This window comes from Alnus glutinosa, chromosome 14, assembly GCF_958979055.1.
Source record: "Alnus glutinosa chromosome 14, dhAlnGlut1.1, whole genome shotgun sequence".
NCBI classification, from domain to species: Eukaryota; Viridiplantae; Streptophyta; class Magnoliopsida; order Fagales; family Betulaceae; genus Alnus; species Alnus glutinosa.
The window spans coordinates 18,891,751-18,963,096 of NC_084899.1; the positions used below are offsets into that span (position 1 = coordinate 18,891,751).

General features: G+C 37.4%; 6 protein-coding genes across 9 annotated transcripts; 4 read left to right on the top strand and 2 right to left on the bottom strand.

The window, feature by feature from the left end:
* Positions 1-65: 65 nt before the first annotated feature.
* LOC133856773 (protein FAR1-RELATED SEQUENCE 5-like) lies at positions 66-2,126 on the top strand. Its single transcript, XM_062291822.1, has 4 exons — positions 66-144; positions 283-463; positions 1,007-1,301; positions 1,398-2,126. Exons 1-4 carry the CDS (start codon positions 66-68, stop codon positions 2,124-2,126), a joined length of 1,284 nt encoding a protein of 427 aa, XP_062147806.1.
* A 14,909-nt stretch (positions 2,127-17,035) lies between these two features.
* Positions 17,036-18,956, top strand: LOC133857724 (cytochrome P450 71AU50-like). The gene is made up of 2 exons (XM_062293052.1): positions 17,036-18,056; positions 18,127-18,956. Exons 1-2 carry the CDS (start codon positions 17,169-17,171, stop codon positions 18,739-18,741), a joined length of 1,503 nt encoding a protein of 500 aa, XP_062149036.1. The 5' UTR covers positions 17,036-17,168; the 3' UTR covers positions 18,742-18,956.
* A 3,725-nt stretch (positions 18,957-22,681) lies between these two features.
* Positions 22,682-24,626, top strand: LOC133857954 (cytochrome P450 71AU50-like). 2 transcript variants are annotated; one of them, XM_062293345.1, is made up of 3 exons: positions 22,682-22,819; positions 22,892-23,806; positions 23,877-24,626. In XM_062293345.1, exons 2-3 carry the CDS (start codon positions 22,919-22,921, stop codon positions 24,489-24,491), a joined length of 1,503 nt encoding a protein of 500 aa, XP_062149329.1. In that variant the 5' UTR covers positions 22,682-22,819; positions 22,892-22,918; the 3' UTR covers positions 24,492-24,626. The 2 variants fall into 2 exon arrangements, with proteins under 2 accessions (XP_062149329.1, XP_062149328.1); XM_062293344.1 differs by having other exon boundaries at positions 22,714-23,806.
* A 3,647-nt stretch (positions 24,627-28,273) lies between these two features.
* LOC133857202 (two-component response regulator-like APRR1) lies at positions 28,274-44,787 on the bottom strand. Of its 3 annotated transcripts, none has more exons than XR_009898317.1 (6): positions 44,483-44,787; positions 43,758-43,792; positions 29,814-29,975; positions 29,558-29,691; positions 28,990-29,160; positions 28,274-28,560 (listed from the first exon to the last, which is right to left on the bottom strand). XR_009898317.1 is itself a non-coding variant. In XM_062292377.1 (6 exons), coding segments are annotated over exons 3-6 (315 nt in total). In that variant the 5' UTR covers positions 29,815-29,975; positions 43,758-43,792; positions 44,470-44,778; the 3' UTR covers positions 28,274-28,551. The 3 variants fall into 3 exon arrangements, 1 of the variants encoding a protein (XP_062148361.1); XM_062292377.1 differs by having other exon boundaries at positions 44,470-44,778; XR_009898318.1 differs by lacking the exon at positions 43,758-43,792 and having other exon boundaries at positions 44,470-44,786.
* A 4,192-nt stretch (positions 44,788-48,979) lies between these two features.
* LOC133857201 (cytochrome P450 71AU50-like) lies at positions 48,980-50,830 on the top strand. Its single transcript, XM_062292376.1, has 2 exons — positions 48,980-50,003; positions 50,074-50,830. Exons 1-2 carry the CDS (start codon positions 49,116-49,118, stop codon positions 50,686-50,688), a joined length of 1,503 nt encoding a protein of 500 aa, XP_062148360.1. The 5' UTR covers positions 48,980-49,115; the 3' UTR covers positions 50,689-50,830.
* Positions 50,831-63,299: 12,469 nt separating this feature from the next.
* On the bottom strand, positions 63,300-64,789 carry LOC133856775 (two-component response regulator-like APRR1). Its single transcript, XM_062291823.1, has 4 exons — positions 64,526-64,789; positions 64,270-64,403; positions 63,735-63,905; positions 63,300-63,308 (listed from the first exon to the last, which is right to left on the bottom strand). The coding sequence occupies exons 1-4, from the start codon at positions 64,578-64,580 to the stop codon at positions 63,300-63,302; spliced, it is 369 nt and encodes a 122-aa protein (XP_062147807.1). The 5' UTR covers positions 64,581-64,789.
* Positions 64,790-71,346: the final 6,557 nt, after the last annotated feature.

Consider the following 71,346-nt stretch of genomic DNA (forward strand, 5'->3'; position numbering starts at 1 on the left):
AGCTTTTATGTAGTTTAGTTTTTTCATTCAATTAACTTGTACTTTTTAATATAGCACTTTCCTAAATGTACTCTTCAAGTTCACGATTGGATAACGAGGGTGAATTTGACGATGCTTTAACCCATCAAGATGACCGTCAAAATGGTTAGTTTTTTCACTTTTGTTTGAGTTATAGTTTTGTTTTGATCCACTAAGATGGCTGGCTTTTTTTTTTTCTTTTTTATTTCTTTATTATTATTCTAGGCTTTTTTATAAACACACTTTGTATTCTTTTTTGGATAGATGTGGGTGAAAATTTTGAAGAACCGAAGGATTTAATGGCGTTTATTTCAGATGAAGAGTTGAGTGATAAGGAAGAAAATGTGGTACTACCTGTGGTGTTAAAGGATATTGAGAAAGTTGAAGAATCGAAGGAATCAATGACTTTTAGTTCAATAGAAGAAGTTTGCTCTTATTATAGGAGGTATGCTAAGCAAGCTGGTTTTGGTATAGCGCATAGAAGCTCGAGAAAAAAGAAGTGTATAAAAAGTTACGTAGTGCTTATATGTACTCGTGGAGGTTCAGAGCGACCTACAACAAGTGATTCTATAAAGCTAATTCCAGCAACTAATAGAACAGGGTGTGGTGCCAGGATTTGTGCGAATTCATGTGATGATGGAACGTGGTTTTTGAGTAAAGTTGAGCTAACGCATAATCATTCGTTAAGCCCGGGCAAAAATAGATTTTTTAGAAGTAATAAGAAAATTAATGATGCTGCGAAAAGAAGGCTTGAGCTAAATGATAGAGCAGGAATACGTTTGTGTAAGAATTTCAATTCATTAGTTGTTGAAAGTGGGGGGTTTGAGAATCTTTCCTTTGGAGAGAGAGATTGCCAGAATTATATTAACAAGGCAAGAGAACTCCATCTTGGGAAAAGAGGTACTCAAGCACTTTGTGATTACTTTAGAAGAATGCAAAAACAGAATAGTGGCTTCTACTATGTGATAGATATGGACGATGAATGTAGGTTACGAAATGTTTTTTGGGCTGATGCATGGAGTAGGGCAGCGTATGATTTCTTTGGAGATGTTATTACGTTTGACACAACGTATTTGACCAATAGATATGACATGCCATTTGCTCCTTTTGTAGGAGTGAATCATCATGGTCAATCTATACTTTTAGGGGCAGGACTAATTTCAAGTGAGGATACAGACACATTTGTGTGGTTATTTAAATGTTGGTTGGAGTGCATGAATGGCCAAGCCCTTAAAGCAATTATGACAGACCAGGATAGAGCTATGAAAAATGCAATCGCTATTGTTTTCCGTGAAAGTCGACATAGATATTGTATGTGGCACATTATGAAAAAATTCCCTGAAAAGTTTGGATCACATGCTAATTTTGATGGCATTAAGAGTGCCATAAATAAATGTTTGTATGACTCTCAAACATGTGAAGAATATGAAGAAAATTCGAAAGATCTACTGGAGAAGTATAATCTTCATGATAATGCATGGTTGAATGAGTTATATATGGATAAGACATTTTGGGTACCGGCATACATGAAAGATACGTTTTGGACGGGAATGAATACTACACAACGAAGTGAAAGTATGAAAGGATTTTTTGATGGTTACGTGCACTCACGAACCACATTGAAAGAATTTGTTGATGAATATGATAATGGTTTAAGAAGAATGGTCGAGAGTGAGACACATGCTGATTTCGATTCTTTCAATCGCACAATCCCATGTATAAGCGCCTTGCAGTTGGAGAAACAATTTCAAGTTGTTTACACAAATGCGAAGTTCAAAGAAGTACATGAGCAGTTTGTGAAAATGATGTCTTGTAATAACTCTCTTCTCAAAAGTGAAGGTGCGATTTCTACCTTTGAAGTTGTTGAATATGTTGCCATTGGAGACCACTTAATAGAAAAGACATTTCTTGTTTACTTCAATGACGATGAATTGGAAGTGAAGTGCACATGTGCATTGTTTGAAGTAAGAGGCATCTTATGTAGGCATTCACTTTCCGTGTTACGGACAAAGAAAGTGACAACTTTGCCACAAAGATATGTTCTTGACAGATGGAGGAAGGATATTAAGCGAGAGTACTCAAAGGTTAAGAGTAGTTATGATCAGTAAACACGGAGAAATGTTGCATGGAACTAATGAAAAGAATTGATCAGTTAAAGGAGTTATGGCGTTGCGAAAATCAATCTTCTGGCATTCCAGCTACTGTCGCATCTTCTAGCTGTAAAAAGGTACTTAGTCCTGTGAAGGTTACATGTAAAGGGAGGCCACGAATAAAGAGAAAGGTGGTTGTTATAGAAACAGTGGTGAAGAAATCCAAAGTATTGAGCAAGCCACCAAGAGACAACAATGTTAAAAAGAAGAGACGAAAAAATCAAGTTAGTGAATTTTTTATTATTTTTTTATTATTTCTGTCCACATTTTACTTACTTAAAAACATGTGTACTTCCCCACATTCCGTAAACCATTTTTTAATTGTAGGCCTCCAAATCAATGGAAAATCAAGACAACACTAGTTAATCTCCATTGCTTTCTATGCCTTTTGCAGCTCACGATCATAGTACTCAGGTGATTAGCCAACATCTCTTTATTTATTAATTGATTTTTGACAATTATTTGATATTTCACGTACTTATTTAGTGTTTGTTTTTGCAGGATTCCGTTGCTTCGTCATCGACAGTTGCTCACACCTTCAGTGGTCACCATAATTCTATTCTTTCTCAGGTATAATTTGTGTTTTTTTAAATTCATTGTGTTGGCATTCATTTATATAGTTTATCGATTTGAATTTTTATGCGTATAATAAGGGAAACGAATCATGTGTGCATTAGGTGAATTTGTCGATTGACCCTGTAAATTTGTTATCCACATTGATAAGCCAACACAAATTCTAAGAGGCTCTCACTACAGCCTTATAAATGCGTGATGAGTCAATTGTGAATTAGCTATGCTCCCAGGTAAATCACTTGATAGTATTGTGTTATTAAAATGCATCCATTTTAGATGTCTGAATATTAAAGCTGATTTTCAATTTGATATACGGTGGGTCTTGACTATGGATCCTCTCCCTTTGAGTCAAGAAGTATTGCTTCAGTTGTTGTGGCTTTTACCCTATGGTATCAATACGAACCCAGCCGAAATAATTGCTTGGATGACAGACGTTTTTAATTCCATAATCCCAACTGATCCGGCAATTGAAATGCATGTGCGGCCCATCTCCAATCAAGTTTATGCCGCACTCAACCATATAAGTGTCCTGCCCACAATTACTGATGCTGTGCGGTTAACTATACGTCTTCTGATGAATGGTTTACTTCCACCTTGAGACCAATATGATAGTTAATGGTATTTGATGCACATTTTGGTTGTCGTTATGTTTTCTTTAGACCAATATAATAGTCTTGTTTTATAATATTTATGTGTTTTCTTCCAGAGCTAAAATGAATATTTTGTGTGGGAGTTGTAATGGAGCTAGCTTTCAGATGGACTCCTGGATGTACTGGAAAAGATTGACTCTATTATTTATTTATTTATTTTTGTGGTTCTTATATGATGTTCATATATGTTGTGTACTAGCTAAAGAGGTTGAGGTGAATTTTGGATGGTGTATGCATGAAATGACATGATTTATGTTATTTTCTTTACATCTTGTTCTGGATTCTTTTTTTTTTTTGTTTTTTATTTCCTTGGATGTTAGGTTTGGAGCAGCGGTGGAGGACAGAGTTCATTGGAACTCCTACTGCTTCTCCACCAGTTCCAGTAGATGTTGCCAAGCAGGTTCCAGTAGATGTTACGGGCAGATGGTCAAAACACTGGGAACTTCATCACGGTATGGCTATATTATGGTATCTTTTGCTATTTTTTTTGTACTGTGTTGTTACGTGACTGAAAATAGTATGTTACAAAAATCTCAAGGTAATCAGCTTGATAAGCATGAGTTTTCTGAACTTGTGAAGCAAAGCTCTACTGCAGAGGACTTGGGTGCAGGGCATGCTAAAGCTGCTCAGGTTCAAGGTCTTTGTTTCTCAAGGTATTCGTATGAAGATAAAAATAAATACATAAAAAGAAAAAGTGGGTAATGTGGAGGTAATGATTGAAAATGAAACAACATGTGGAGAAATAACTAATTTTTAGGAGTAAAGTTTCTGGAGTGCCTTTTTCTTTCAGTTCTGACTTTCTTAATAAATGTTGAAACAGGATAGCGGATCTTCTTTATTGTTGGATTTTGATTCCATTAACCACCTCTTCATTGTTTAGTTGTGGCATTTCCACTTGAGATCCATTAATTAAGCACACACTCAAGCTGATTAGGCTAAATGCCATGAAGATTGAAGACCATCCATTTTAAATTGCACTTTAGACTTTAGAGGAGGGTCAATGCTTTTGAGATTAATCGATACCCTTTTCGTACTCTTTATATAGTGAGGTTACTTTATATTCAGTAAAGTTTCCTAACTATGGTGGTAAGCTAGAACTAAAGAATTTTGTGCACTTCTTTATGAAACGACAAGTTATAAGTATAACTATTGCCTGACATTACCTTTTACAATAATGTAATTGAAAGAAAAGGGAGTAAAAGCTCAGCTCCTTGTTTTTCTTTTCTTTTTTTCTTTCATCCTGCTTTCTTATTTGGTATCTATTTAGATTTGGTGTTAACCTTTGCATTACAGTGTATGGTACCAAATGAATTTTGTTTGGTTAGTTTTCTTCCTTTTTTTTTTTTTTTTTCCAAATTTTCTTGCTTTTGACTCTCTTAAAACACTATTTTGACAGCTATTGAAGCTCATGTACCATGCCTCTGTTATTGCTAGTTACCACAACAATGTATGGGCTAAGATTGGGGGGGATTGTCAATCTGGTTGTCCACCGATATGCCCCATTCTTGAATACTCTAGTTTCCGCTGCCCAGAGATGGTGGTTCAGGTAGAAGAAGGTAGCCTCAAAGAGAAAGGGAAGGGGGCCAAAAACATTATTCCACCTGGGAATCACTTGAACTTTTTATCTAGAAAGAATTAACTTATGTGTCTCACAAATCTCTCATTATGGTTAAAGCTGGAACTGAGGTGATGTTTGTGCCCACGCATGAAATGTAACACATGTATGGATTAATTTGCTGAAATGAATATCTAAGTTTTGATTGTGTCAATTCGTGGATTCTCAGCATGCATGGATGATGGTTTTGTAAAAGTTTGGCCTATTTTACTTATAAATTTTGCCTATAGGTAGACTGTGGATTGGGGTTTAATTTGAGTTTGGGAGATGGTACTGAAATATTAAATGTTGTCAGTTAGAGCACTAGTAGCAGATTCCCAACCATTTTCCCTATTTTAGAAAAAATTTAGGGAATCAAACCACTTTTTTTCTCCCTATATAAAAACACCCCACAACAGTTTCCCTTTATCTTTCCCTATATATTAAAATAATATTTTTCTTACCTTTTACTTTTACTTTTTTTTAAAAAAAAACTTTATTCAGAAGCATTATTTTTCTCAATTTCTCTCTCATCAACGTCCTGTTTGTCCCTTCCAACACCCATTCTTCGTCTTCTTCTTCAACACAACACCCCTTCTTCATCTTCTTCTCAATTTCTCTCGTTCAAAATCGTGGCTGTCTTTTTCTCCCAGGTCCAGTTCATCCGGGACCCCAATTTGCCTAAATCCCAGCTTCTAAACCCATCTCAGCACTAGTCTGGTTTCTACCATTGTTGAAAGAGGAACACGTCAGATTTGGAGGCTGAGACGCGGCGGAGAACAGTGAATACAACAGACACGCAGTCAGGAGGATAGAGAAGCGGACAGAGAGGAACAAGAAGAGGAAGAGTGCAACAGGGAACATCATTCTTGGACAAAAGTTGTTCAAGTCGAAGTCAAGTTCCTCTGCATGAAGGATAGAGCCAAAAAGGAGAGAGATTTTTTTTTTTATTATTAAAATAAGGGATTGGTGATGTGATTTTTTCTTACTTCAATAATAATACCACTCGCAATAGAACGAATCGTTGTAGGATAATGTCTATATTGAGGGTGTCGATCCACAGGGAATGTATTGGTTGCATGCATCAAGCTATAATAAAATCGGTCCTAACTTATCCTTTGGAAAGTATGTTGTTTTTGTGATTTTCAAGTTGTAAACTACTGACAGAAATTAAATTCTACAAAGTAAATTAAAGTTGTATGAAATAATATAGGAAACTAGGGAATTGATTTCACCGCTATCCTTGTACCAATGGCCATCACATTAATATGGGACATTCTTTATAGGCATGATATTACCCGTGTGCGGTTGTCAAGCGCACAACAAGGTGTCAAAAAAATACCATCATTAAAAATAAGCATACCCCATCCTAAGATTAGTACGGATCATCTACCTAAGCTAGGGTGTAGCATCATCCGTCTATCCTAGGCATGAGGTATCAAATTTATTAACTTAGCTACATGCAAACAATGATTAAGTGTAGCTCATCCTAAGATTAGTACAAATCATCTACCTAAGCTAGGATGTAACATTATTTGTCTATCCTAGGCATGAACTATCAAAACCTCTTGTTGCATGTTCAAATAATACCATTGCATAACCATTACATTTACCATCTTTTGAACAATAAACATAATTTGAGCACAATTAAAATGATAAGCTTTTTAGATAAACATTTCATCATGATTGCATTTAACTTTAAAACCAATTACAAAAATGTAATTCTCATAGTTATACAATCATCAATGCCCAAAATAAATATCCCAAAATAAAACACAATTAAGCTATTGATACTTGGATAGGGTTTATCAAAACCCTAGGGAGAGCTTTAGCCACACATGGAGGTCCTTTGAGAATTTGGAGTTGAAAAGTAGTCCATCCCCTTGCTGTCCACCGAAAAACAGTTGGAAAAATGGTGCTGGAATTCTCCTCCAGCAGCCTACTGTCCACTCCCTTCCAGGAGCTTCCCCCCACCTTTACAAATGGACGTGGTCTCCTTTTTATTCTCTTTTTTTTTGAAACAAGCTCTCCCCTTTTTTCTCTTTTTGTCCTTGCTGCCAGCTTGGGGAATGGAGCAACCCATGCTGCTTTTCTGTCCAAGGCTGTCCGGTTGAAGGTGTAAGGATGGGGCTGCTGCCTTGTTGTCCTTGGTGCCTGCTGCCCTGACGTGGACTGCTGTCCTAGGAGCTTGGAACTGCTGCAGGTGGCATGGAAGAAGGTTGTCCAGCAGGTGCTGTCCCTTTCAGGAACTGCAGGAGCTGTCCAAGCCTTGAAGATGTGTGCATGCTGTCCTTGGGTAAGCTGCTGGCCGAAAGGTGCATGCTCCAGCTGCCTTGGAGAAGCTGCCGTGTGGTGAAGTGAGGATGGGGGCTGCTGCAGGTGGCGTGGAAGAAGGTTGTCCAGCAGGTGCTGTCCCTTTCAGGAGCTGCAGGAGCTGTCCAAGCCTTGAAGATGGAAGTGTGCTGCCCTCCACGTGCTGCCCAGCTAGGAGAATAACGTGTATGCAGGTTTTGGTTCAGTGCTGCCCATCACTAAGTGCTGCTGTCCAGCAGCTTTGACAGCATTGGGAGCTGTCCATCTTGGGAGTTGCTGTCATTGCTGCTTGGAGATTCGGTGCTGGCCTTGTTAGGAGAGACTTGCATGGGGAGACAAGAGAGAGAGAGGGCTGCTGTCCTTGGAGAAGCTGCGATGGTGATGTGCTGCTGTCCAGCAGCTCCAGCTTTTCCATTCTATGTTGCTGTCCTTGGTGCTGCCCTTCACGTGCATGAGCTGCTGTCCAGCAGCTTTGGAGCTGCTGGTTTGGGGCCTCACGTGTGCTGCATTGTTGTGGAGAAAAAATCTGTCCAAGCTTTCTCAAAATAAAACCATTAATTCGCCCAGCAAACGTGATTGCATGCCATTTTCTTCCAATGACCTGATAAACACTAAAACACTAAAATTTGCAAAAGATATTAGAAATTGACCAAACTAAAAGTTTACCAAGTGCAAATTAAGATGTCTAAATATACAATATTTGTGACTTATCAATTGGGCAGCTACAGTGCTACCCAATGTATTGGGTAGCACTGAAGCTACCCAAGCATGGAGCCCTAAAATAGGGCAACTGCTGTGGCTTGTTTTTTTGTAACTTTTTTCAAATTTTCTTTATTTTAGGGAATAGAACTACTTATAGGGCATCTGCTACTAGTGCTCTTATTCATTTGTGAGATTGGAGCTTAAACAAAGATAAGTGATTGTTGATGACCTGAATATGTCTGGGCTTTGGGATAATGAAACCAAATAGAAGGAAGTGTGGATGTAAAGACCAAGAAAATAAATAGTAGGATTAGCAATTAATAAATGGTGTTTATAAATAGATGGGATTAATAATTAGATTTTAAGTGATATTTATATTATTTAAATTCAATAAGTCTAGGACAAATAATAGAAATGGAATAATAATGGATCCTAAGGAACAATTAAATAAGTGTATGGATAGAGAGTAATTAAATTAAATATGGGATTGAATATTAATTGACAAAAGATAGAAATAAACTTAGATGGGGTCCTACTGTAATTAATAGTAGTAGGGGGCTTTAAATAAAAGGAAATCTCTCCCAGCCATTCACAACTCGCCACGTGTCCCTTATCCTTTTATTTTCTTTCTTTTCTTCTCTCTTCCTCCCTCACGCACGGATCCCTCTCCTTCTTCCTTCTCTTTTCTTCTTCTTTCTTCGTTCTTCTTCCTTGCATGCTCGAGCAACCCACAGAGAGAGAGACGAGAGAGTGAGATAGAGAGATTGAGACGAGAGATCGAAGAGAGAGTTTCAGAGGGAGAGATCGAGAGATGCTAAGAGAGAGATGAGATCGGGAGAGTTGAGGGAGATGGAGCCCGATCCTTCGGTGGGTGGCGCCGACGAGACCAGAGGACGCCGGCGACGCGATCTCTGGTGAGCCAGCGACCCGTAGACCCAATGCAACCCCCGATCCGTGAGACCAGGAAGAGAAAACCCGAGCAACCCGAACCCGTGACCCGCTGAACCGTGTGGAAGACCCGGTCCTCCAGGAGCAATTTTCCGACGAGTTTTCTGGTGGTCCAGTAGCGATTTCCGGTGGATTTTCTAGTAAAATCCTCTAGGTAATTTCTTGTTAATTCCTAGTTGCTAATTTTGTTGATTATTTGTTGATTAAAAAGTAGGTTAGTCTTGATTAGATTATTGATAAATTATCCATGTTGTTTTAGGGATGATTTTATGATTTGAGGGGGGGGGGGGGGGTTCAATTGATTGTGATTTGCTGTTTGTGTTCTGGTTGGCCGTGTATTGTGGCCGGTTGTGTGTTGGCAATGGGGTGATTTTAGTTGTGGCTTTGGTAGGGAATTTCTAAGATTTTGTGGGTCTTGACCAAATCTGTGGGTATTCCACTCACTGAGAAAATATATATTTTTATATGTATTGGATTGATAAAAATATATATATTGTTTATGAAACCGAACCGACCATATGATGAAATGTATATGCTTTGAGATGATTTGATTAGTTTTGATTATGTTTAAACTATATCAATGATGTTTAATAGATAGTGCGAGAGTGAAAAGTATTGAATAGATTTAAAGTGTTAAGTTTTGTGGTTGAGATTTAAATTATGCAAATTGTTTAAGAACATGTCATGTTGAATCTGTTTAGATTTTATAAAGAAACTAAGTTTTGAATGATTTCAAAGTGTTGGATAAAATGCTGGATTTGTTTAGTTTTAAGAGGACGTGATTTAACAACTGCATAATTTCAGCGTGATACAGTAGTGAAATATATACTGGTCAAGCACAGAACATTGAGCATGTAGTATAGAGCATACATACCAGAAGTATCAGTATATCAGCAGCATAACAGTATCAGCAGCATAATAGTATCAACAGCATATCAATATCAGCAGCATTATTAGCCCCAATTCATGCATAGCATATATAGCATTGTTTTATGAGTGATGTTTTTATGCTATGAGTAGTTTTTCTAGACGTATTGGTATGCATAAGAGTCTTCATGAAAAAGATCTTATGTATATTTCTATCGGATAGTCATGTGTTAAGATCATACATTGAACTTGAAAGTACATGGATACATGATTGCCCAGGTGCGAGTAATGGCATGTCTATGAGTAGGAAGGTTGACTGTTATTGTTCTTCAGGAAAGATGTGTTAGCATGATTGAGTTTAGCTCTAGTGCTCTCATGATCCACTGACGTTCAAGGCACGAAGCTGAAATACGATTAGAGATGGTGTTACGAGTGGTTTGTTGACGGATGTTATGCTAGTATGGAAGAGTAAGATGCCATGTTCCTTGCTTATGACCTATGTGTATGCGTGATATCTGTGATGGAGTGATCGTATGCACATATGTCTGAGCGATCGATGAAAAGTATTATTATAGAGGGGTCTATATGTAGAAACTTCCAAGGAGGGATGACTGGAACTTCTACATATGTTCACAGCTATATAGTATGTTTTAAATGTTTTCTGGATAGTCGGTGTTTGCTGCATTAGCTATTGGTAAATTGTGGCTAATATAGTGCTTGCATGACTAAAGATAAAATAAGGGTTGGTTCTTAATAAAAACTCAGTTAGTCTTATACCACTGAGGTCTTAGTATGTTTCATGCTAAGGCGGTGAACTCATTCTTTCACCTACGCGGATGTGGATACCACTACAACCGTGTAGATGATATTTCTTTAGCTGCAGGTACTTCGGTATAGTTGATGGGTTGGTAGCAGTGTACTTGGGATATTATGACTGAAGCTCGCCGCGAAAGTTGTAATTGTCGGATCACGGGTTGTCCACTATTTTATAGGTCTGGTATGGCTTGTGACGTTTGTGTCATTTATTCTTTGTTAAGCCATTATTGTTATGTAAATATTGTGTTAATAAGACTCAAACAGATAGATGTTAAATGGCTCTTTGTTGTAATTAATTTGGGATAGATGTATAAGTTGTAATTTTCGCTATTCAGATTTATGTTTTCCGCTGCATAGATAGATTTATGTTATACTCTGATTATCAGGTACATGTTATGGGGCATGTGCCATATGTTGGCTGAGCGACACGTAGTCATGCCACTGCGATGACTCGTTTTACTTTTTGTATATATATATAAAAAAAAAAAAAAAAGGGTCGTCACATGGCTTATGGAAGTGCTGTATGCAATGGCTTGAGCTGGGGTTAAGTTGATATTAGATGCAATTGTTCAAGTGATGACTGTGATGGGGTGCATGTTATTGTACTTGATTGGCTTTGGGAAAATAATTAAAGAAAGAGTTTATTGTTTGACAAATTCTTTTCCGGCGTCTAAAAGAAAGAGTCATATTTTTTTTTTTATGTTTTTTTTTTTTTTTTTTTGCAGTAAGAACAATTAGTTTTTGGCATTGAATAATAAGCATATGAGATTCAGAGAGTGCAAGCTGTTGATACTGCCTTTATATGTACTGGACTGCCTCTTCAGTTGTTGCCAGGAAAGCCTTTATATTTTGCAAAATCTGAGGAGATGATTGTGTTTGTGCTGAAATATTTGTTACACTCCTCAATATCCTCGAGTGTCTGTGTGAACTGAGTGCTTCTCATTCAAATCTGGGTCCTCCAAATGATACATAAAACAGGTATAAATTACGGTTTGTTATCATTACTTTTCACCTCTCTCTCACCCATAGCCATCAATGCAATGATTTTTGCCAACCTCAAATGTCAACATGGAGGAATAAAGGAAGCTTTATCAAAGTCAAAATTCCCACGAATCACTTAAAGAATCCAATACCCTACTTCTATTACATCTATATATTTGTCTTAATAAGTTAAACATAAAAAGGCCCTCCTTTCAGGATTCAAACAACAATTCTTTGAACAATGGTAACACCGATATAACGAGATGTTTTAAAACAAGTGCCGGTTCGATTCAAGCAAAAGAGCAATCACTTAAAAGATACCAAATTTGTCCATTTAGCAATATTGGGTTTGACTAATCAAGTACTGATTTTACAGAGCAACTTCCATCATAACTAAAACTCAGAATTTCTATTGTTCAACTGGATAGAACGTAAAATATCTGACAATGATCATTTTCAACCTTCTTGTTTCCATCCTTTTATTCTAACATCAAGTAGCTAACTTCAGAACCACTATAACCACTGAGATAAATTACGAGGCCCAAAATGATTACGACTACTGCTACCCAAAACATCTTTCTATTACTTTGACACAGACCCAACTCTAACCGAAGCCTAGCATATTGTTCCTTGTGTTTTGTTTCAATCAGCTTCTCAAGTCTGTCAATATTGGACATTGTCATCTTCTCAACTTTCTCAATATCGGCCCGTCTTCCTTCCTCCATGTCTCTCATATGTTCCTCCAATCTCTTCTCATAAGAAGTCATTTGGTTATCAGCCCACTTAAAAAAATCACAATCCCCAGCTTCCTGTGTGAAAACGAATAAATGTCATAAACTACTAACGAAAAAATAAATCACAATTAATTAATTTTAAAATTATCTTATACTTTATACAGCCATACCTTATTGTTATAATAATAATAATAATAAGGGGTAATTACCTTTTCCCCCCATCAACTACCAGCCATTGTCAACATGCCCCCATGAACTGACACCTCGACCAAAAGAGAGCATCCAACTACCAACTTTACACACTTTGCCCCCTTCCGTCAAGGAATTCCATTAACTTGGACGGAATATTCCATTTTTGGGCATTAATTTTGGTTTAAAGACCAAAATGCCCTCCAACAGTAATTAATAAAAAAAATATTAAAATTAATATTTTTAAAAAAGTTGAGGGCATTTATGTCTTTTTATGAATTAAACTGACGGAAGGGGGCAAAGCGTGTAAAGTTGGTAGTTGGATGCTCTCTTTTGGTCGAGGTGTCAGTTCATGGGGGCATGTTGACAATAACTGGTAGTTGATGGGGAGAAAAGGTAATTACCCCGAATAATAATAATCATGCCAATAGGGTGAACTTTTCAATAGTGCATAAAAAGTTGTATTTTGTTGATTATTTCTTATCCTAAGTTAAGGATATTCATTCTTTCACTACATGCATGACCCTGTTTTAATCATAGGTCTGGGTTTTAATCATGCCAATAGGGTAAAAAAGTTTGAAATGTCATAAACTACCAAACAAAAAATAACACACGCAAAATTAATTTGAAAAATTACATTGTAGTTTACACGATCGTAACACTTTCTACTAAAATTGGTATCAGTCCAAGCGAAGCTTACACGAGCAGGAAATCCATAGTGACATAATGGATGACGTCCACTAGACGCATCACTATTTGTAGACATTGCTTAGTCGTGCCTAAGAAAAAAAGAATATTCACAACAAGTACAATTGGAAGAGTCTTTTCAACAATAAATATTATTAAAAAAAATGTCCACATTTCTTTGCCCATATATTTTTATCAAATTAATCAGCCAACAAATCATTTTTTTTTTGCTTTTTTTCCCTAAAACCAAATGAGAACCAGGCAAAATCTCCAACACCATCCAACAATCGAAACCAGCAAAATTACTAACACTATCCAACAACAAACCAAAGACCGAATTTTTTTCCCATCAAACCGAATTAGAACCCACCAACAAATTCAAACAATATGATTCAATAATTTACTGTCCCAAAAAAATAAAAATGACTCAATAATTTCAAACAATAATTTTAGAGAGAAAGAGTCACTGACAGTGGAGACAGCACCGTTAGAGAAGAACGACAGTGGAGAGAGACAGAGGACGACAGTGAGATCTGTAAACATGTAGAAACATTAAACCCATAAAATAAAATTCACAACATGGGGTGCTTAACAATCACAACATAGAGAATTAATACTAGTATGAAATGAAGATATCTTCATAAACTCAAGGGGATTCAAAGAGGGCAATCATGCTCTCTAACCCTGGAAAATGAAGGGTAAATCTCTCACAAAGAGAAGGCAATCATTTTGGAATATTTAACTAGTCATATATGTTTGTTTCTAAGAAGACTTCAAATTGTGCACATTGGATTGAGCTTTGACATTGTGGATTTAATTCATACTCAAATAATATTACAATTAAAACAAACCAGAGTGAGAACTTAGCTATGAGTTTATATAATTGTCTCTTAAAATTGAATCAACAATAAAGGTTTAAAAGCCCATTACTGAATGTTGGCCTTAAAGGGCAGGAATGAGCAAGCACTATTCAATCCTAATCTTTGACAACCATTAAATGAAGTGGCTACACTCAACAGGCACGCAAAACATGAAGGTGATCAGGGGAGTATCACCTACTTACTGGAGCATTGATGCCCACCCCTTATGTAAGCAAGACTCAGCCTACCAATGCAAGGCAACATTAACGCAATGCTTCACATGCACTCAAAAAATTTCAAGTTTCCATATGTACAAGTAAATGAAACTGGGTATCCAAGACAAGACATAATTACTCCAGGACAGAAACCTAACAAAGTGATTCCAATAAGCAACAAAACAATCAGTCATACATGAAGATTGAGTATCTATAGAATTTGACATAAATACTCCAAAATAGAAACTTTACAAAGCAATTCCTATATGCAAACATTCAATGAGATAAAAAACAACTCCCACAATATGAAAAGCAAGCATGGAGAACAAACAAGCATCACACAAAAAACTCTTCACAGTCAACTTACTAGTGGAGGAGTCCCTTAAGCAATACGCAGAACAACAGAAGACCACAGAACCAAATCAGAACCAAGCAAAATCACCAACACCTTCCAACAATCAGAACCAGGAAAATCACTAACCTCATCCAACAACAAACAGAAGACCGAATTTATTTCCCCATCAAACCGAATCAGAACCGACAAAAAAATTCGACAATATGATTCAATAATTTTAAACAATAATTTCAGAGAGAGAAAGAGAGTCACTGAAGAACTACCTTAAAAAACATATCAAGATTGGTAAAAGAACATCCTGCCTTGCATACTTGATCAAGAGCTACATCTCCAATAAACTTTACCTCTTAGTCCTTACCTCATCTATAAACAAAAAAATGCAGAGTATCTAATAAGACTTTCATAATTTTCATGCTCATATTGAACACAATTAGGGCCCTGCCAACATGTGCCCTTAGGACAAATCCAAAAATAGCTCATTCATCTAAAAATTTATATTTCTCAAACCTTACAAACGACCATCTCAAATCAAAAGAAAGGAAAATTGGAGTACCCATAAACTTTTTTTCCTTTTGCTAATGTCATTTACAAATCCTATCTAAAGAGTAAAGACATTGTATTTGTTTCAAGTGATAAAAAACCTCAAGAACAATTTAGTAAATGGTAGTAAGGGCTTGCACATGAATCCCTAATTAAATATATGGGAAACTACAAACCACAAAATTGCTCCTTCACAAAATCATTGCATTATTAGACATTTGGGTAAAGTGACTATAAAATGCACATCTCACAAACTTGTACAGTATAAAAGATAAATGGAAAACCTGTGTGGAAAATGAGCCTACCGTTAGAGATGCCGACCCCATAGTTCTAGATGGAAGGTTTTCCAGCCCAAGCCTGCTCCAGAAACATGGAGAAACATTATACCCATAAAATAAAAATGTTAGCTCAACAGGGAAACAGAGAGAGAGAAAGAGAGAGAGAGAGAGAGAGCGTCGCTGGACAGTACCTTTTTTAGCGTCGCCAGAGACAGATCCGGCCGCCAAATATGCCGGAGACGGAATGCCGGTGGAGGGTGGCTGTAACGATCCAGCCCCAATGACACAATACTGTCCGCTTTTGGCTCCCAATACCAGACTTCCCAGGAGGTCACCCATCCTGGGATTGCTCTCGCAGCGGCTCTCTTAACTGCAGAGTTCTGATAGGTTCATTGCCATCACGGCTTTAAAACGCGTTGTGTCATATAGGGTGCATTTATACATATAAGCACATCCTCATTCCCAGGCGATGTGGGACGTCACAATCACCCCCCCTTGGGACCCAGCGTCCTCGCTGGCGACCCTCATGGGATCACCCCATTCTTGGCATCCCAGCGAGTGCCCGCCGGCAACCCTCTTGGGCTTGTGCACGCTCCCACCATCTCAGGCTGGGCAATGGCTCTGATACCATTTGTAACGATCCACCCCCAATGACACAATACTGTCCGCTTTTGGCTCCCCATACCAGACTTCCCAGGAGGTCACCCATCCTACGATTGCTCTAGCAGCGGCTCGCTTAACTGCAGAGTTCTGATAGGTTCATTGTCATCACGGCTTTAAAACGCGTTGTATCATATAGGGTGCATTTATACATATAAGCACATCCTCATTCCCAGGCGATGTGGGACGTCACAGTGGCCGACAACCGAGAGAGAAGCCGACCGCCAAGAGTGTCGGTCACAACCAGTGAGCGAGCGGGAGTGAGAGAGAGAGAGAGGGGCGGCGGTTTTGGACAGAGGAGACCGAACGCCGGTAAAGAGGCACCGGAAAGGGGAAGACCGGTGAGAAAGCGAGCAGGGGCAACGGCAATTTCGTACGGAAGTTTGAGAGAGAGAGAGAGAGAGAGGAGTTGCAGGTGGCGGTTTCGACAGAGGAGGAGTATTCCGGTGAAGCGGCGCCGGCTAGGGGACGACTGGATGGCTCCCTGTACGGACGTTGCAGAGAGAGAGAGAGTGAGAGAGAGAGGGGCTGCGTTGGAGGGGAAATGAAATTTAATTTCCCCTCCAACCGGTTTTCAACCAAAACAAAAAAGAAAAGAGGAAAAAATAAAATAAAATAAATGCACCTTTACACTTCATCCTGTTGTGCGTGTGTTGTGAAGATTGAGTGTAAGTATCATTTCTTTATTTCTTAAGTGATTAGAGAAGCTTTTACGTTTTACGAAAAAGGCTCAGTAGCAGTGTGGGACTCACTACTCACTGCACGTGTTACGGTGTTAGTCACTAATCAAAGAGATAATGCAAGAATTTCTCATTTCTAAATTGTGTGGCAGTGGCATCTTTTACCGGAAGGAAAATTCCATGAAGTGGGTACTCGTCTTGTCTCAGCCAGCCAATCCCCCTTGACGAATGACGATCGTTCTCTGAAGGGTACACACAGGTCATACTTATCCATAATTTTACAAAGAAAGAAAGAAAAGAAACTCTGTGACGGGAGTTTTCTCTTGTTTAGCTGAACCTGCCTGCATCTGGGTGAAACATGACCGCCATGGCTTGGACATGGACCATTGCCGCACTGGTGACGCTTGCTTTTCTCCTGCGAGAATGGGCATGGAAAAGAAGTAGCAACAAGAAGAAATTACCTCCTGGTCCAAGAGGGTTCCCTATCTTTGGGAACCTTCACATGTTAGGGGAATTACCTCATCGCGATCTCCATCGACTTGCCCAAAAACATGGCCCCATCATGTACTTGCGCTTAGGCATGGTGCCTGGCATCGTTGTTTCATCGCCTCAGGCTGCTGAGCAGTTCCTAAAAGCACACGACCTCGTGTTTGCAAGTAGACCACCTCTTGAGGCCTCAAAGTACATCTCTTATGAGCAAAAGAACTTGTCCATGTCTCCATATGGCTCTTATTGGCGCAACATACGTAAGATGTGCACTCTCGAATTGCTTAGCAACCATAAAATCAATTCTTTCAAATCCATGAGAAACGAAGAGCTTGGCCTATTGATAGAGTTTATTCGAGAGGCTGCCCGTGATTGTGCTGCTGTTGATCTGAGTGCCAAGGCTTCATCTCTCAGCACAGATATGAGTTGCCGTATGGTGTTTGGGAAGAAGTACATGGACAAGGATCTTGATGAGAGAGGATTCAAGGCTGTAATCCATGAAATAATGCAGCTGGGAGCAGCTCCCAACCTTGGTGATTATATTCCTTGCCTTGCGCCCCTTGACCTGCAGGGGCTGACACGACGAATGAAGGCTGTTAGTAAGATCATTGATGACTTTTTTGAGAAGATCATCGATGAGCATGTCCAATCCAAGGACGAAAATAAGAGCAAGGACTTCGTTGATGTCATGTTGAGCTTCATGGGATCTGAAGAATCTGAGTACCGTATTGAACGCTCCAATATCAAAGCCATAATTTTGGTAATTATTCATACTACTTGAACTGTTTCAATTAGAAAATTAAATTTTCTGACAATCATTCTTTTTGTAGGACATGCTTGGAGGCTCAATGGACACATCAGCAACGGTAATTGAATGGGCACTGTCAGAACTATTGAAGCATCCGCCGGTAATGAAGAAAGTTCAAAAAGAGCTGAAAGATGTGGTGGGCTTGGAGAGGATAGTGGAGGAATCGGACTTGGATAGCTTGGAGTACTTGGACATGGTTTTGAAGGAAACCTTCAGGCTACATCCAATAGGACCGTTGTTGCTACCTCATGAGGCCATGGTAGATTGTACTGTCAATGGTTTCCACATACCCCAGAAGTCTAAAGTGATAATAAACATATGGGCAATTGGGCGAGACCCAAGTGTTTGGAGTGATGCAGAGAAGTTCTTCCCAGAGAGATTTGTTGGGAGTGATATTGATGTCCGGGGACGTGACTTCCAACTTATCCCATTTGGGTCCGGTAGAAGACGCTGCCCGGGGATGCAGTTGGGTCTAACTGTGGTTCGGCTAGTGGTAGCACAACTAGTCCATTGCTTTGATTGGGAACTTCCTGATAACATGCTGCCAAATGAGTTGGATATGACTGAGGAGTTTGGTCTCGTAACACCAAGAGCCAAGCATCTACTTGCAATTCCTACTTATCGCCTATGCAAATGAAAACAAGTCTTTTTTCTTGTCTAAACTTTTGTGCCCGTACTATGTACAATGCCTGGATTTGTAGTTAACTTGTATTTGCTAATTGTATGCTGCATTCACTTATCACAACTCATAAGCCTAGATTTTACTTTCTTTACGCAATGAAGAGAGGCTTGCTGTTGCTGAATAATTGAACCTTGGTTTTATAGAACTCAATTTGAGGATTGTTTTCTGTTCGTACTCGATCTGCTACACTCAAATTGAGCCAGAAGTCCCCCTCGCGTTTTTGCTTCTCTTTTTCTTTCTTTTTTTTTCTTTTTTTTTAAGAGGCTCATTGTTGTGAGTTTTAAATTACTCACAAGCGCACGAATCATTTGCAATATAGTGTGTACAAGTGCGAGGTTGAATCCAAAGGGAATTGCGTTGCAAAAATCAATTTCTATTTAAATTAATCATATTTTAACCTAGTGCTGAATTTTTGGGGTTTTTATGCAAAATAATAAGTTAAAATAAAATAGAATAAAAACAATCAATAAAAAACACTAAGGTTTTATTTTCCACCTTGCCAAATCAAAGCACATATTCTCATGTTTGTTCATACATTATATGCATGTTCTAATTTTCATAAAATTACATATTGAAAGATTCAATAAATCCATCCTTTCTACAAATCACTAAGAATATCCAATTTAATTTAAAACCATCCAATATATCCATTTGATTAACAAATCACAATGAATGTCCAAATTAAATCAAAAAATTCAATGTATCTGTTGGATGAAACACATTGAATATCCAACGTTTGCACATATATTAATCGAAACAATCAATTAAAAGAGTTTTAATCCTTTAATTGAATGGAAATAAACATACATTCGAATTATACGAATAAAACAAGAAAATACAAAATCTAATTAATGGCAAAACTTCATCTTCAACCTTAGTTGAAAAATTAGTCTCTCATGACTAAAAACAAAATGCTAACTTTTATTAAGAACATAAAAATAAAAGACTTACAAAGAAAAAAAGTTGCAGGAAAATAAAAGTAAAAGAACCCAATTGCCGTTATGTACAAAGAGGGGCTTTTTGCCTCAGCCCCCCACATTCTACATCAAAAGAAAAGAAGCATATAGATAGCCACAAATCCCTAGGGTTTTCGGCGCCTCCTCCACGTCCTAAGGAAAAATATATAGCAGACCACGTGCAAGCCGAAAACGTGCTACTTGTTATGGAAAATATAGAATGATGTTGTTGCACAGCTATTTTAGGTTTAGAAATAATGCACACTGGCGCCTCTTAGAAACTTGTCTTCATTTGGTCTATTTTGGAATGAATCACACGTTGATTCGATCGGTGTACATGTGGCAGTTACGGAAGGAAAGGTGTCCTAATTTTGTGCACGGCTACAGGTCTACATGGATAAAAAATAATAATAATTTCGGGTGATTGCCAAGTGTGGAGAGAACGTGTATGCTCAGTCTGTGACGATCTGTTTTTTTTTTTTTTTTTTTTTTTAACATAAAATGAGTCATCACAGTGACATGACTACATGTCGCTCAGCCAACATACAGTACACATTCCATATCATATACCTGATAATCAGAGTTACATCTACACAACAAATAACACATAATAACATTATCAACATAGCGGAAGATACATCTATAAGCAACACTTAATCACAACAAAAGAGCCATTAATATATCTATTTGTTTAAAGCTTCTACATAGTTATTAAATACATATCAAATGACTGGCTCATAAATACAAGTGTCACAAGCAACACAAGCCATAATCAAAACTACCAAAAGGTGGACGTCCAAGTCCACGCAGCTACGACTCCAGCAATATGCCTCAGTCGCAGTACCCCAAATACAAAGCTATGGGGTCATCCTCTATATCCGCTAAACCTGCAGCCAAAGCATCAGTATCTGTACGGTAGTGGGGTTAACCACAACCGTACAGGTGAAAGTATAAGTTCATCACCTCAGTAATAAATTACTGAGGCCTCAACAGTATAGTATTCACTGGAGTAAACAAAGCACACAAACATACGTACACATATACAAGGTTCAACATCACTCTCAAATCATTATGTCCACACGCCAACACATCATTGCATATAAGTTACTCCTGTAGATTGTCTTTAATTCCTACTCTGAAATTACCAACACTGTAGCTAGAAGCAACTACTCTAGACTCACGTATAGAATATCAGAATGACAATATACATCGCCCGTGAAGCTACATACTCGCAGGGCAAACAACACACAAGTGCTAGAAGCCACATACCCTAGACTTGCCTTGAATAATACACCTCCCGTGAAGCTACATACCCGCAGGGCAAACAACACACAAGTGCTAGAAGCCACATACCCTAGACTTGCCTTGCATAATACACCGCACATGAAGCTACATACTCATAGGGCAAACAACACGCAAGTGCTAGAAGTCACATATCCTAGACTTGCCTTACATAATACACTGCCCATTAAGCTACATACCCTCAGGGCAAACAATGCACAAGCCAAATATCCTAGACTTACCTTGTATACTAAGTGCCCGTTTGGGACTGCTTATTAGCAGAAATAATCTGCGATTTTAAAGGAAATCGCAAATCGTGGGGCATTTGGGGATTGCGATTTAAAATAGCAATTTCTAAAATCGTGGAAAAAAACCACGATTTCTAGCAGCAGGATAGTAGGTGCTTAATTGAAAAAAGTGTGAATTTAATCCAAAGCCACAATTTTGCATAGAAATTATTTGGTGCAATAGTTACCAAAATTTTTATTTCTATGCCCATCATGTGATAAATTGGGCCGCAACCAGAATTTATTCCGGCTACATTTCCATCATTTCTCATTTATCTAATTCTTTTCCTCCATGTATTGGAAAAAATTCCCTCTCTTCCTTCTATGTTCCTTAGCTTGTTCTCTTCTTTTTTTTTTTTCTCAATGTACTTAAAAAAAAAAAAAAAACTTAGCGATCAAACTATGAATTCCCATTCCCCTCATGGTCAGCCAAAATTTTCTTTTTGAAAGGGATCAACTAGGGGTGGGCAAATTATTTGACTACCATCTACCGACCGCTTCAGAATCGCAACCGAATTGACATCAACCGTCTACCGACTCTAACGACAAAGTTGACTTAATCGAACCGACCTAATTGCCTACCTAACGTTTTGTGGGCAAATTATCAGATTACTGCATATCGATTGCAACCAAACCGACATCGACCGCCTACCGACAAAATTGACTTTACCGAACCGACTTAACCGGCTTAACTGCCTACCGAACAGACGCCTACCCCTATGATCAACAATTTAAATATAGTAAAAAGATGGCCCAGAACAGAGAAGAAATTGGCCTCTTTTTTTCATTATTTTTTTACAATTTCTGTTTCGTGTTATACTAATGTTTTTTTTTTAAAAAAAATTATTACTAAAAAGTAAAAATGTCTATCTAAGATTTTATATTTAGATTTCTAAATTAAATTAATTGTTTATAAATATATATAAATTTTGTTACATATTTGAATTGTATAAAATATATATAATTGTAGTTAGTTAAGATTTTGAAGACTCGTCGAAGACAACTAAATAAATTAACGTTAGGTATGAAAAAAATATAAATTTTATTGAATTATTTATTTATTTTGTTAATTATATATTTTTAATATTTTAATGAATTTTTGTCTCCATTGATTTGAGGCAAAATTTTGGCTCCGATCCATGATTGCTGTGTAGATGACTGATTGAGCACCAAGTGAGTCAGATTCACGTTCAAATTAATTTATATTTCTGAAGTGATTAGAAAAGCTTTTACGTTTGACAAAAAGGCTCACTAGCAGTGTGGGACTCACTACTCGCTACTCACTACTCACTAGTCAAAGAAAGAGTGCTTGTACAAGAATTTCTCATTTCTAAATTGTATGCTAGTGAGGGACTAACTACTCACTAGTCAAAGAAAGAATGCTTGTACAAGAATTTCTCATTCCTAAATTGTGTCATTTGTGTGGCACCCTTTGCCGTAAGGAAAATTCCGTCAAGTGGGTACTCGTTTTGTCTCAGCCAACCCCCCTTGACGATCGTTCTCTGACGGGTACACACAAGTCAATTATCCATAATTTTACAAAGAAAAACTCTCTGTGACGGGTGTTTTCTCTTGTTGCAGCTGAGCCTGCCAGAATCTGGATGAAACATGCCCACCATGGCTTGGACATGGACCATTGCCGTACTGGTGACGCTTGCTTTTCTCTTGCGAGAATGGGCATGGAAAAGCAGTAGCAACAAGAAGAAATTACCACCTGGTCCAAGAGGGTTCCCTATCTTCGGGAACCTTCACATGTTAGGGGAATTACCTCATCGCGATCTCCATCGACTTGCCAAAAAACATGGCCCCATCATGTACTTGCGCTTAGGCTTGGTGCCTGGCATCGTTGTCTCATCGCCTCAGGCTGCTGAGCAGTTCCTTAAAGCACACGACCTCGTGTTTGCTAGTAGACCACCTCTTGAGGCCTCAAAGTACATCTCTTATGAGCAAAAGAACTTGACCATGTCTCCATATGGCTCTTATTGGCGCAACATACGTAAGATGTGCACTCTCGAATTGCTTAGCAACCATAAAATCAATTCTTTCAAATCCATGAGAAAAGAAGAGCTTGACCTATTGATAGAGTTTATTCGAGAGGGTGCCCGTGATTGTGTTGCTGTTGATCTGAGTGCCAAGGTTTCATCTCTCAGTGCAGATATGAGTTGCCGTCTGGTGTTTGGGAAGAAGTACATGGACAAGGATCTTGATGAGAAGGGATTTAAGGCTGTAATCCACGAAGGCATGCAGCTGCTAGCAGCTCCCAACCTTGGTGATTATATTCCTTGCCTTGCGCCCCTTGACCTGCAAGGGCTGACACGACGAATGAAGGCTGTTAGTAAGATCTTTGATGACTTTTTTGAGAAGATCATCGATGAGCATGTCCAATCCAAGGACGGAAATAAGACCAAGGACTTCGTCGATGTCATGTTGAGCTTCATGGGATCTGAAGAATCTGAGTACCGTATTGAACGCTCCAATATCAAAGCCATAATTTTGGTAATTATTCATACTACTTGAATTGTTTCAAATAGAGTACTAATTTTTCTGACAATCATTCTTTTTGCAGGACATGCTTGCAGCCTCAATGGACACATCAGCAACGGTAATTGAGTGGGCAATGTCAGAACTAATGAAGCATCCGCCGGTAATGAAGAAAGTTCAAAAAGAGCTGAAAGATGTGGTGGGCTTGGAGAGGATGGTGGAGGAATCGGACTTGGATAGCTTGGAGTACTTGGACATGGTTTTGAAGGAAAACTTCAGGCTACATCCAGTAGCACCGTTGTTGCTACCTCATGAGGCCATGGAGGATTGTACTGTCAATGGTTTCCACATACCCCAGAAGTCTAAAGTGATAATAAACATATGGGCAATTGGGCGAGACCCAAGTGTTTGGAGTGATGCAGAGAAGTTCTTCCCAGAGAGATTTGTTGGGAGTGATATTGATGTCCGGGGACGTGACTTCCAACTTATCCCATTTGGGTCCGGTAGAAGAGGCTGCCCGGGGATGCAATTGGGCCTAACTGTGGTTCGGCTAGTGGTGGCACAACTAGTCCATTGCTTTGATTGGGAACTTCCTGATAACATGCTGCCAAATGAGTTGGATATGACTGAGGAGTTTGGTGTCACAACTCCAAGAGCCCAGCATCTACTTGCAATTCCTTCTTATCGCCTATGCAAATGAAAACAAGTCTTTTTTCTTGTCTAAACTTTTGTGCCCGTACTATGTGCAATGCCTGGATTTGTAGTTAACTTGTATTTGCTAATTGTATGCTGCATTCACTTATCACAACTCATAAGCTACAATTTACTCTTTTTACGCAAGAGATCGAGGCTTGCTGTTGCTGAATAATTGAACCTTGGTTTTATAGAACTCAATTTGAGGATTGTTTTTTGTTTGTACTCGATCTGCTACGCTCAAATTGAGCCAGAAGTCCCCCTCGCTTTGTGTGAAGTTTGGCTTTTTTTTCTGGAGAGCCTCATCTCTCTCTCTCTCTCCCCTTCCTGCGAGTGTCTTTCCCTTTTTCCTTATCTTCCCTAGCTTGCTCAACGCCAACTGGGGATCGGAGGACGGAGGAGCTCTACGTACTCCTCCCTTCCACCTCCTCCTCTTTCTCCCTTTTTTCCAAACCATGTTCCACCCCTTCGCTCCAACTGGGATCAGTCGACTTCGTCTGCTTCAGCACCACTGGAGTCCACTACTCCCATTAACTTTGTCCATTCCAATGTATGCATTTTCAACACGCGCAGCCTCCTCCTTTGTCAATTTATGGTTGTTAAAGATTGATGAAATAATTTAATTTACCTCGATTTTCCTATTAGCTTCAGGTTTTGGTAAAAGGGTGATTTAACATGGTATCACAATCAGATGTTATAAGTTCGAATCTTGACTCTGCAATTCACCTACATTTCAATTAAAATATTTCGCGTGTTGAGCCTCACCTATTAAAAAGAAGTTTGAGCCCACATGTGAAGGAGAATATTAAATAATTAAATTTACCTATTCCTATCAGTTTAAGTTTTTGTGGCAAGTGATTATTTAACAATGGTTCACGCGACAGATCGTTGACTTCCCCCATCTTCTTCCTCACTAGATCTTCAAAACTGGTACCTTATTTTTTATTTCGGAGAACCTCATATCTGGTTGCAGTTCCCATTTTGATGTCCACCAAGCTCTCTCGAGTATTGCACTTTTCAAACACCGTAGTGACGCTTTTCTTCTAACGCTTCGATTCAATCTTCTTCGGTACTTCTTCTCTTGCTATGAAGTGTCTTCTCGCTTGCTAAACTGTATAAATAGTTCTGTTTTTAGAGATTGCTTCTAGAAGAGGCTTAAGTTCTCCCATTGGCCTGAGTAATTTAATTATTTGACAGATTTTTAATAGTTGTAGGTTTTATTGAACTCATTTTTAGTTGTTTTGAGATTTTATTTCTAATTGTTTTGAGACTTTATTTAAGTTGTTCATCCTTTATTTTATTTCTTATGTTGTAGTTTCTCTTTTCCCTAGCTCTCCTGAATTGAATAAAAAGAAACCCTCTCCTGAACTGGTAAAACAGAGGGGGGTTTACAAGCTGCCGAAACTTGGAAGAAAAGTTCAAAGGCATTTTTGCCAATTGCCAATTGGGGGTAGTGGGCAATCGTCATCTTCTACGATCTCCTCTCTCTCTCTCTCGATACCTTATATCAGAATATTCCAAGATGTTCTCCTAAGAGTGAGAGAAAAAGGAGAAAAGAAAAGAATTGGGAGAGAAATGAGAAGAATATACATACCGAAAGCCCCAAATCAGTGTTAAAAATTGCCCCATTTCAAGCTCAATATAAAACTTCTAAAAGAATTTTGTGCCAAACTTAAAGCCACTTAAATAATTTCAACACACAACTTAATTGGGCTTCATTCTAGACTTCCTGCTATACTTGAACAAATTTTGATACTTCTTTCAATCCCAAGACAAAATCAAAAGTGAGAACAAAAGCTTTAGGCCTTCTTACTCCTATTAACCAAGTTCTTGGAAATGTCAACGATAAGAACTCTAACAACAGAACTCCACATTGCATGGTGATCGAACATAAATATACCCATGGGGACACAGAAAACTTAGTATTGTGCAAATTATCCTGATTCCTCTATTCATTTATGTCTTAAATAGAAAATATGTGCACAGGATGTGCCTTATCCTGATTCATGAACCTCACATCATGCATGTGATACCTTAAGTTTAACATCATAGTCTCCAATACTCAAACAAATTCTGTATACTGAGATAAATAATATATATATATATATATATATATATATATATATATATATATATAAAATCTGAATTTTTGGAAGAAATAAGAAACAGTTACAGAAAAGCATAGTATCAAGGTAATATTGAGTCAATACATGTGATTAAAAATTAAGGTAATAGTTCATAAATTGATTTTTTTTTTTTTAAAAAAAAAAGACAACAACAAATGTTGGCAAAAACCGCATGGTCAATCACTATATATTGTAGAGTAGGGGCGGAGGGAAAAACCCCCCCAATTTTTTGTAACCCTCTACAGAAGTCCCCCGGATGCTTTGGTTGTCTACCCTCCACCACTCATCTAGGGCCATTGTCAATGCCGGCATACATTTTTCAAGAGAGGCGGGATTCAGTACATTTATGTATTTTAATTTCTTGCTTCATTGTTTGTTTGAGAGTTTTAGAGATTTAATAATAAAGAAGAAGGAAGACGACGGTGACGTAGTTGGTTCAATTTAGTTAATATTTGACCAAACGATACATTTTATAAAGCTTGACTTAACATAAGTACAAATGCAGAAACGCTGCGTTTATTTGTTAAGTGACTCGTTTTGGTTACTGTTGCGCCAAAGTTTTTTTTTTTTTTTTCCCAAGTAAATGCCAACTTAACTTACGTTTAATGTTGTGTTCAACAACGCCAACATAAAAACGAAAACCTAGCTATAATTTTTTTTCGAAGTAGAAAACTTTTATATAAAATACTTGGGGTCGCTTGGTAAAGAGTTTTGTTGTGATTTTTTTGTTTGAATGGTAATAAGAAGTGACTGATGTGATATAAAGTAAAAAAATATGGTGAAATTTTCATAAGAGAAAAGTGAAGAAAAAATGTTTGCTAATAGTTTTGAAAAGAAATTAATTAATTTTTTTTGAAAAAATGAAAAAGAAGAGGGGGATCGAGATAGTAGCCAACCGAGACCTTACTAAACATGAGTTGTCATTTGCCTACAACTTATTGCCATAGTCTGAAAAATTGAATGAGAAAGAGCTCATCATCTCAGCAGTTCTCAATACAAAAAAGTCGACGCTAATGAGTATTAGTGTCGACTTTTGAACGCTAATAAATTGACGCTAAAAGCCCGACACTGATGCTCATCAGCCGATCATCAGCGTCAACTCAAAGGTTGACGCTAATGATAGACATATGTCAACGCTAATGCTATATGCGGCCAACGCTAAAACCTATACCACATATACCATGAGTCGACGCTGATGATAGACCATTAGCGTTGACCCTGTCGACGCTAATACCCTAAAAATTAATATATATATATATATATATATATATATATATATATTTATTTATTTATTTATTTAAAAGGCCATTAGCGTCAACCGGGTCAACGCTAATACCCTAAAAAATATATTTTTTTTAATACACCATTAGTAATTTATACATATATTTCGTAATTTATACTAGAAAGAAAATAATAAAACATACAAATCGAGGGGAAACTTAATACAATTCAAGCTTACTCAGAAGCTAATCATAATCCAACACAATATATTTACTTTAGTAGCCTAAAACTGATATATATATATATAAGGTTGGAAAGTGTTTTTGTTTCTTAGCACTCTCTAATATGTCTTAGTAATTTACAAAGTGCATACTGAGAACCGAATAACATAAAATTAGCCATTTTGGCATTCCTTTTAGTCACTTAAAAGTTGAATTCCTTTCATTTAACATTGTTGGGCAGCACACCCCATTCCTTTCATTTCGTCCCATAAGTTGGTACTAATTAATCCAAACTCTCATATACAGTATAGATTATCAACTGAAATTTGAGAAAAATGAGCATTTTTGTCCAACCACGACAACCATTAAGTCATTTGAATAATTTAACCACGACCTTAGTTCATCATCATTCCCAATACAGCTAATCAAAGAAAATTTAACATCACTCACCTTCAACTTTGAATATTGATCAGCCAACAATAAATCCTGATGGACCATGTCAACCAACCTAAGAAAGGATAAGACAAAAATCATACAAAAAGTTAGCCAAAAATGATAGAATCTTGATTCTGACATAATCAAATTGATTACATGCGTTGCAAATTTCCTAGTGTTCATTAATTATTTCTTCAAATATTTCTTTGTTTTGTTGTGTGTGTGGTGGGTGGGTGGGGGGTATATTTGAGCCTATTGCCGTGATACCAAGCCCGATAATAAAACCAAAAAAAAAAAAAAAAATGTTCAAAAACCAGATTTTGAAAAAGCAATAACTAAACCTGTAAAGTAAATCTCGAATTGATACAATCAATCACAATTTATATACATTCCATTGTCATTAGGGCCAACCATTGTCACAATTCACAAATCAATTAATTCATAACGCAGAGGTGATCTTATAATTTTGAGCAACCAAATTCCAAACCCATAGTACACTCACCTCATCTTCCTGATGGGTTGACAATTCCATCTCAGGATTGGTGCTCCTGCGAGACTTGTCATTTGTGTCATCCGAGAACAAAGTAGTAGTATTGTTTGTATTAGCATCACTAGGGTCCAAGGCCACCAAATCAAATTCATAGGTCAAAATGTTCTTCTCCGCAAGTCCAAGCTGCCAACATAATCATATGAATGAACATTTCAATATTGATCTTATAGGGAAAGATAAGCTAGCTATGAGTAAAACTTTCGAGAAAGTGTACTAGTTATATCTAGCACAAGAAGGTGGTCACTTGAATGGAAAAGTGATATTCATGGACAAGCGCACACCTATGCATTCTTCCTAGTTACTGAAAAGCCATGAGCTACAGAATAAGAGCCTCATATAAAGATGTTAACAGTCGAAGATTGTATCATTTTCTGTACCATAAAGGATCACTCCTGGCTCTTTGCATTTGCTGTGTATATAAAAATTCCCAGCATTTATTAGTGACTATCAATTTTATGTGGACATCCATCTAGGTTGCGGGAAAAAAAGGCATATGAACAAAGAGTCATGTAAAACAAACCATGTGCCTTCTTCTCCACATGTGTGTCCACAAGTTTAATAGCTCATTCGTGCGTAAAGGCTTTACAAGATAGTCCGCTGCTCCAAGCCTCAAGCACTTGACAATAACAGAGACCTCGTCTTGTGCCGACATCACTTATCAGAACAAAGACAAACTTAAATAAGGATGATGAGGATCTAATTTATCATGACAATTGAAGAGAGAAACTTATTATCAAGGAATGCATGTGCCAGTGATAAAAACGAAACAAACTTACTGAACACGAGAATGCACCGGCATTACTCTTTATCCTGATTGATGTACTTCAACATCTTCATGCCTTTGGCCAATGGAAGGTCAAGTTCAGCTGGTATTAAATCTATATTAGGTCCTGCATTCAGTGCATCAATCACCTGTCTAGCTGACCTCACTGGAGTCACTGCAAAGCAAATAAATCCAGAGTTGTCATTAATCTCCTCTCCCAAAATATAAGAAACAGAAAGTTGCATTAGACGATGAAGGAAACCCTGTTATTGGACGACAAGAGTATCTCATACTACATAATTGACAAAAAAGCAATAAATTCTGTAAAAGTTTTACTCCACATAGGCCAGATCCCATACAATTGCTTTGAAACAAGAATCAGAGAGTTTATATGTGCACTTATTGAAAAGCAAACCATGTGCTAAGAATTTTTTTTATTTGGGATGAAGAACCATGTGCTAAGCATTGTTACAGCTTAAATCCAAGCAAGACTTATAGGCCTTTACTTAAATTGCATTGGCCTTTATTTTTAGGAAATCATAAAGTTTAACATCAAGGTCGGACATTCAATTGATTCATATCAAGAAGTATTTGACTTCAAGATTGTAAAAGGAGAACATAACAAATGGAAAAGTAATACCCACAAAATGAAATTATAATGTCATTCGTTGCTTGTTTCAATGGAGTCGCCTTTCAAATTCATCTTTTAGCCATTTAAACCTTAGACAAGCTGAATTTTAAGTACAGATGATGGCAACTAAAACATGTTTCCTGGTGCCATGTTCTGTATCAATCACCATCAAAATTTATAATCTAACTGGATTTGAGAATCTGCCCTGTAAATGGCGCTGGAGATCACTACAAAAAAAACCTCAATTCGCCACATGTCTACAATAAAGGTTAATGTAAACACGCGGCGAGTTTGCCACGTGTCATGATGACAACGTGGCATATTCAATATGTGTTACAAGTGGCCACGTGTATTTATTACACGTGTCCGACTGGCCACGTGTAATAAATAATCAGACTCGTGTAAAAAATACTCGCGGCCATATTGGCACGTGTATTCATGCACGTGTCCGAATGGCCACGTTTATTTTTTACACGCGTCCAAGTGGTAGCGTGTAAAAAATACGCGTGGCCAACTATTTTTTTCTGCAAATATATATTAAAAAAAAAATTGTAGTTAAGATTTTGTACACTATGCATATAAATCATTGTATCACTTTGTGTTTTTTTAGGCAGGCTAAAAAAAAAAAAGAAAAAAAATCTTATTTTATTAACTATATATATAATTAGGGTGTATGGCTATATATAGTATATACACATAAAATTAAATTTTAGGGCTATATGCTATATGTAAATACTATACTTAGGGTTTACGTATTGAGTTCCTTATAATATATATATGGTATACTTATAAGTAAACCCTAACTTTAATTAAGGTTAGCGTTTACATCTATGGACGTGTTGCAAATAGTATACTAATTTACATATTGTAAGGTTTGGTTTTGTATACCATCTACGTTAAAAAAAAAATGCAACATAACAAAGTTAAAAATCCTATAATGGTATATATATATATATATGCATGCATGCATGTAAATGGTTTAGAAACTATATATAATGACTTGTATATACCCTAACCTTGAAGTTTATGGCTATATATAGTAAATGCACTTATTTTTAGGGTTCCGTGCTATATATAAATAGTATACTTCTATAGCTATATATAGTTTATACACTCAGTGTTATGGTTTATAGATATATATATAGTATATACACTTAGGGTTGGGGTTTATAGCTATATATAGTATATACACTTAGGGTTAGGGTTTATAGATATATATAGTATCTACACTTAGGGTTAGGATTTATGGCTATATATAGTACATACACTTAGGGTTAAGGTTTATGGCTATATATAGTACATACACTTAGGATTAGGGTTTATAGCTATATATAGTATATACACTTAGGGTTAGGGTTTATGGCTATATATAGTACATACACTTAGGGTTAGGGTTTATAACTATATATAGTACATACACTTATGGCTAGGGTTTATAATTTAATTGATTTTACATTTTTTGAATAATAATGTAAATATATTTTTCACATGTCATTATTGTACACTTTTAAATATAACATTAAATCCTAGATTGAATTTGGCTTAGGTGTTGTAACAAAAAAAATACAGTATGTTTACTCTAATTTTGTATGAGAAAGATTGTGATATTAAATCTAAACAGTTGGAAAAATGAAAAAAACTATAGCGTATATCTTATAGTTTTTTTACGGCATCTAAGTCGAAGTTTATTCAATCAAGTTAAAGCGATAATCTCCTCAAACAATTAAAAAATTAACAATTACAAAGCTAAATGTTGATTTTTCTCATTTTTTAAAGAGAAATGTTTAATTTCATTCTCTTACACATATCTTATCCATGTTTGTACAAGAGATGTGTAAATCGATCATTGAATTTATGGTACTATATGTGGGTTTTATAAATACAATATTAAATTTTCCAAAAAAAATGGGAATAAAAATGATATATAGTACACACACTTAGGGTTAGGGTTTATGGCTAATGGTACCAAAGCTTTCTTTCTAAACGCCCACCATGATCATTTGAGAGAGGAGAAAAGAGAGACCGAGAGGAGAAAAAGTGTGGTGGGTTGCCGGGGGAGGGAGGTTCCAAGCCTCCCTCCTCCCAGTTTTGTTTCCTCTTTTAGCTCTTTTAGGGCTAGAGAGGTTTTTGTTTCCTCCCTGGGTTGTTCTCAGTGGAGGCTAGAATCTCCCAGCCACTAGGGCTGTGGAGTTTTAAGTCCCCCCAGACTTGTTCTGGTGGTGGTTTTAGTCCTCCTAGTCCTTGTGGACTATGGAGTGGGGTTTGGTTTTTAATTTTGGTAGGTTTTCTTTGTTCTTGGCAGGATAGCACTCTAGAGAGGCTCCGGAGGAGGAGAGACCACCGCTTGTCTCACCGGCGGAATGATTTTGGTGTGCTCCAGTTTGTCTCATTCTTTAAGGCCAGATCTACTCTGTTCTACCGTCCTATGGTCGACACGCATCCCCCAGTCTTGCTCGCCGTTGTCCTCCAGTTCTACCGCTGCTTGATACGGCCGGAACGCTCTCCGGTGACCGACGCGTGGTCATCACGTGCCAGAGTGTTTTCCACTCCTTGGGCCGCGCGTGATGGCTACGTTCCACCTCTTTTGCCGTGTTTGGTGGCGTTCGGGAGTTTATGGTGTTCGGCTGCTGTAGGGGATCTTCTGGCGCCGGCCCGTGTTCTACAGGCGTCGTCTCCGGCGATGCTTCTTCCGTCGTCAGCTTCTGTTTTTGGGTGTTTTCTTGTTCTTGATTACAGATTGTATTTGACAGTTTGCTCTGTGTTAGATCTAGCCTAGTCATAGCTTCTTAGCATAGATTGTTTGTGACCGACTCCATAGTGCAAGTAGAGGTTCATATGTCAACGCATAGGCACCTTTCTGTTGACTAGGTTTATTTGTAGCAACTGTCGGTATGATCTGAGTTTTTGGGGTAATTGTATTGGGATATTTGTATTGTTCTGAGTCCCTGTATTGGTCTGAGTTTGACTCAGTCTGGTTGTAACTATGTTACCCCTTGGGTGTATTAATGAAATTACTCAAATTTCCCTAAAAAAAAAAGGGGGAGGGGGGGTTTATGGCTATATATAGTACATACACTTAGGATTAGAGTTTAGTTACATATATAGTACATACACTTAGGGTTAGGGTTTGTGGCTATATATAGTACATACACTTAGGGTTAAGGTTTATAGCTATATATATAGTACATACATTTAGGGTTAAGGTTTACGGCTATATATAGTATATACACGTACGGTTATTGTTTATGGCTATATACAGCACATACACTTAAGGTTAGGGTTTATTGCTATTTATAGTACATACACTTAGGGTTAGAGTTTATGGTTATATATAGTATATACACTTAGGGTTAGGGTTTATGTACATATATAGTACATACACTTAGGGTTAGGGTTTATAACTATATATAGTACATACACTTAGAGTTAGAGTTTATGTACATATATAGTACATATACTTAGGGTTAGGGTTTATAGCTATATATAGTACATACACTTAGGGTTAGAGTTTATTTACATATATAGTACATACACTTAGGGTTAGGGTTTATGGCTATATATAGTACATACACTTAGGGTTAGAGTTTATAGCTATATATAGTACATACATTTAGAGTTAGGGTTTACGGCTATATATAGTATATACACTTACGGTTATTGTTTATGGCTATATATAGTACATACACTTAGGGTTAGGGTTAGGGTTAGGGTTAGAGTTTATTGCTATATATAGTACATACACTTAGGGTTAGGGTTTATGGTTATATATAGTATATACACTTAAAGTTAGTGTTTATGTACATATATAGTACATACACTTAGGGTTAGGGTTTATAGCTATATATAGTACATACACTTAGGGTTAGGGTTTATGGCTATATATAGTACATACACTTACGGTTATTGTTTATGGCTATATATAGTATAGTATATACAGTGGCGGAGCCAGGATTTTGGGTGAGGGGGGTCAATAATTTTTTTTTCAATGAATAAAAAAAACTAAAGTTGAAAAAAATTTAAGTAACGCAATAAATAAATAATTGATCAAAATTAAACTAATTTTTAAAACATATAAATGTAACTTACAATTTAATTAAGTTGTCCTCGACGAGTCTTCATTCCTTGAAATCGTTGCATGATTTTTTCATTGCTGATAGTCTTGAATATATCCTTCTCAATGTACGTGACCAAACAATCATTCATCCACTGATCTCCCATTCTGTTACGTAAACGATTTTTAACAATATTCATTGCTGAAAATGCTCTTTCAACTGTTGCTGTCGCAACTGGTAGAATCAATGACAATGTCACCAATGAATAAACCAATGGATATGTGATATCTTTTTTCATCTCCACCATCTTCTCAGCAAGTTGCCCAATCCCTTTAAGTGTTGCAAATTCTTCACTAGAACGCATGTCAATGATATATGTTTCAAGTTGGTTGTCCAAGGTCATAAGTTGAACTGCTGAAAAATCATTTGGATAAAACTGAGCAAGACGAAGTATATTATCTTTATTAAAAGCATCAAACAAGTCATCTGGACTCAGGCATGCAACACAAAGTAATAATTCAGAATTTGCCTCAGTAAAACGTCTGTTAAGTTCTTGGAGTTGCATGTCTATAATAGTATAATAAAGCTCCACACGGTAATGATGCAAATTTGTCATGCTTTGAGCTTTTCTCCGTGATCGAGGTTGGTACATATCATCCATATTGGGCACAACAATATTTTTTTTGGCACAAAACACAGAAACTTCTTCAAATAAAGAGTTCCACCCTTCTTCTCTCATAGCCTGTAAACGTTGCTTTGAAACTTCAACCAACTTCATTGCATTCAGAATATTTTGATCTTTTCGTTGTAATGCTTGAGATAACTCATTTGTAATCCCCAAAACACTTTTCATTAAATGTAAATTGAAAGCAAATTCAAAAGTCTGTAGTGACTGAATCAATATATTTGCTTCTGCTCTTTGTTCAGAATATAAACCATCTTCCACAATATCTTCAACAGCCTCAATGATAGAAGAAAACATGAGAATAAGATTAATAATTGCACCATAATGAGAACTCCAACGTGTATCTCCAGGTCTCTTTACATTCATTTCTTGATTCAAGCCACGACCAGTAGGAATTTCATTATTTTGTAGTGCTTCCACAACATCAGCAATTCGTTTTTCACGAAGTGTGTCACGACGTTTGCATGATGCTCCAACAACATTAAAAACACTATTAACCAAGCTAAAAAAAGTTGCAATTTGGATGTGATTTTTAGCAATAGCAACTAAAGTCAGTTGAAGCTGGTGTGCAAAGCAATGAACATAATAGGCAGATGAGTTTTCATTCAAAATAAGTGTTTTAAGTCCATTCAACTCACCTCGCATATTGCTAGCTCCATCGTATCCTTGTCCTCGCAATCTGCTAATACTTAAATGATGCTTGTTAAGTACTGACTCAATTGTCCTCTTCAATACTGCAGCTGTGGTGTTGCTAACATGTGTAATGCCTAAAAAACGTTCAATCACATGGCCCCGCTTATCTACATATCGCAAAACAATTGCCAATTGTTCTTTAACAGATATATCACGAGATTCATCAACTAGGATTGCAAATGATGAGTCTCCAAGATCTTTAAGAATAACATCTAGAGTTTCACTTGCTGCAGCATTTGCTATATCTTTTTGAATGTCCGGTGCAGTCATTTGATGATTTTCTGGAGCATTTTCCAAGACTACTTTGTCAATTTCTTCGCTATGATTCGCAAGAAACTGCAACAATTCACGAAAATTTCCTTGATTACTTGAGCTTTTAGATTCATCATGGCCACGGAATGCTAATCCTTGTTGTTGTAAAAAGCGAATACAATCAACTGATGTATTCAAACGAATTCTATAGTCCCTTTTTTGTTGATCTGATTGCTTGTCAAAAAATGTTATGATGCTTTGTTTCTGATTTAACAAAGCTTCACATCTTCGTCGAGCTTGATTATGTGCACTATTGTGAGCCCCCACATGACTCTGTAACTTATCTTTCTTTTTCCAATTTTTAAACCCTTCAGTAACAAATGAGTCTCCTCCTGCTTGATTTCCAGTGTCTGGTCTGAAGAGATAACAAAACAAGCAATACGCAGCATCTTTTAAAATGCTGTATTCCAACCAGTCAGAATATTCTTTGAACCATGCTGGATTAAAACGACGCCATGTTTTTCCAAATTGCGTTTGTGGAAAATTATGCTCAAATGGTTGACAAGGTTTTTTTTGTAGATATGCTCTTCGAATTTTGTCTCTATCACTAGGATGGTAATCAGAAATTTTTTTTCTCAAGCAAGGATCGGCTGTCAGATTTGCTGAATCGATCTCAATACGAGCTCGTTTAGAATTTGATTGTAGTTCAATTGAATCATTGTTCTCCATAATCTCAGACAACTACAATTATATATTTTATATAATTAATATATGAAACAAAATTATATATATATTCCTAAACAATTAAATATAAAAACAATTGTAAAAAAAAATTAAATATAAAAAAAAAATTTGAAAAGAACAATTTAAATATAAAAACTTAAATCTTAATCAATAAGAAAATTTATTACATACCTGAAACTGAAATGTTGAATTTTGTTCAGAAATTACTTTGAACGGTTGAATTTTGAACGAGAGGAGTATAGAAAAATAGAAAATAAGACTTGCTTCAAGTTTAACCCAGCACAAAAAATAACACCATGGCTGACGGCTATACAGCTCTAAATAAGAATAAGGTTTTTTTTTTTTTTTTTTTGTGTGTTTTTGTCCCAAGTGATCTTATCCGTTAAAAAAAATCTGAACCGTCCTAAATTTTTTTGATTTCCTCTGAGTTCTAAAGCCAAACGCTGCTGCGCACATGGTCACGTGAAGTCACGACTAACAACTCACAAATACTCCTAATGACTCACACTGACACACACTAATTAGTGATTTTTTTTTTTTTAAAAAAAAAGTAAATAATAATGATACTTTTTATTGTGACAACTGACAAGTCACCTAGTGTGATAGGCTTTTTATTGTATTGCTTTAGCCTTTACGGTAGTAGACTAGTAGTCTTGTGACTCTTGTAGTTGTAGATGTGAACTTATTTGCTTTTTTTTTAAAAAAAAAAAAAAAAAAATTAAAAGAAGCTAATGTCATCCGAAAGCAGGTGTAGATGTGTAGTCTCAAGTCTCGAGTACTAGGCTTATCATGACTCTTGAATTTTTTAACTTTTAAATTAATTAAAAGATGCGTTTTTTTAGAAAACTTAAAAAAGTTGCTCATTGTCTTCAACCTTCGTCATTTCGTCCCTACCGCAGATTGCAGTTCCGCCATTTCTGTATTCTGTAAAGAGCTACATAGTTGAGTTATCTCAGTTATGGAAAAAAAAAAAAAAATCTCACGGCAACTCGGCAAGTGATGGGCAACTTTGTCCATTGATGAAATGCTGAGGGGGGCATTCTAGGGACCAGGAATTTTTTTTTTTTTTTTACCAGGTGAAAAATTATTTTTTAGGAGGTGAGGGGGGGCATTTGACCCCTCTCGACCCCCCCTCCCTCCGCCCCTGAGTATATACGTACACTTAGGGTCGGGTTAGGGTTTATATATATATATATATATATATATTTATAATGTTTACTTTTTTCAAAAAAATTAAAACAAAAATTACAATTGGAGATGTGTAATAAAATTACACGTCTCCCATTAGGGACGTGTATATAAGTACACGTCCCTAATTGGCCCCGTGGCATTACACCACGTGGCCAAAATTTGGCCAGGTCCGCAGCGCGGGACAATTCCCGCTCGCCACCTCGCCATTTCTTTTAAATTATTATTTTTTTTAAAAAAAAATATATTAAATGGGTAGCTTCCAGAGGAAGCTACCCATCGATCATCTCTCTCTCTCTCTCTTACTCTCACTGTCTCTCTCTCACTCTCTCTCTCCCTCTCCGTCGCCGTCACCGTTACCGAACCACCGACCACCGCGCGTCCAGCCGTTCCTCTGGCTAGCTCCCTCTCCGTCATAGCACCTCCGGCCAGCTCACTCTCTCCCTATCTCCCTCCCTCTCTCTCTCTCTGTATTTGTCTCTGTCTCTGTATCTGTCTCTCTCTCTCTCTCTCTCTCTCTCTCTCTCTCTCTCTCTCTCTCTATCTCTAACCCAAACACCGGCCCTAAACTCCGGCCGGCAATTTAACCACTCCGGCCGTGACCCTTCTCTATAAAAAAAAATACACTTATCTCTCTCTCTGTCTCTCTGTCTCTCTGTCTCTATCTCTCTCTATATCTGTCGCTCTCTCTCTCTCTCTCTCTCTCTCTGAACTCCGGCCGGCTCCAAACTCTCCGGTGAGCTTCAGGTCCCTCTCTCTCTAAATATCTCTCTGTCTCTCTCTCTCTCTCTCTCTCTCTCTCTTTGCATCTCTCTCTCTGACTTGGGTTTTTTTTTTTTGTTTTGTTTTATTAATTTTTTTTTCCCAACAATGCAGGTACAAAATATTGTAGGAGCATAAATTACACTACAACAAATATAAGGAGTATAAATTGTGAGTAATTTTTCCTGATTTTTGTCCTTGATTTTTTTGCTATAATAAACGTGGTACATTTAAATGTATTTGTTTAAAATATGTTCCTAATTGTTTTAATATTTTTTTTTTTTTTTTTTTTTAGTTTTGCTGTGGTTTTGCATAGAAATAATGGACTGTTTTTTTTTCCCCATGCAATGCTACTGAATATTGTTGTGGTTTGTATATATATTGTTGTGTTTTTTTTTTTTGTTTTTAGTTTTGATGTGGTTTTGCATGGGAAATATGCGTACCTTTTTTTTTTTGTCTTTTTTTGATATATTTTACTGTACTACAAATATGGTTTTGCATGGGAAACCAACGATTACAATTGACCGTCCACTTTTTACTTCATTATTCGTATTATAAAATTTACAATATCATTTTGTCACTTTAAATGTTGGTGTGAGGAGAAAAGACATTTTTTTTTTCTAAGCATTCAGTACAATTTGCCTTAACAACAAAATTTAAAAAAGCAACACAAAATCAATATATGCATTTTACAAATAGTCGACATATACAAATTCATAAAAAATCAAAATATGAAAAAATGAATTCTAAAAATGGTCCACATATACAAAATCACCTTCTTAAAATAAAATTGTGGAATTGTTTAAAATAAAATTTAAACAAGTATGATGTACAATTAATTTCAGCATTTTTTTTAAAAAAAGAATAATATAGTTTAATTGTACATTTGTGTTGCTATTGTCCTTTTTGACAAATTTTTACAAAAATTATTTTCAAACAAACTTGTCCTCATTTAATAATAAAATGATCGTACCCAACAATTTCAACCGAAATTAACCTCAATAATTATAATCAATAAAACAAAAACAAATTTGAAACAAATTTTCCACCGTCTGCCATTTGCAATAATATATGTTATTGAGCAATTTATAATAAAGGTCTAAACCCTAAACCCTAAACCTTAAACCCTAAACCCTGAAAAAAAAAAAAATATATAAAAACCCTAAATCCTTAAGAAAAAACAAAAACCTTAACCCTAAACCCTAAACCCTAAACCCTTAAGAAAAAACAAAAAACTTAACCCTAAACCCTAAACCCTAAACCCTAAAAAAAACCAAAAAACCCTAAAACCTAAAAAAAAACAAACCCAAAAACTATAAACCCTTAAAAAAAAAAAAAAACTCTAAACCCTTAAGGAAAAACTAAAACCCTAACCCTAAACCCTAAACCCTTAAAAAAAAAAAAAAAAAAAACAAAATCAAACACTCTAAACCCTTAAGAAAAAACTAAAACCCTACCCCTAAACCCTTAAAAAAAAAAAAAAAAAAAAAAAAAAAAAAAAAAAAAACTAAAACCCTAACCCTAAACCCTAAACCCTTAAAAAAAAATAAAAAAAATAAAAAACCCTAAACCCTTTATAAAAAAAAATAAATAAATAAATTAAAAAAAAAAAAAAAACCCTAAATCCTTCAAAAAAGAAAAATAAAAGAAATAAACCTTAAATCCTTAAAAACAAACAAAAACCCTAACCATAAACCTTAAACCCTAAACCCTTAAAAAAAAAAAAAAATTAAACCATAACCCTAAACACTAAGCCCTAAAACCATAACCGTAAAATTGTAACCCATGTTCTTTCTTTTTTACAAGTTTATACTGTAAGAAATACGATTTGTCTCGGTCTCTTAACCCTATACAGAGAAATATGGACAAGTTTTGGATGTTAGCACGTAGGGGTACGACACAGTATAATGACGGGTTTAGGGCGTTTGTGGCATTTGCCGTTAGTAACTGTACGGCTGTCGATGGCAAAATTTACTGCCCATGCAAGTATTGTCGAAATAACCAGCGTCACACTCCAGATTACGTTCTTGCCCACCTGACAGGGGTAGGGGTATGACTCCGGGATACAATTTGTGGTATATGCACGGTGAGACCATGAGCGGGTCTGTTGTTCGTGGTCAGTGTTCGAGTCATCCCAGTGGCACAGATTCGGAGGCCGGTAGCACTAAATAGGGTGAATTCACAGAACAAGGGGGGCCCTGGAACATGGTGGTGAGATACGCGCCATGTTGCGTGACGCCTTCGGCGTGCACGATGTTGTTGAAGCCGTCAGTACGAATCTGCATCAAGTTGACATGGAACCTCTTGCGGGGACGTATTGAAGTACTAAGAGTTGTTAAAGACTGCCGAGAAGCCACTTCACCTTGGTACCAAGCATAGTAAATTGAGTGCTACTGTACACATGTATAATTTGAAGTGCGTTGGAGGTATTAGTAACAAAAGTTTTTCAGACATTCTCGAGTTTATCAACCAGTTGTTGCCTCCTTGTGATGAGACATTGCCAGTTAATACGTATGAGGCCAAGAAGTTCCCTAAGTTCCATGGGTCTAGGGTATGAGAAGATTTCGGCGTGCCGTAATGACTGTATGTTATTCTTGAAAGACAATAAAGACTTAGATTCATGTACCGTATGTGGAGAATCTAAGTGGAGGGCTGATACACATATAGATGAGGATGGTGAGGTCATATCATCGAGGAAAAAATGCCTGGTGAAGATGTTGAGGTGGTTTCCACTCATCCCACAGTTATAGAGGTTATTCATGTCTGAGCATACTGCGCCCTATATGAGATGGCATGCAGAAGGCCACACTAGGGATGGCGTATTGAGGCACCCGCCGACAGTGAGGCATGGAGATCGTTTGACATTTTACATCCAGATTTTATGGCAGAAAGTAGGAACGTCCGGCTTGGTTTGACAGCAGATGGATTTAATCCTTTTAGGAACATGAGCACACCCCACAGCACATGGCCCGTAATGCTTGTGCCTTACAATTTGCCTCATTGGATGTGCATGAAACAGACGTCGTTCATCTTGTCACTGGTTATCCCTGGACCGAGCTCACCTGGTATGGATATTGATGTCTACCTTCAGCAATTGATTGATGAGTTGCTGGAACTGTGGAATGTAGGGGTACAGACATTTGATGCTTCAAAGATGGAAAATTTTAATATGCGAGCTCAGTTGATGTGGACAATAAACGACTTGCCAGCGTATGCAGATTTATCTAGTTGGCCTAACAGGGGTGTGAAGGCATATCCTTACTGTATGCAATCGACACATTCTAAATATTGGAAGAATGAAAAGAAATTTTGCTCTATGGGGCACAGGAGATACTTGCCAACTGAACATCTATGGCGGCTGAACAAAAGAACATTTGACGGTACTGAAGAATTTGACAGGGCGCCAAATGTGCCATGTGGAGACGAGATCCTCCGACAGTTATACAAAGTTGCGTTTGGGGATGAGAACACGGGTAAGAAGAAACGGAAGAAGCGGAAGACGGGTGCAGCAAGTTCCGATGATGTTATGTGGAAGAAGAAAAGTATTTTTTTTAGATTGCCGTACTGGAAAGACAATTTGCTTCGGCACAATCTTGATGTCATGCACATAGAAAAAAATGTCATGGATAATATACTTGGCACTATTCTGAATATCAAAGGGAAAACAAAGGACAACCTGACAGCTCAGCTGGACTTCCAGGAAATGGGGTTGAGACCTAAGTTGCATCCGTTCACAGCCGCAAATGGTAAGACATATATACCCGCTGCCTGTCACACGATGTCTAGGGAGGACAAAGAAAATTTTCTGAAGGTTCTTCGAAATGTGAAGGTCCCGAACGGATACGCTTCGAACATTTCACGGTGTGTTCGGCTCAAGGATCGTACAATTTCGGGGTTGAAGAGCCATGATAGCCACATATTGATGCAACAGCTTCTCCCAATTGCCTTGCGCCAGTCACTGCCAGATAAAGTAGTTAGACCTCTTATGGAGATTTTTGCATTTTTCAGAGGCATATGCTCAACCAAGCTAACACAAGATGAGATGGACAGACTGTAGGGTGACGTCTGTATCACTTTGTGCAAGCTAGAACAGGTATTTTTTTACCAGCATGGTCCATTTGGTCGTGCATCTTGTGCGCGTGTGTAGACTCGGCGGACCTGTGCAGTATAAGTGGATGTGCCCGGCAAAGAGGTAAAATTTCACATAATATATATATATATATATATATCCTAAACAGGGACAATTTCTTGTCGTGTATGTGTGTACACCAGGAGTCTTGGGGGTTTCAAGTCTAATGTGCGCAGTAAAGCGGCTCCTGAGGGGTGCATTTGTAACGCCCCGCTTTTACAAAAAGTGTAAGTGAAATTTTTTCGATTTCCACGTGACATTACTAAAACATCAGAGTTATAAATTGGCAGCGGAATATAATATATCCAACAGACTTGGAATTAAATAACACATCAGAGCTTATAATCACGTGTATATGCAATATATGATCCATGGTAGCTTTCACAGTCATAGATTGAATATATACATAACCATAAAAACAGTAATATGACTGTTTTATATGCAAGGTTTAATTATCATCTTTTGCACTCCTCTCGTGATGGAATCTATGGTCCGGATTAGCGTGTTGTGGGAACCTACGGTCCCAGCTGGCAATACCATCACCCCCCCCGCTGTATTAGCCAACTCTCACTTAAAGCTTATTTTATCTTGGCCTAGGAACCTATGGTCCCAGCTGGCCTGTAAACCTACGGTTACAGCATTTCATTATTATCTTTACGGGAACCTAAGGTCCCACTGGCAGCCATCACCCCCCCCCCCACGCTACATACCAGCTTTGTTATTAACCATTTAAATTAAAATAGAAAATATGTAAAATCACATGCACGAACAAATAAATAAAGCAGTAAACACAATATTATAGTAAGTATAGAGATACTTACAGCCTTTTGGTGCAGTTCTCATAACAGTTCATTCTCTGCAATAAATATATATTTACATACAAAGTGTTAACATCATTAATTTAGATATTAATTATGTTCACTTAGGTACATTTATTTGGAAAGCCAATTATATCATTATGAGTTTATGGAACTCAATATAGTAATTATAAACTAAACTTAGCATCTAATTTCCATGTTTGATTAATATCATAAAATTAATCGTTCACTAATTTTTAAAATTCTAATACTCAGCTGATTACCAATTAAAACATTAACATAAGCCATTAATTCATATTTTACAATTTAACCATCAGAATCATAAAAGTTCTCTTAACTCACTTAGTTAAACAAACTAAAGCAACTTCCCAACTTCAACCGAAAGATCAATCTTCAAAGCTATAAGAATTCAGCCAATCTCAAGAAATACACCACAAAACCTTCAATAGATAAACACCATCCAAACAACTACCCCAACAGAAGATACAAGGCTAAACACGGAATCACACCTAGAAAACACCCAATCCAAAACATAGTCAAACCAATATACACACTCTCACCCAATCAATTGAATCCACACAAGGGAATCACTGCTGGGAATTCTGAAAACTACCAACACCCAATTCAGCGTTGACGCCTAAACATACACAAACATAATTGGGTATACAACTAGAATCCATACATGGCCCAAAACATCTCACAGCAAAATACTTACAAAACAGAGGTACCTTCAAACCACACCGAGTTGTCCAAAAACCCAGTTCTCCCGATCTCTCAATCTCTGCCTCTCTAATTTCGGTCTCCTCCTCTCCTTGAATCTTCCTCTCTCACAATCTCTCTCGTTCAGTCTGTGATTCTCGGGAGAAGCAGAGAGATGAAGAAAAAGAATTAAAGAAAGAAGGAGTACAGAGGAAAGAAGAAAAGTGGAAGAATAAAGAAAAGGAAGGGAGGTGCGAGTTTACTGAAGGGCAACGCGCTGTTTTATAACCGACTGATAAGTGGAGGCAGGCTGGAGTTGTTTTGTTTAAACATAGAGGGGGACGAGCGAGTCGGAGAGATGCATTTTAAAAATGTGAGAGTAATGAGTGTAGGAGCTGGAAAGCAGGCTGCAGAGTACTGTGTTGGTTTAAAAAGACCAGTGGAATACGACGCAAGGGATGACGCAGAGACAGCTGATAGTTCTATAATTTATCAACAGTTAGAGTTTTATACACCAGGTCTTTTTTTAATACCATCTGTCTCATTAAAATTATCAATCTAAATTCGTTTTAGAGTTTTATACACCAGGTCTTTTTTTAATACCAATCTCTCTCAAATTCAGTTCTCTCTCTCTCTCTCTCTCTCTCTCTCTCTCAATCTTTGATCGTCTCTATCTTGGTTTGGGTCCAGCACATAACAAAGAAAGGAAGGAAGATCAGAAGGTAATCTCCCTTAGATTCTCTTTCTCTCCCTCTCTATTTCTCTATCTCTCTCTCGGCTCTACCTACAGAGGAAGAGGAAAAAGAAGAAAAATAAAAGAAAAAGAAAAATAATATTTGGTTTTTAATTAAAGATTTGTTTTAATATTGTGATTTTATGAGTTAAATCTAACGTTTTTAAAATGTGTTTTAAATAGGGTATTTCAAACGGAGTATTGAAATATAAAAATACGCCGTTATGATGCCCGAGTGAAAAATACATTTTACAAAATGCGCCATTACGCTGCCCAAATACTTTTAAGTATTCTAGGCATTTATTTATTAATGCCATTACTCTGCTCAATTTTTATAAGGTTAAAATAAGAAATAAGTACGAAGTTATTTTATTACACTTGTGTTTAAAGTATAAAACTTGTTAATTATATTAACGTATTTATTAAGTTTATTTGATATAAAAATAAATATATATGCTTTTTAATGTTAAAGCTTTTATAATGCCATTTTAACTAAAATGGGTATTTTGGTTATTATTTATAAATACTATTATAATGCTTGTATGAAATATGTGGCATTATTATTAATCCACTTTATATGCCTTTATAATATCCAAATGACATTATATTAATTAAAGATCAAAAATGAAAAAAGAAATATTATACTTAACGATCTTAATAAATGCCGTAATAAATTATGCATAAAAGATTAGTAATAAAATGTAATTGGACAAATTGTAAATGTGGAGATAATTAGGAAATTATATTAAGGTTTAAAAGTCAGGAATGAAAATAGGATTAAAATGCATTTTTAGTGAATTATACTAATTCACTATTTGCTTGTATTATATATATGTATATATTGCAGTGATTATATCTGTGAACGCTTTCCTGAAGCCATAAGAATTACTGTGAGTATTTCTTATTCACTGAGGATGATACGTGTGGTTTAATCTTTAATGACTAGTGATTGCTATTTTATTTAATTGTATGCATATGGTTTGACATTTGATATGTTTAATATGCTCTGGTTGGAATTATGTATATGATGTTGTTTGTATGATCATATTATGAGTTATGAATGGGTTAATAAAAAGACTGGAGGTTTAGGTACCAAGGCGTCAGTGAATTGAGGAGACTAACGGATGAACTGAGGTTTACGTACCAATGCGTCAAGCAATTGACTAGACCAACGGGTAAACCGAAAGTTTAGGTACCAATGCATCAATACACTGATAAGACCGACGGATAAACCAAAGGTTGAAGAATTAATGATAATAAGCTGGCAGGCACAAGGCTCACAGTGGGAGCACAAGGCCCCATAATAGACTGGCGAGCACAAGACTCACAGTCGAGGCACAAGGCCCTAAGAACCAACAAGCTTTACAGTTTAAGGAGCACAAGGCTCATAAAGAACCCCTTAGCTAGGCACAAGGCTTTAGCAAGAATGAATGCAAGTATATGACTTAAGTAAATAAAGAGTTAAAGTAGATAAATGAATGTGATTAAATGTATGTGGATATAACTGTCATCATTTGATTGCATTGTATATGGTTAAATAAATCAGTGTATCACTGTGGTTGAGGACCGTTGGCTCACTCGACCACAGCATGAGATTGTGGTGTTAACCACAATCACATGCAAGTTTTTGCAGGAATAAAAGAAGTAGCTTAAGGACGAGACTTTTAGCATATAATCATTATTTGGAGAAAACAATAGTTATGTACTTATTAAGTGCCGCATGTTGCACATATTGTATTATTTTGGAATGTAATTATTATATCAGAACAAAATGTTATTATTTTTATATTAAGGTTATTCAGTCACTCTGATATGTCATTGTAAAGAAAGAAAAAAAATATATTCCGCTGCCAATATTTATAACTCAGTTAGTAATATCACGTAGAAATTGAAAAAACTTTTCTGCTCAAGCGGCAGTCTGCAGAGATTCCAGAGGCTCGATTGTCAAGTGTATCTCCTTTATTTGTTCTTTTTGTTCTCATATTCAAGGTAAGGCCCTTGTAGCTCTACTAGTAGCTCAACTGGCGTTTTCTCTGAGCTTATTATATTTTATTTTAAAATGTGATTCACTTATAGTCACTCTGGCACTTCAATTGTCCGCCATTACACATGACTAGAGAATTGCTTCTATTATTTCAGACATTCATTCCCTTCTTCCATCAACTAGTAGCTGTATAGCTAGTAAAGTTAACCGAAGTGTAAATTTTTGTGCCCATCATGTGACAAATTGGGTCGCAACCAGAATTTATTCCGCCCGCATTCCCATCCTTCCCCTCTATCTAGTTCTTTTCCTCAATGTATTGGAAAAATTCCACATCTTCCTTCTATGTTCCTTTTTTTTTTCAATCTACTTTTTTTAAAAAAAAAAAAGTGGCGATCAAACTATGAATTCCCATTCTCCTCAAGGTCAGCCAAATTTTTCTTTTTTAAGGGGATTAACAATTCAAATATAGTAAAAAGATGGCCTAGAACAGAGAAGAAGTCGGCCATTTTTTGTTTTTTGTTTTTTCTTTTTACAATCTCTGTTTCATGCAATCAAATTTTTATACTAATTTTTTTAAAAACTTATTACTAAATAATAAAAATGTCTATCTAAGCTTTTATATTTAGATTTTTAAATTAAATTAATTGTTTGTAAATATATATAATTTTTGTTACATATTTGAATTGTATAAAATATATAGTTATAGTTAGCTACGTGTATCAAGACCCATTGAGGACAACGGAATAAGTTAACGTTAGGTGTAAAAAAAAATAAAAAAAATTAAACTTTATTGAATTATTTATTTATTTTGTTAATTATATTTTTTAATATTTTAATCAATTTTTGTCGACCTTTATTTTTTTACTGGGAGTTGATTGGGGTACAACTCCATCACAACTTGGCTACAACCCTCACTCACAATGGGGTGGGACCCACGTGTGTGGGCCCCACCCCATTGTGAGTGGGTTGTGGCCAAGTTGTACTAAGGAGTTGTACATTTAGCATTTTCCTTTTTTTATCTCTATTGATTTGAGGCAAAAGTTTGGCTCCGTGATTGACTGATTGAGCACCATGTGTGGGTCAGATTCACGTTTTAACTGATTAATTTATATTTCTTAGGGTCCGTTTGGGTTTGCGATTTCAAAAAGTACGATTTAAAATCACGATTTTAAAATGCGCAATTTAAAAAAAGAAATGATTTTTAAAAACGCAGTTAAGCGTTTGGCAAAATCGCAGTTTAACATTTAAAGTCGCAAATTAATCTTTAAAATTCTACGTTTTCAAAAAAGAATCATTTTATCTGCGATTTGAAGGGTCCGTTTGGGTTTGCGATTTCAAAAAGTGCGATTTAAAATCACGATTTTAAAATGTGCGATTTGAAAAAAATAATTTTTAAAAACGCAGTTAAGCGTTTGGCAAAATCGCAATTTAGCATTTAAAATCGCAAATTAGCCTTTAAAATTCTGTGTTTTCAAAAAAGCACCATTTTACCTGCGATTTGAAAAAGTAGATTTTTTGCGTTTTCAAATTGCAATTTTTAAAAATGCAGTTCCCAAACAATTTATATTTATGATTTGGTTTAAAATCACATTTATTGCCTACGAAATCGCAATTTCAAACACATCCTTAAATAATTAGACAAGCTTTTACGTTTTACGAAAAAGGCTCACCAGCTGTGTGGGACTCACTTCACATGTTAGTCACTAATCAAATAAATAATGCAAGAATTTCTCATTTCTAAATTGTGTGGCAGCCTTTGTCGGAAGGAAAATTCCATCAAGTGGAACTTGTTTAGTCTCGGCCAACGCCCCTTAACGATCGTTCTCTGAAGGTACACACAAGTCACACTTATCCATAATTTTACAAAGAAAAAAAGGAAAGAAAAACTCTCTCTGCCGGGTGTTTTCTCTTGTTGCAGCTGAGCCTGCCTGCATCCGAATGAAACATGCCCACCATGGCTTGGACATGGACCATTGCCGCACTGGTGACGCTTGCTTTTCTCCTGCGAGAATGGGCATGGAAAAGAAGTAGCAACAAGAAGAAATTACCTCCTGGTCCAAGAGGGTTCCCTATCTTTGGGAACCTTCACATGTTAGGGGAATTACCTCATCGCGATCTGCATCGACTTGCCCAAAAACATGGCCCCATCATGTACTTGCGCTTGGGCATGGTGCCTGGCATCGTTGTCTCATCGCCTCAGGCTGCTGAGCAGTTCCTTAAAGCACACGACCTCGTGTTTGCTAGTAGACCACCTCTTGAGGCCGCAAAGTACATCTCTTATGAGCAAAAGAACTTGTCCATGTCTCCATATGGCTCTTATTGGCGAAACATACGTAAGATGTGCACTCTCGAATTGCTTAGCAACCATAAAATCAATTCTTTCAAATCCATGAGAAAAGAAGAGCTTGGCCTATTGATAGAGTTTATTCGAGAGGCAGCCCATGATTGTGTTGCTGTTGATCTGAGTGCCAAGGGTTCATCTCTCAGCGCAGATATGAGTTGCCGTATGGTGTTTGGGAAGAAGTACATGGACAAGGATCTTGATGAGAAGGGATTCAAGGCTGTAATGCACGAAGCCATGCAGCTGGGAGCAACTCCCAACCTTGGAGATTATATTCCTTACCTTGCGGCCCTTGACCCGCAGGGGCTGACACGACGAATGAAGGCTGTTAGTAAGATCTTTGATGACTTTTTTGAGAAGATCATCGATGAGCATGTCCAATCCAAGGACGAAACTAAGACCAAGGACTTCGTTGATGTCATGTTGAGCTTCATTGGATCTGAAGAATCTGAGTACCGTATTGAACGCTCCAATATCAAAGCCATCATTTTGGTAATTATTCATACAACTTGAATTGTTTCAAATAGAAAAATAATTTTTCTGACAATCATTCTTTTTGTAGGACATGCTTGGAGGCTCAATGGGCACGTCAGCAGCGGTAATTGAGTGGGCACTGTCAGAACTAATGAAGCATCCGCCGATAATGAAGAAAGTTCAAAAAGAGCTGAAAGATGTGGTGGGCTTGGAGAGGATGGTGGAGGAATCGGACTTGGATAGCTTGGAGTACTTGGACATGGTTTTGAAGGAAACCTTCAGGCTACATCCAATATCACCGTTGTTGCTACCTCATGAGGCCATGGTAGATTGTACTGTCAATGGTTTCCACATACCCCAGAAGTCTAAAGTGATAATAAACATATGGGCAATTGGGCGAGACCCAAGTGTTTGGAGTGATGCAGAGAAGTTCTTCCCAGAGAGATTTGTTGGGAGTGATATAGATGTCCGGGGACGTGACTTCCAACTTATCCCATTTGGGTCCGGTAGAAGAGGCTGCCCGGGGATGCAATTGGGCCTAACTGTGGTTCGGCTAGTGGTAGCACAACTAGTCCATTGCTTTGATTGGGAACTTCCTGATAACATGCTGCCAAATGAGTTGGATATGACTGAGGAGTGTGGTGTCACAACACCAAGAGCCAAGCATCTACATGCAATTCCTACCTATCGCCTATGCAAATGAAAACTAGTCTTTTTCCTTGTCTAAATTTTTGTGCCCGTACCACAATTAATTAGTGCCTGGATTTGTAGTTAACTTGCATTTGCTAATTGTATGCTGCATTCACTTATCACAACTCATAAGCTACAATTTCCTTTTTTTACGCCAGGCAGAGAGGCTTACTGAATAATTGAACCTTGGTTTTATAAAACCCAATAAGTTCCCCTTGCTTTGTGCGAAGTTTGGCTGTTTCTCCGGAGAGCCTCATCTTCCCTCTCCCCTCCCTGCGAGTGACTTTCCATTTTTCCTTCTCTTCCGTAGCTTGCTCAATGCCGACTGGGGATCGGAGGACGGAGGAGCTCTACTCCTCCCTTCCACCTCCTCCTCTTTCTCCCTTTTTTCCAAACCGCGTTCCGCCCCTCCGCTCCAACTAGCTGATGATTGGTCGACTTTGTCCATTCCAACGCATTTTCAACATGCGCCGCCTCTTCCTTCACCAATTTATGGTTGTTAAAGATCGATTAAATAATTTGATTTACCTATTTCTATTAACTTAATGTTTTGATACAAGTAATGATTTATCATGGTATCACAATCAAAGATTATGAGTTTGAACTCTGACTCCACGATTCACCCACATTTCAATTAAAATATTCCACGTGTTGAGCCTCACCTATTAAAAAGAAGTTTGAACCCACATTTGAAGGAGAATATTACATAATTAAATTAACTTATTCTTATCAAATTAAGCTTTTGAGGCAAGTGATTATTTAACAATGGTTCACGCGGTAGATCGATCGATCGTTGGCTTTCCCCATCTTCTTCCTCACTAGATCTTCACAACTAATACCTTATTTTTTTTTACTTTGGAGAACCTCATATCTGATTGCAGTTCCCATTTTGATGTCCACCAAGCTCTCTCGAGTATTGCCCTTACCGAACACCGTGGTGAAGCTTTTCTTCTAATACTTCAATACTTGTTCTTTTGTTATGGAGTTTCTTTCCGCTTGCTAAATTGTATGAGTAGTTTTGTTTTTAGAACCTTGCTTCTAGCTATTGAAAAGGCTTAAGTTCTCCCAATGGCCTGGGTAATTTAATTATTTGACAGATTTTTAGTAGTTGTAGGTTTTATTACAGTCATTTTTAGTTGTTTTGAGCTAGATTTTATTTCTAATTGTTTTGAGACTTTATTTAAGTTGTTCATCCTTTATTTTATTTCTTATATTGTAATTTCTCTTTTCTCTCTCCTGAATTGAATAAAAAGAAACCCTCTCCTGAATTGATTAAAAAAAAAAAGGTTTAAAAGCTGCCGAAACTTGAAAGAAAAGTTCAAAGGCATTTTTGCCAATTGCCAGTGGAGGGTAGCGGGCAATCGTCATCTTCTACGACCTCCATGGGCCCCTGCAGTCAGGGCAGGTATTTTTTTTATTTTATTTTTATGTGCAATTTGAATGAATAAGCAGATAGGTGTCCCCTTCAAAAAAAAAAAAAAAAAAAAAGAGATAGGTGTCAAACATGCGTTGATGCATAATGGTGATAGCTGGCAACTGATAAGAAACCCCAAGATTGAAAAAAATAAAAATAAATAAACCATTGTTGAAAGAATGATGGATTAAATAAGTCTTTGATAGTCAATAGGACTGGCAATTTTGACATGACCCGATAATTCGACAGGAACATGACACGAAATTAGCGAGTTTGAATTTACTTTAAACGGGTCGACCCGTTTATCTTGGCTTGGCAGGTCGTGTCGGGTGACCCGCCAAACACGATTATGGTTTTTTTTTTTTTTAATATATATAATTTTTAATTTATTATTTATTATTATTATCTGAACAGTAAAAACACAACAACAAAAAAAACCCTATCATCTTTTCTTTTCAACGCCGCCCCCCTCATCTTCTTTCTTCTTCACGCTGCCCCCCTCCTTTTCTTTCTTCTTCTTCCATTTCTTCTTCACCCCGCCCCCAGCCCTCTTCTTTCTTCTTCTTCCATTTTCTTCTTCCTCTCTCTATCTCTCTGCTGCGTTGTCGTCTTCATCGTCCTCGAAGCCCCACGGACCACGGTCTCCCCAATGTGTCCATCTCTGCTAACTCTCCTCGCCGGTTGTGGTCTTTGTCCTTGTCGAATTCGTTCAAGCTCAGGCCCTAATCTTTGGTTCCCACGCCTGAGTTCGATCGGCAACACGAAGAGCTTGGAGGTCAGACTGGAGCTCAGGGCATTGTTTGGGCTCGGTACAGTGGTACCTCTTGGTCCTCTTCATTGTCTTCAACATCTAATTCAATATCTACAAGAAGCAGGTGAAGTCTCCGATGGATTTTGGCATTTTGCGATCTGAATCATTTGATTGTAGATTTAATTTTGTTTTGACCGCCGAAAGTGAAACATTTAGTTAAAATTTGAGGTGCTGATTGTTTGGTTTTGAGATAATGGCTTGCCGTTAGCTTTGAATGTTCAAATGGGTTTCACGGGTCGTATCGGGTGACCTGTGAAATTCCGTGTCGTGTTTGAAGCTCTGACCCATTAACATAAACGGGTCGCGAGTCTTAACGGGTCATGTCGGGTACCCATTTTGCCAGCCCTATCTATGAACCATTATATATATATATATATATATATATAACTTTTAAAGTGATTTCACAACATAACCGACTTAAGGTGTGTTTAGCATTGCGATTTTGTACATAAAAAATACGATTTTAAATTAAATCGCAAAAACTTAATCATTTTAGATTGTGTTTTTAAAAAATTACAATTTTAACGGTTAAACTGCGATTTTGCCAAACACTTAACTGCATTTTTAGAAATCACATTTTCAAATCACACTTTATTTAATTTTAGTTTTTTTTTAAAAAAAAATAATCACATGTTTTTTTTAGTAATTTTGATTCAATTCTAATTATGAAATATCTTTTATCACCAAAGGAATGAGAATAACTTTTCTATTATACAATCCTTCATTTATGATAATAACAATTATTTTTTTTTAATAGAATAATCATTTCGCAAACTAAAAGAATTATAACTCTCAACAAGAAAATAGTACTCGTAGATGGAAAATGACAAACAAGAAAATAGGAATAACATAGAAATAAAGTCCAACAAGGCTACGACCTTAGGAGGCAGTACTAGCATTTAAAATTTGGAGAGTAAAGTCAAAAAGTAAAAAAAGATATAAAATTTTCAATTTTTTAAAAATTATAAAAACATTTTAATTTTTAATTTTTTTTTTAAAGAAAACATAGTGGTTAAGGGGGGTACACAAACTAATCTATTAGGTCTTAAATGGTGTTGGTCAATAATAAAGAAAGAAATCAGGACCGCAAGAATTTCTTATCCATGGCTGCAATGATGTGATTAATATAAAAACTGCATACGGGGACAAAGTGGCTCCGGCCACCTTATAAAGTGGCTCTGCCCTGCTGACAAGTGTTATAAAATATGTGAGAGATACATGTGATTTTTGATGGACTTTGACAGTACTGTCAATTTTTTGTTTGTTTTTATTTTTCTTTGTCTAACTTTCTTCTTTGAACCTAGCTTGCACAATGCCAACCGGGGATTGGAGGACGGAGGAGCTCTACTCCTCCCTTCCACCTCCTCCTCTTTCTCCCTTTTTTCCAAACCTCATTCCGCCCCTCCACTCCAACTGGGGATCGATCGACTTCGTTCGCTTCAGCACCATTGGCGTCCGCTACTCTCATTAACTTCGTCCATTCCAATGCATTTTCAACCACGCCACCACGACATGTGTGTAGCACGTGTCTTCACCAATTTATGGTTGTTAAAGATTGATTAAATAATATAATTTACCTATTTTTATTAGCTTAAAGTTTTGGTACAAGTGAGATTTAACATGGTATCACAGTCAAATATTATGAGTTTGAATCCTGACTCCGCAATTCACCCACATTTCAATTAAAATATTCTACGTGTTGAACCGCACCTATTAAAAAGAAGTTTAAGCCCATACATGAAGGAGAGTATGAAATAATTAAATTTACTTATTTCTATCAAATTAAGCTTTTGGAATAAGTGATTATTTAACAATGGTTCACGTGGCAAATCGTTGACTTCTCCCATCTTCTTCGTCACTAAATCTTCAAAACTGATACCTAATTTTTTTATTTTCTTTGGAGAACCTTATATCTGGTTGCAATTCCCATTTTGATGTCGACCGAGTTCTCTCGAATACTGCCCTTACCAAATATCATAGTAAAGCTTTTTTTCTAACGCTTAGATTCAATCTTCTTCAATACTTGGTCTCTTGCTGTGAAATGTTTTTTCGCTTTCTAAATTGTATAAGTAGTTCTGTTTTTAGAACGTACCTTGTGTAAACAAAGTGAAGAAATGTTTTGGTTAACTTAACCAAAACAGAGCTACATGTTTGAATATATAATGAGTACAGTCAAGCAGAATATGGAAAGCAATTACAGTATACAAGGAAAGGAAATAATGCATTATTCTATACAATCGAATTAGAGTATATAAGGAAGTAGCCGTTGAGTGTGGGCTGTAGATGGTAAACTGAGTGCTGCGCAAGGAAGCCAAGAATCTCTCAGGATTAGCCTGTATAGGGAAACAATCACGTGCATGATACCAGCTGCACTTCCCTTAACCAGTATCTGCTGCACAAGGAAACTCGGATGATCTTGTGTGATTGAGTGTAATAGATGAGCTGTGGGGAGATTGCTCATGAGCTGGAGGAGTGGTATCTTCTAGAGGTTTAACACCCCCCGGCAAACTGATGGGGGGGAACACCATCAGTTTGGAACGCAGATAAAGAAACCGAGCTGCGGTGTGGCCTTTAGTGAATATGTCAGCAACTTGGTCAAGAGTAGGAACATGACGAAGTTGAACATCCCGGTTTGCAACCTTCTCACGAATAAAGTGGAAATCAACCTCGATATGCTTCGTACGAGCATGGTACACAGGGTTGGAAGCTAGGGCGAGTGCACCAGAGTTATCGCACCAGACACGCGGTGGAGTGAGGAGTGGAACCCGAAGTTCTCGAAGAAGCATGCGAATCCAAAACACTTCAGTGATAGCAAGGGCCATGGACCGGTACTCGGCTTCGGTACTTGAACGAGAGACTGTGGGTTGCTTCTTGGCAGTCCAAGATATAAGATTGGAACCAAGGAAGATACCATAACCTGTAGTAAAGCGCCTGTCATCGGGATTTCCAGCCCAGTCGGAGTCGCAAAAAGCATTAAGGGTGAGAGGGCCTTTGCGGAACAACAAGCCATGATCAATCGTGCCTTTGAGGTAGCGGAGAACCCTCTTGGCAGCGATCCAATGGACAGTGGTAGGGCAGTGCATGTGTTGACATAATTGGTTGACAGCATAGGCAAGATCAGGCCGGGTCAGCGTGGCATATTGCAAGGCTCCAATCACATGACGAAACTGAGTGGGATCAGCCAACGGTTCCCCATCAAAGCGAGACATCTTGGAGCCTGAAATGCAGGGAGCACCATACGGTTTGGCCTCATCCATCTGAACACTGCAAAGGAGATCAGAATTGTATTTTGACTGGCAGAGATAAAGGCCAGTGGTGGTGCAGACAGCTTGAATACCCAAGAAATAGTGAAGGGAACCCAGGTCTTTCATGGCGAAATCAGATTTTAGCTTGGCCACGAGCACATCAATGGAGGCTCCATGATTACTGGTGACAATAATATCATCTACATAGATCAAGAGAAAAATGTGAGTAGAGCCAGAATGACACATGAATAAAGAATGGTCAACCTGCGAGCCAGTGAACCCCAGCTCCAAGAGGGCAGTGGAAAGCCGAGTGAACCACGCGCGAGGCGCCTGCTTAAGCCCGTAGATGGATTTGTGTAGTCGGCAGACGTAGTCAGGATGTTCAGAATCAATGAAGCCAGGAGGTTGATCCATGTAGACTTCTTCATCTAAGACACCATGCAAAAACGCATTTGAGACATCAAGTTGGCGAATATGCCAATCATAGTGAACAGCAAGTGCTAAAATAATCCGAATGGAGACTGGTTTCACCACTGGACTGAAGGTCTCATAGTAGTCGACACCACAGGTTTGATCAAACCCCTTGGCTACGAGTCGGGCCTTGTACCTATCCACACTCCCATCCTGTTTCTGCTTCACCTTGAACACCCATTTATTTCGAACAACCTTTTGATGGAGAGGCCGAGGGCAGAGGGTCCAGGTGCGGTTGGTACACAAGGCATCAAATTCACATTGCATTGCAGACATCCATTCAGGGTGAAGGGCAGCTTGTCGGTAGGAGGTGGGTTCAATGGGAAGATGGATGGCGTGCAAGGCAGTGAGAGGGTATTTGACAGAGTGGTAGAGATGGAAATCAGGGAATGCTTTTGGTTTGGTATGTCCGGTTTGGGAGCGGGTAAGCATACGTGGAGGATCAGGAGGTGAGGCAGGGGACATCACAGGATAGGGGGGAGGCAAGGGAATAGCTTCAGCGGTGTTAGAAGAGGGTGGGGAAACCTGGGGAGAGTCGGAGAGCTGGGTGTGCGGGGAGGTAGTTGGCGAGGGTGGAGAAGCAGGCACATGGAGGGGATCAGTGGATATCGAGTGAGGGAGGGGTTGCATGGGTGGGTCAGGTATATGTAGGGGATCAAGGGGCGGCGAGGGACTAGGAATTTGCATGGACGGGGTAGAGTCTGTATGAGCAACAGGAAGAGGACTTGGAGGATTGAGTTGTGGGGATGTGGAGCAGGGCAGGGAGGGCAGAGTGATGAATGTGTTATCCGGAGCCGTGAGCTTGCAAGTACCTGGAGAGACGGGCATGTCCTTTGCAGGGAACTTCATTTCATCAAACACCACATGTCGGGAGATAAAGACTTTGTGAGAGTGAGGGTCGAAGCACCGATAGCCACGCTGATTTATGCAGTATCCTAGGAAGATGCAGGGCTTGCTACGGAAGGAGAGTTTGTGTTGAGCATAGGGTCGAAGGAGGGGATAGCAAAGACTACCAAACACTTTGAGGAGAGAATAATCAGGTTGAGTGCCAAACAGCTTAGAGAAAGGAGAGGCATTGTGGAGAACTTTGGTGGGTAATCGATTTATGAGATAAGTCGAGGTGAGAAAGGATTCAACCCAAAACTTGGTTGGCAAGCCAGATTGTGCGAGAAGGGTGAGACCCATCTCAACAATGTGACGATGTTTCCTCTCAGCAACACCATTTTGCTGAGAGGTGTGAGGACACGTACGCCGATGAAGGATACCATGCTGTTCAAGGAAGTGTTTGAATTGAGTGGAGGTGTACTCACCTCCATTGTCCGTTTGAAATTGTTTAATGCTAGTGGAAAATTGTTTTTCGACTAGAAGTTTGAATTTCACAAAATAAGAAAACACTTCGCTTTTATTAATGAGAGGATACAACCAAGTGAACCTACTAAAATCATCAACAAAGATTACATAAAACCGACATCCACTCATGGACTGAACCGGAGAGGTCCAAACGTCAGAATGGACAAGTTCTAAGGGAGAGGTGGAGATTCTGCTTGAATCTGAAAATGGTAACTGTTTAGCCTTCCCAAGTTGGCAGGAGTCACAAACTCGAGATTTATTGAGGGAACCCGAAAGAGGAAGTTGTTGATGACTGTGAAGATAGTGAAAGACTGACTCAGAAGGATGGCCCAGCCTGTGATGCCAGACCATATCTGTAGTCTTGACCCCAAGGAAGGCAGTGAAGTCCTTCAAATTATTTGTGGTAGAATGATGAAAGCGAAGTGGATAGAGCCCGTTCTCACTCGGTCCTTGGAAGAGGATGGTTCCGGTCTTGTTGTCCTTAACACAGAAAAATGAATCAATGAGGATGAAATAACATTTATTATCACGGCAGAATTTGTTTATAGATAAGAGATTAGCAGCTGCTTTAGGACAATGAACAATGTGCTTAAGATAAAAGACAGAGTCAGGGGAAGAATCAGGTGAAACAAGGGAGGAACCAGTGCCAGTGATAACCAAACCTGCACCATTTCCAACACCGACAGTGTCTCGGCCATCAAAGGATTGAGGATCAGTAATGTTGTCCTGAGAAGCAGTCACATGTGTGTTTGCACCACTGTCGGCTAGCCATTCTTGAGTGTCATATTCTGCATTAGTGTGGGCGACCATGGCGGACAGTTGAGGAGGTGGAACCCGACCTTGGTACGCGTAGTCCATGCGGTGATAGCAGTCCAAGGCTCTGTGGTTAATCTTGCCGCAGATTTGGCAAGGAGATCGGGGAGGCAACTCAGGTGGACCACTAGATGGGGGCCGTGCTGGACTTGAAGAGGGAGTGTTGTGTTGTCCTGATGGAGGACCACTGCGTAAGGTGGAAGACGAGCCATTACGAAAACCTGGGTGTGGAAAGCGAGCTGGACCCTTGGAAGGGTAGGAGGGTCTGCCATAGGAAGTATTTTGTGGTCGGGTTGGCCCTTGAGAATGGGAGGGAAACCTTGCAGGCTGCTTGAACTCAGGGGCACTGGTGCGGTTGGAGTATAGGGCAAAGGCAGAGGTCTCATTGGTAACTGATTGATGGCTTTGATTCTCAATGAGAATCTCATGGCTCAGTAATTCTGATTGAAAATCAATGAAGGACATGTCACAGCTACGAATAGCCAGGGAGAAGGCAGCAATAAAGGAATGATAAACAGGGTTCAAACCACTGATGATAAATGAAATCAAGTCATCATCATCCACTGGTTTGCCCACAGCTGCTAGTTGATCAGCCCATGACTTGGCTTGATTCAGATACTCCGTGCAGGTTTTGCTGCCTTGCTGGAGAGATTGGAGTTGGCGCTTCAGGTGGGAAATTCTGGATCGTGACTGATCGGCATATCGTCCGGCAAGATATGCCCAGGCTGATCTGGAGGTATTCAAACCATACATTGAAGATAAGATCGTGGGAGATAGTGAGCAGAGGATCCAACTAAGAACGAGTTGGTCCTTTTTCTGCCAAAGGGCAAAGGCTGGGTTCGGATCAGTGGAGTTAGGCAAGTATTGTGGAGGACAAGATTCAGAACCATCCACAATTCCCAGGACTTCGTGAGTCCGGAAAATGGGCATAAACTGGGCTACCCAGGCAAGGTAGTTTGGTCCATCAAGTTTAGTACCGACAACTTGTGGAGAGGTGGGCAGATTGGCAGTGATCAAGGGTACATCAGCAGATGTGTTTGGGGATAAAATTTCAGGAGCAGAGTTGGATCCAGCCATTGAAGTAGCGTGAGCTGTATGTGGCTCTGATACCATGTAAACAAAGTGAAGAAATGTTTTGGTTAACTTAACCAAAACAGAGCTACATGTTTGAATATATAATGAGTACAGTCAAGCAGAATATGGAAAGCAATTACAGTATACAAGGAAAGGAAATAATGCATTATTCTATACAATCGAATTAGAGTATATAAGGAAGTAGCCGTTGAGTGTGGGCTGTAGATGGTAAACTGAGTGCTGCGCAAGGAAGCCAAGAATCTCTCAGGATTAGCCTGTATAGGGAAACAATCACGTGCATGATACCAGCTGCACTTCCCTTAACCAGTATCTGCTGCACAAGGAAACTCGGATGATCTTGTGTGATTGAGTGTAATAGATGAGCTGTGGGGAGATTGCTCATGAGCTGGAGGAGTGGTATCTTCTAGAGGTTTAACACCTTGATCCTAGAAAAGGCTTAACTTCTCCCAATGGCCCAAGTAATTTAATTATTTGACAGATTTTTAATAATTTGTAGGTTTTATTGCACTCATTTTTAGTTGTTTTGAGATTTTATTTCTAATTGTTTTAAGACTTTATTTAAGTTGTTCATCCTTTATTTTATTTCTTATTTGTAATTTCTCTTTTCTCTCTCCTGAATTGAATAAAAAGAAACCCTCTCCTGAACTGGAAAAAACAGAGGGGGGTTTACAAGCTGCCGAAACTTGAAAGAAAAGTTCAAAGGCATTTTTGCCAATTGCCAATTGGGGGTAGTGGGCAATCGTCATCTTCTACGATCTCCTCTCTCTCTCTCTCTCTCGATACCTTATATCAAAATATTCCAAGATGTTCTTCTAAGAGTGAGAGAAAAAGGAGAAAAAAAAAATTGGGGGAGAAATGAGAAGAATATACATACCTAAAGCCCCAAATCAGTGTTAAAAATTGCCCCATTTCAAGCTCAATATAAAACTTCTAAAAGAATTTTGTGCCAAACTTAAAGCCACTTAAATAATTTCAACACACAACTTAATTGGGCTTCATTCTAGACTTCCTGCTATACTTGAACAAATTTTGATACTTCTTTCAATATCAAGACAAAATCAAAAGTGAGAACAAAAGCTTTAGGCCTTCTTACTCCTATTAACCAAGTTCTTGGAAATGTCAACGATAAGAACTCTAACAACAGAACTCCACATTGCATGGTGATCGAACATAAATATACCCATGGGGACACAGAAAACTTAGTATTGTGCAAATTATCCTGATTCCTCTATTCATTTATGTCTTAAATAGAAAATATGTGCACGGGATGTGCCTTATCCTGATTCATGAACCTCACATCATGCATGTGATACCTTAAGTTTAACATCATAGTCTCCAATACTCAAACAAATTCTGTATACTGAGATAAATAATATATATATATATATATATATATATATATATATATATATATATATATATATATATATATTAATCTGAATTTTTGGAAGAAATAAGAAACAGTTACAGAAAAGCATAGTATCAAGGTAATATTGAGTCAATACATGTGATTAAAAATTAAGGTAATAGTTCATAAATTGATTTTTTTTTTTTTTTTTTAAAAAAAAAGACAACAACAAATTTTTTGCAAAAACCGCATGGTCAATCACTATATATTGTAGAGTAGGGGCGGAGGGAAAAACCCCCCCAATTTTCTGTAACCCTCTACAGAAGTCCCCCGGATGCTTTGGTTGTCTACCCTCCACCACTCATCTAGGGCCATTGTCAATGCCGGCATACATTTTTCAAGAGAGGCGGGATTCAGTACATTTATGTATTTTAATTTCTTGCTTCATTGTTTGTTTGAGAGTTTTAGAGATTTAATAATAAAGAAGAAGGAAGACGACGGTGACGTAGTTGGTTCAATTTAGTTAATATTTGACCAAACGATACATTTTATAAAGCTTGACTTAACATAAATACAAATGCAGAAACGCTGCGTTTATTTGTTAAGTGACTCGTTTTGGTTACTGTAGCGCCAAAGTTTTTTTTTTTTTCCCAAGTGAATGCCAACTTAACTTACGTTTAATGTTGTGTTCAACAACGCCAACATAAAAACGAAAACCTATAAGAAGTAGAAAACCTTTATGTAAATACTTGGGGTCACTTGATAAAGAGTTTGTTGTGATTTTTTCTGTTTGAATGGTAATAAAAAGTGGCTGATGTGATATAAAGTAGAAAAATATGTTGAAATTTTCACAAGAGAAAAGTGAAGAAAAAACGTTTGCTAATAGTTTTGAAAAGAAATTAACTAATTTTTTTTGAAAAAATGAAAAATAAGAGGGGGATCAAGATAGTAGCCAACCGAGACCTTACTAAACATGAGTTGTCATTTGCCTACAACTTATTGCCGTAGTCTGAAAAATTGAATGAGAAAGAGCTCATCATCTCATCAATCAGCTCTCAATACAAAAAATTTGCTCATTAGCGTCGACACTTAGTGGACGCTAAAAGTCCAAAAGTCGACGCTAATGAGTATTAGTGTCGACTTTTAAACGCTAATAAATTGACGCTAAAAGCCCGACGTTGATGCTCATCAGCCGATCATCAGCGTCAACTCAAAGGTTGACGCTAATGATAGACATATGTCAACGCTAATGCTATATGCGGTCAACGCTAAAACCTATACCACATATACCATGAGTCGACGATGATGATAGACCATTAGCATTGACCCTATCGACGCTAATACCCTAAAACTTAATATACATATATATATATATATATATATATATATATAAAAGGCCATTAGCGTCGACCGGGTCAACGTTAATACCCTAAAAAATATATTTTTTTTAATACACCATTAGTAATTTATACATATATTTCGTAATTTATACACAAGAAAGAAAATGATAAAACATACAAATTGAGGGGGAACTTAATACAATTCAAGCTTACTCAAAAGCTAATCATAATCCAACACAATATATTTACTTTAGTAGCCTAAAACTGATATATATATATATATATATATATATATATATATATATATATATATATATATATATAAGGTTGGAAAGTGTTTTTGTTTCTTAGCACTCTCTAATATGTCTTAGTAATTTACAAAGTGCATACTGAGAACCGAATAACATAAAATTAGCCATTTTGGCATTCCTTTTAGTCACTTAAAAGTTGAATTCCTTTCATTTAACATTGTTGGGCAGCACACCCCATTCCTTTCATTTCGTCCCATAAGTTGGTACTAATTAATCCAAACTCTCATATACAGTATAGATTATCAACTGAAATTTGAGAAAAATGAGCATTTTTGTCCAACCACGACAACCATTAGGTCATTTGAATAATTTAACCACGACCTTAGTTCATCATCATTCCCAATACAGCTAATCAAAGAAAATTTAACATCGCTCACCTTCAACTTTGAATATTGATCAGCCAACAATAAATCCTGATGGACCATGTCAACCAACCTAAGAAAGGATAAGACAAAAATCATACAAAAAGTTTGCCAAAAATGATAGAATCTTGATTCTGACATAATCAAATTGATTACATGCGTTGCAAATTTCCTAGTGTTCATAATTATTTCTTCAAATATTTCTTTGTTTTGTTGTGTGTGTGGTGGGTGGGTGGGGGGTATATTTGAGCCTATTGCCGTGATACCAAGCCCGATAATAAAACCAAAAAAAAAAACTAATGTTCAAAAACTAGATTTTGAAAGAGCAATAACTAAACCTGTAAAGTAAATCTCGAATTGATACAATCAATCACAATTTATATACATTCCATTGTCATTAGGGCCAACCATTGTCACAATTCACAAATCAATTAATTCATAACGCAGAGGTGATCTTATAATTTTGAGCAACCAAATTCCAAGCCCATAGTACACTCACCTCATCTTCCTGATGGGTTGACAATTCCATCTCAGGATTGGTGCTCCTACGAGACTTGTCATTTGTGTCATCCGAGAACAAAGCAGTAGTATTGTTTGTATTAGCATCACTAGGGTCCAAGGCCACCAAATCAAATTCATAGGTCAAAATGTTCTTCTCCGCAAGTCCAAGCTGCCAACATAATCATATGACTGAACATTTCAATATTGATCTTATAGGGAGAGATAAGCTAGCTATGAGTAAAACTTTCGAGAAAGTGTACTAGTGATATCTAGCACAAGAAGGTGGTCACTTGAATGGAAAAGTGATATAGTTACTAAAAAGCCATGAGCTACAGAATAAGAGCCTCATATGAAGATGTTAACAGTCGAAGATTGTATCATTTTCTGTACCATAAAGGATCACTCCTGGCTCTTTGCATTTGCTGTGTATATAAAAATTCCCAGCATTTATTAGTGACTATCAATTTTATGTGGACATCCATCTAGGTTGCGGGCAAAAAAGGCATATGAACAAAGAGTCATATAAAACAAACCATGTGCCTTCTTCTCCACATGTGTGTCCACAAGTTTAATAGCTCATTCATGCGTAAAGGCTTTACAAGATAGTCCGCTGCTCCAAGCCTCAAGCACTTGACAACAACAGAGACCTCGTCTTGTGCCGACATCACTTATTAGAACAAAGACAAACTTAAATAAGGATGATGAGGATCTAATTTACCATGAAGATTGAAGAGAGAAACTTATTATCAGGGAATGCATGTGCCAGTGATAAAAATGAGACAAACTTACTGAACACGGGAATGCACCAGCATAACTCTTTATCCTGATTGATGTACTTCAACATCTTCTAGCCTTTGGCCAATGGAAGGTCAAGTTCAGCTGGTATTAAATCTATATTAGGTCCTGCATTCAGTGCATCAATCACCTGTCTAGCTGACCTCACTGGAGTCACTGCAAAGCAAATAAATCCAGAGTTGTCATTAATCTCCTCTCCCAAAATATAAGAAACAGAAAGTTGCATTAGACGATGAAGGAAACCCTGTTATTGGACGACAAGAGTATCTAATACTACATAATTGACAAAAAAGCAATAAATTCTGTAAAAGTTTTACTCCACATAGGCCAGATCCCATACAATTGCTTTGAAACAAGAATCAGAGAGTTTATATGTGCACTTATTGAAAAGCAAACCACGTGCTAAGAATTTTTTTTATTTGGGATGAATAACCATGTGCTAAGCATTGTTACAGCTTAAATCCAAGCAAGACTTATAGGCCTTTACTTAAATTGCATTGGCATTTATTTTTAGGAAATCATAAAGTTTAACATCAAGGTCGGACATTTAATTGATTCATATCAAGAAGTAGTTGACTTCAAGACAGTAAAAGGAGAACATAACAAATGGAAAAGTAATACCCACAAAATGAATTATACTGTCATTCGTTGCTTGTTTCTATGGAGTCGCTTTTCAAATTCATCTTTTAGCCATTTAAACCTTTAGAGAAGCTGAATTTTAAGTACAGATGATGGCATCTAAAACTTGTTTCCTGGTGCCATGTTCTGTATTAATCACCATCAAAATTTATAATCTAACAGGATTTGAGAATCTGCCTTGTTAACGGCGCTGGAGATCGGTGGGGAGCGGTACTACGGCTGTTGAGGGGAAAAGAGAGAGCGTGAGAGAGAGAGATGTGAGAGTAGACTAGAGAGAGAGAGCGTGAGAGAGAGATTTCTGAAAATATCAAAGAAAACCTAGCCTCTGAAATATGATAAAAATTTCGTCTGAAAAAATTCCATAGTGCCAAGAATGAGTATCAACGTCAACTATTATAAGTCGATGCTAATACTAATACTATCAGCGTCAACTATTATTAGTCAATGCTGATACTCATACTATCAACGTTGACTAATAGTAGTCGACGATAATAGTAAAGAAAACCTATTAATTTATGCAATTTAAAATTTGTATAGTATAAACCAAAAAAAATATTAATATACATATTTAATAATAAAATCCTATTAAAATTTTTGAAAAATAAAACTTCTAAAAAAATCATATTCAATATACATACACTGTATATAGGGAAAAATATAAAATATGTATACTTCATTTTTATTTTCGATCGAACTCTATAGATCTTGCATTATCCTTATGAACTAGTTTGATCGATAAATTGATCAATTGATCATATCACAATCGATTGGATTTTCAATCGAACCTTCAATTGTGTCAAGTTCAATCGATCATTCGATTGTATCACAATTGATCAAACTAATGTAAAAGGATTGATTAGTTTGATCTTATCATTATCGATCAAACTAATGATTAATTCTTCATTCGATCATACTAATGTATAGGGATAATACAAAATTAAAAGAGTTTAATCGATTAGACTAATGCATTAAGATCGATCAGACATCAATCAAACCTTAAATTATGTCAAGTTCGATCAATCCTAAATAAGATCATGATTTATTTGATTTTACAACGATCGAACTAATGCATTAGAATCGATTAGATCTTCGATCAAACCTTTAATCGTGTCAAGTTTGATTGATCATTCGATTGATTACGATCAATTAGATTAATCTTATAATGATTAATCGGACTAATACTTAAGTATAAATAATACAAAATCCATATAATTCGATCGATAAGATTAATGCACTATGATAGATAGGATGTTCAATCGAGCCTTCAATTGTGTCAAATTCGATTGATCAAACTGATTCGTGAGGATTAATCAAATTGATCATATCATTATTGATCAAACTAATGCACAATGTTTTGCTACCCCTTGTTTTGTTTTGTTTTTTTTTTTTTTTTTGTATATATGTATATATATTTCTTATTTTCCTCATTTTTATTTTTTTTTATGAGACATATGACCACATGGCAGGCTTTGATTGGTTTGACATGAAATTCCATTGATGATACAAAATAAAACCTAGCTATAAAAAAATAAAGTCGTTAAAACCCAAAGATTGAATGGCATTTAACCCAAAATTTTAAAATTAAAAAAATAGAAAAATAGAAAAACTTTACTAATAATATAAAGGGTAAATGTCTAATAAATCCTTGAGTCGGAGCGCCATTTGAATTCGATCCCTCACTTTTTGAAAATCAGTATTCGGTGCTTAACGTTTTCGCGAATTTGAAATAGGTCATTCCGTGATTTTTCCGTCCATTTTCGCAACCATCGTTAGTGCCACGCCAGCATTTTCGCCACATCATATCAAAATATTAATTTTTTTATTATATTATCAATTTAAAAAATTATTTTGTATTATTATTATTATTTTTTTAAAAAAAATGATGGGGTTTGGAGGTGGCTGCCATCGTGGGAGGGGGTGGCTCCCAGGCCACCCCCAGGCCTTGGTCAATCCAAGCAAGGCTTCTTTGTTTCAGGAACTACCAACCATTACCCTTTGTTTCTCTCTCTCTTGCTCTCTCTGTGATCTACAAGCTCTGCTTTTTGCGATCTCTCAGGTACGCTTCTTGATAGCGCCAGATCTGAGCACAAACTAAAATATAATTGCATTACACTTAGATCTGTACGCTTCTCGATAGCCAGATCTGAGCACAAACTAAAAATATAATTTCATTACACTCAGATCTGAATAGTGGTAAAATCAAAAACCATGAATTCGAATTACGGTAAGTCCAAATCCAACTTTGACTTCGATTTGGGTCTCGAGGCACACAAAATGTTTGATTCTGATATTAGTAACTGTAAATTCTGAGATTACCGTCGTCGCCAAGCGTCAATCTACGCCACCGGCTATCACCAAGATTTGCAGTAACGAAAGAATCTCCATTCGCCTGGACTAGTTTCCCGCTATCGTTGAGATTTTGGAAAGCGTTACCGTTATGGGCAGTCCAATAACTATCGGTGGAATCAAAAACCAGGTCCTTGGAGTTGGAGAAGCTGTACTTACCGTTTTTTATGCTGGTACCATTTATATTCTGGTTCGACAAGATTGTATCTGTTGGAAAGTTGAAACTCTGCCAATCTGAGTAAATAAGATTGTCGTATCTGCTTAAGTTGAGCGTGGAGTTTGGGTTTCCGGAGGCATTCGACGGCCACAAGTTCTGGCCCGAGGAGTCGTTGAGACGGAGCTGGCCAGAGGCGGTGATGACAAGGGCGGCTGAGCCGTTGACCGGAGACTTTCCATTGGCTGACCAAACGATGGTTTTTTCTGAGACGTTGTGGTACCAAACTGAGAAGGTGTAGTGTTTTGGGGAAGTGGGTTGGGACCGGAAGCCGGCGGCGAAGACGGAGTTGGGAGAAAGAAGGATTTGGTTCTGGTTTTGGTTTGGTCGCCATGGGGAGTTTGAAAAGTTGAAGGACGAGAGAATCAGGGGTGGTTATTGTTGGGCTGAGGATGGTGGAGGGTTGGAGAGTAGGAAGGCGAAGATGAGGAAGAGGAGACAATGACGGTTCAACCACCGGTTTCACGACTGGGGTTGGCCGGGTGGCCACCGCCAAACCCCTTCATTTTTAATTTATTTTATAAAAAATAATAATAATATAAAATAATTTTTTAATTTGATAATATAATAAAAAATTAATATTTTAATATGATATGGCGAAAATGCTGACGTGGCACTAACGGTGGTTGCGAAAATGGACGGAAAAATCACGAAAGGACCTATTTCAAATTCGCGAAAAAGTTAAGCACCGAATACTGATTTTCAAAAAATGAGGGATCGAATTCAAATGGCGCTCCGACTCAGGGATTTATTAGACATTTACCCTAATATAAAAGAAGTATTTTTTCCCATAGGTTTCAAATTTATTTATTTATTTTAAAAAAAGTTTAATAGGTTTATATGATTTTTTTTTTTTTTTTTTTTTTTGTTATACAGGATCATTAGTGTCGGCCTAAAGTGGACACTGATAAGATGTTATCAGCATCCACACGCAAGACTGGACGCTGATAACCTATTATTAGCGTTGACTTTTAGGTCGATGCTGATAATTTTTAATTTTTTCAAAAAAAAAAAATAATTTTTTATACATGGTCATTAGCGTCGACCTAAAGTGGACATTGATAATAGGTTATTAGCGTCAACTTGCAGGCGTCGACGTTGATAACCTATTATTAGCGTTGATTGAAGCTTTTCAATTTTTTCAAAAAAAAAAAAAAAAAATTTTATGCATAATCATTAGTGTCGACCTATAGTGGACGCTGATAACCTATTATCAGCATCTACTTTTTGGTCGACGCTGATGCTTTTCAATTTTTTTTTTAAAAAAAAATTAATTTTTTTACATAGGAGCATTAGCGTTGACACTAGAGTCGACGCTAATGACCTATTATCAGCATCGACACATACAAGTCGACGCTAATAATAGGTTATCAATGTCTACATTTAGTGTCGATGCTGATAGTTATTTATTATTGTCAACGAAAGTGGACGCTAATACTGAAATATTGTTGCTATTTCTCAACCCGCGCGAGGCAAAACTTTCCTCCAGGTTATTAGCAATGACACATTAGCATTGACACCAAAGTTGACACTAATAGTGCGTTTTTTTGGACAATTAGCGTCGACTAAGGGGTCGACGCTAATAGCCAATTATCAGAGTCGATTGCCAGAGTTGACGCTAATAGTCGACTATCAGCGTCGACTTTTAGTCAACGCTGATAGTGTCGCCCCTAATGGGCGAATTTCTTGTAGTGTCTTTCTCTTCTCCCTACCCTTCTCCCCTTTCCATATCTTCCTGGAAAGCCATTTGGAAGCTCAATCTCAATCATTGTTTAAAACTTTTTCTTTGGAAAATGTTTTGGAACATCATTCCTACTAAAGTCTAGATCTCTCAATCTATCCCTTCCTCCACCACTAATACTAGTTGCTTTCTTTGCTCATTTCTCACATACTCTCTTTTACATCTTTTCTTTACATGCGCTATTGCTCGAGTGGTATGGCACCAATCTTTCTGTCCTTTAGATACTATTGCTTTAAATGTACCTAATAAGAGAGATTGGCTCCTTATTGTACTTAATCCACATCGTCTGATTGGTATCCCTCAGGCTGAGGTCTACATGTTCCAAATCTTTGCTGTTGTTCCTTGTGATTATCTTTGGTTTATTAGGAATAAAGCTCATCATGAGGATCTTATACCGAATGCTCTTGTTATTGCATCTACAATCAACAAAATTGTTTTGGAACATCATTCTGCTTGGAAGATTAAACTGGCCATTTCTTGCGGAGTATGGCAGTCCCCTCCTCCGTTTTCTCAAGATTAACTACAATACAACTATTAGAGATACATTCTCTGCTCAAGCAGCAATCTGCAGAGATTCCAGAGGCTCTATTATCAGATGTATCTCCTGATGAGTGCCAAATATTGTGTATTTGGACCCCTTGATTTGCACTAGTTAGACCTTTAGCCTTGTTATTTTTCAAATGTTTTGGTTAGTTTTTGTGTTTTCTGTTTCTGTAGGACAATAAGAGAGGAATGACAAATTTCATAAGAAGATAACTGGAAATTCGGAGACCCTGACAAGTCGATCGATCGAACTTAAAATTCGATCGATCGAATATTTGCCTGAAGTCGATCGATCGAAATAAAAGTCGATCGATCGAATTTTCCCAGAAACTGCTTTTGCAGAGCGCGCCAGAACGCCCAATCAGAAGCCAAAAAGCAGTCCTCCCTCTGATTTCCGCTGCAGAACACGCTGGTTTCATGTTTGGGGTTGTCTCTAGCTGTAAAAGAACCCTAGAGGAGGGTAGAGGAGTCATTTCTTGCCATGGCTTTCCTCTATAAAAGCCATAGCCATCCCCTTGTTGAGGGAGTAGTAGAGAGAGTAGGAGAGGAAAGAATAGAGCAGAAACTCTGTAGTTAGTTTTAATTTCGTGCTTATTGTAATGTAATTTAGTAGTTTATTTTCAAAATACTTTCTCTTTGTAGAGCTTTTCTTTCATTTCCATGGTTGTTCATCATTTTCTTGTGGTGTTCTTAGTCATGGAAGGCTAGTAACCTCAACTAGGGTTGAGGATGAAACCTTTCCATTGATGACACTCACAACCTTGCTGTACCACTTGCACATTTAATGATATATCATGTTAGTTGTTCAAGTTCCATTCATTTAAAGCTTTATCTTTTGCAATGAATGTGGTTAGTGGTGGATAGAGGACATTTTATGTGTTTCAACCGACTAATACATTGTTTTATCGGTTTGAATGATGATATCCATTGTGATTGAATGATACATTGGATGTTTTGATTTTAATCGGTACCCTTTGTGAATTGTCAATGTGTTGGATTCATTTAATGGTTCTTGGGTTTATGGTTAAGAAACTTGAATAACACCCTAAGCTTAATGTTCTTTGGGTGTTCAAGTGGAAACCAAGAGTGTGAGTTGTAGGATTTGGTTTGGTGGATTCCTTAACCTTAGTTCCTTTTATTTTACATATTTCATTACATCTCTTTCATTTAGTCTTTTGTTCTTGAATCAAGTCTCAAACCTTTGGAACTAGGTTAAAATGAGGTTGATTAAGCAAGACACCAATATTTGACCATTTCCCTGTGGGATCGACCTCGCACTTGCATAACACTATATTGCAAAACGATTCGTGCACTTGAGAGTATTATTTAAAA

What these genes read in the sequence shown, in the direction of transcription:
- LOC133856773 (XM_062291822.1), top strand. Translation starts at nt 66, where the DNA reads ATGTACTCTTCAAGTTCACGATTGGATAACGAGGGTGAATTTGACGAT. An exon ending in TCAAGATGACCGTCAAAATG is followed by an intron (nt 145 to 282) that starts GTTAGTTTTTTC and finishes TTTTTTGGATAG; the next exon opens with ATGTGGGTGAAAATTTTGAA. An exon ending in GTTTGCTCTTATTATAGGAG is followed by an intron (nt 464 to 1,006) that starts GTATGCTAAGCA and finishes CGATGAATGTAG; the next exon opens with GTTACGAAATGTTTTTTGGG.
- LOC133857724 (XM_062293052.1), top strand. Translation starts at nt 17,169, where the DNA reads ATGACCGCCATGGCTTGGACATGGACCATTGCCGCACTGGTGACGCTT. An exon ending in ATATCAAAGCCATAATTTTG is followed by an intron (nt 18,057 to 18,126) that starts GTAATTATTCAT and finishes TTCTTTTTGTAG; the next exon opens with GACATGCTTGGAGGCTCAAT.
- LOC133857954 (XM_062293345.1), top strand. Translation starts at nt 22,919, where the DNA reads ATGCCCACCATGGCTTGGACATGGACCATTGCCGTACTGGTGACGCTT. An exon ending in ATATCAAAGCCATAATTTTG is followed by an intron (nt 23,807 to 23,876) that starts GTAATTATTCAT and finishes TTCTTTTTGCAG; the next exon opens with GACATGCTTGCAGCCTCAAT.
- LOC133857202 (XM_062292377.1), bottom strand. An exon ending in TGTGGAGAAGAAGGCACATG is followed by an intron (nt 29,161 to 29,557) that starts GTTTGTTTTACA and finishes TTATGTTGGCAG; the next exon opens with CTTGGACTTGCGGAGAAGAA.
- LOC133857201 (XM_062292376.1), top strand. Translation starts at nt 49,116, where the DNA reads ATGCCCACCATGGCTTGGACATGGACCATTGCCGCACTGGTGACGCTT. An exon ending in ATATCAAAGCCATCATTTTG is followed by an intron (nt 50,004 to 50,073) that starts GTAATTATTCAT and finishes TTCTTTTTGTAG; the next exon opens with GACATGCTTGGAGGCTCAAT.
- LOC133856775 (XM_062291823.1), bottom strand. Translation starts at nt 64,580, where the DNA reads ATGTTGAAGTACATCAATCAGGATAAAGAGTTATGCTGGTGCATTCCC. An exon ending in CTGGTGCATTCCCGTGTTCA is followed by an intron (nt 64,404 to 64,525) that starts GTAAGTTTGTCT and finishes TGTTCTAATAAG; the next exon opens with TGATGTCGGCACAAGACGAG. An exon ending in TGTGGAGAAGAAGGCACATG is followed by an intron (nt 63,906 to 64,269) that starts GTTTGTTTTATA and finishes TTATGTTGGCAG; the next exon opens with CTTGGACTTGCGGAGAAGAA.